We start from the raw sequence: 63,094 nt of genomic DNA, 5'->3' as shown, positions 1-63,094 counted from the left end.
ACAAGGTCACATCAGAATCAAGTACCAGGCATCCATAACCTCTCTGGGCAACATGTTCCAGCACCTCACCACTCTCACAGTGTGAGAATTTCTCCTCAATCTCTAATCTTGGCCTACTCTCTTTTTTAAAACTCTTCCCCCTTACAACTCCATGCCCTTGTAGAAAGTCCTTTTCCCTATTCCCAGTAAATCCCCTTTAGGTACTGGAAGGTAACCCCAGAGCCTTCTCCTCTCCAGATGAACAGCCTCAATTCTTCCAGCCTGTCTTCAAAGGAGAGGAGGTCCAACCCTCTGATCATCTTTGTGTCCCTCCTCTGGACTCACTTCAGCAGGTCCATGTCCTCCTCTTCAGAGGTTATTTCAGGTACTAATTCATCTTCTTAAAGGGTAGGTACACATGGCTGACACAAACCCTGTCAAGCATCAGTTTTTCCTGGATCAGAAAACAGCAGGGCCACCACCTCTCCACATGACCAGGGGCAGTTCCAGTCAAGTACCTTTTGTGCTCTCAGCAGGAACAACACAGCACCTATGTTCAACACTGAACTATGGAACGGAAACAAATAACTGGAATAAGCAAATACTGTCTCCTTAGAAGACTAATATCATTAAAACAGAAAAGGGCTATACAATGTTTTACTTGCAGTGCTTACTGAAGCATTCTGTCCAGAAATTCATCCATCTGGAACTTAAATAATCAGTAGCAGACACTGGATGTTACTCAACAAGCCTGCGAAGAGGCTAAAGCCAGCTTTCAGCCTAGTCTGATGTCATTTGCTTAAAATCCTTGTGACTTCTAACTAATAAATCAAGCTAGACAATAGCCTTAGCCTGTTAAATCATGATACAGCTCTTTCCTGATAGATAGAGATGTGAGCCAATTCTTACAGAACTACATCCTGCCTTTCCAGATCCTCATTTCCACACCATTGGCAAGAAATTCCCAAATAACAAGGGATTAAGAAGGTAAAAAATCACTGAAAATGAAACTATCAAGGCCCTCTGCCCTGTTCTTTGTTAAACTAGAGGAGTCATGCCTGTTTTAAAAGTTACAGCCACAAACATGTCCAATTAAGACAAGAGGGGGAAAAAGTACCTGTGTATACTATTTCTTAACTAAGCTACTATAGTAGAACAACTACTGTGAAATTTATTTATCAGGTCTGTAACATGACAAATTTTTTGTCCTCTCTGCCTGTCTTGATCTGCAGTGATAGGACAAAGAGTAATGGCCATTAGCTGAAAGAGGGCAGGTTGAGATTGAATATTAGGAAGAAATTCTTCACTGTGAGAGTGCTGAGGCACTGGCACAGGTTCCCCAGAGAAGCTGTGGGTGCCCCACCTCTGGGAGTGTCCAAGGCCAGGCTGGACAGGGGTCTGAACATCCTGGTCTAGAGAAAAGTGGCCCTGACCGTGACAGGGGCTGTTGGAATTAATTGATCTTTAAAGTTCCTTCCAACCCAATCTAGAATTCTATGATAAAGCTTTTTATATGGTTCAGGTAAAAGGGTAGGACATTCAAGGGATGAAAACCTGTCCATTGCAGGTGAAGCACTGGCAGCATACTGGGAAAAAGATACAAAATGTAAATGTTGACCTTGAAAAGAAAAGAGGTGTTTGTTCTTTGAAATTAAATATGTTTATTATTATGCTGGAAAACAAGTATTGACAGTTTCATGTTAGCTGCTGTTAGCCCAAATTTTAATCCGTGGATAAAAGAAGAGTGCCATACAGCATTAGATTAGCAGAATGTGCAGTTAAACCCCTCTTCTGCCAGAAAAACAGGCAGAGAAAAGAGAAGCTTACCCAAGCCAACATGCCCTATCAAACACCACAGCCATGGAGACAGATGAAGCATCTGAAGGACTCTGTGACTCTGGGAGGCAGAGAAGAGATCAGTGAAGCAGAGGATTTGCTGGGCCAAACCTAAGGGAGACAGCCTTTGATATGAAGAGGAAGCAAACTGTTGCTTTCCGTGTTCAGGAATTTATGCGTGTCCATGGGCAGTAGAGGAGACAAGCAGAGGAAAATAAGCAATTTCCATCTACCCAGTGCAACTGTTTTGCAATTTTTGTATTAGTGTTGTCCTCACTAATTGCAAAAGTCATTATCACCAACAAAGTGACATAATATGCACAATAATACTTAAGATATACAGTAAAAGCTTTTCTACTTATAGTTTATTGTTATTTTTAACTGAGTTGACCTAGAAAGTGACTTTGAGCTATACAGGTTCATCAATAAATAAACTGAAATCAAGGCAAGGTCTGCAGTGAACACTAATGCTCTATAGATTGATATAAATGGAAGAATGTTAAGTTCTCATGTTCACAAAATATTCTTAGGGTCTCTAAAATGTAACAACACAGTCAAATTGCTTAGCTATCTTTCACTATTATAATTTATTATTACTTATTCTTACTGAAAGAAGTACACTGCATTTTTTATTGACAGTAAAATAGACCTGTACCATTTTAGCTACATTCATGTGTCAATCAATAAAATACAAAAATTATACTGAAGCCCAACCTCAATGGTCTGCACTGTTTCCTGTATAAATCAGAGGAGAAAGAAGTGTTGCTTAAGTCATTTGATTTGGCCAGATTAAAGTTGGTATGAAGTAAAATGAATATTCTTTTTCTAGCATCTGATCTATTCTCTTAAGCAGAGATTTATTGTAGATCAGAAATACTTCAGGAATGCAATCAACCAGGCCATACACCTTCTTCCTTGTGCACTGAGGTGTTTTCACTTAGGAAGAATCTGTAATAAAGTTCAAACTTTTTAACTGCAGTTAAAGGAGGTAAATGTAAAAATTACTTCTACCCTTAAATTAATCCCGGCAGTTACCTGCTTCCCTGCCAGTTCATAACTGAGAAACCGGAGACATTTTCATTTCACACTCTGGAAAAATTTGAGGTGAAATCCCCTGTCCCTAACCTGTGCAGGAGATAAAAATAAAAACAAGCAAACCAACCAACCATACAAGAGGAAAACCTAAAGACCTCCCATAAATATTATTCTTTACAATTCATTTTCAAAGCATAAACATTTTATGCCCCTTTGAAGCTATGGAAGTCACTGGATTCATATAAATCCATTGGACGGTTCAGTCAAAGCATCAGTTATGACTGAAAAGTGCAGGGTTCTATATCAAATTTTCTGTTTTGCTGAGAAAAAATGTGCTGAAAATTAAGTCAAAGCATAAGCTGCACGATGCCCCATGTGTGAGGCAGTCAAAAACCTTTGTAAGCCAAAACTGGCGCTGACAAGGTCAGTGAGGTCCTTGGCAGGCCCACTTTGGAGCTCTGAAGGACACCTGACTTTGTGAGCCCTTAAATCAAAACACTAATCAACAAGGCCGTTTTCTGCAGATTTGTCTTGCAACCAGTTCCTGAGATGAACTTTAGGACATTAGGACCTAAGATCACCAAGATCTTTTGTGTATGGATTTTCCACTATTTAACAAGCAGTACATATTATGCCACAGTCTTCACAGGCTCTATCATTTATCTCAATCCTTCTGAAATACACCTTTTCTGTGGCCCTGCTCCAGGGAGGAAATCAGGTTGTTTGAGATCTCTGATCCTCTAAAGAGCAGCAATGCAGGATTCCAATGCAACATTGGTTCTGTTCTGCAGGATCTGCAACAGCCTTGCACACATTATGAGCAGCAACAGACTGAAGCAAAGACCCTAATTTTCTCAGAAGAGCTTGGACTTCCTAGGACATCACTGCTGGAGAGAAGCAGTGGTGTTTTACAGGTCCAGCAGTTAACCAAAACAGCCACTCACCGCTGAAATCACATCCATTAACACCACTGATCACTGGATTTCCTTATTACACTCTATTTAAAATTAGTATTTGATGGCTGTATGTATATATGACCCATGTCACACTCAACAGTTTTTATTAACATTCTTTTATTTTCATTGCCTGGCTGGTGCTTTTAGTGAACACACAGGTACATGCAGGACTCTCAGAAATCAGCACACAATTGTACTTCTGATTCTTCTGAGCGGTGTGTGGGCAATTTGCTCTTTGACACTGGCACACTCCAAGTCTGTCAAGGTCCACTGAATGCCACAGGACACCCTGCAGACACTTGACCTTGCAGGGCACCCTGACACTGCCATTCTGTCTGCTGGCCACGCTGTGCAAACAGGTCATTCACTGCCATCTCCTGGCAAACTGCGAGCCGGGAGTTTCTGACTGACTGAAACAAAGCACTGACGTAGATGCCACCTGATACCAGACCGTCCAGAGAGGAATCACACTTAACCTACAGCATCACTTAAAATGTAGTGGCAAAAGGAGCACCTCTAAGTCCTGCAAGGATGCCACGGACTCTCCATGCCTTTCCCCTCCTCCCAAAATTCACCAACATTTGGACAGAACTTCAGGCTTGCTCCTGAGTAGAGCTCCCAGCAGGCACGGGAACTTGGTGAGAACAGCAGCTCACAAGAGAGTATCATGTCCACACCACAAAACACAAGAGAAGCTGTGGTATCCAACCAGCACCCAGGCTTAGAGCTTTTCTCTTAGAAAAAGTAACAGAAGACCTGGAAAACCCTAAAATGGGAGTTGTCTGAAACCCAGTTGCCATAAGGAATCTTATTCATTTACCTACAGCAAAACAGTGTTTCCCTACTACTTTCGGGAATTTTCTGAAAAAATCACATTAATTCTTCTAAAAAATTTGATGTTCTTTCCCCAAAGGAAATTCAATACCTTCCAATTTCCAGAGAAAAGGACTCAAAGTTAAGTTAAACTGCCTTAATAATATCATTGAGAGTACACATAAAAGCTGGTTTGCTTTAGGCAAAAAGAATGAAGTCGAGAAAATGACCACTGATTCAATTACGTTACAAAATTACACTGGTAGCCAGCCATTCAGGTGGCATTTAAGCATTGCTGTAAAACCATCATCACACTCTTGCAACTTGACACTAGACCAACTCATATTATCAAATTGAATATTGTAATACAAGCACATACAGTGCTGCTCTGGTTCACGCCTACCTTTACAGATCACTGGTGCAGATGTTTCTGCTCCTTGTGTTCAGCAGCAGGGCTGCACTCCCTCTGCTCTACTTCACTCTCCCATTCTTCTGCCCTGGGACGCTTCCCAAGGAAAGTGCTACTTTTTAAAGTATTCCATTTAAACAGCCAGGAACAAAACCACTGAAGTCCAGTTCTTATTTGTATTCCTGCCTTCAAAATTCACACCAAATATTCAGTTTTGAAATCCACCCCAGGTTCCCCTCAGTAGCTTTAAGTGGAACATTGGTGCAGTAAAGCTCAATGCTGACACAAACACGCTTTACTCCTCTCCTCACGGCACCATTACACAGCAGATTTTAGAAGGTGCTGTACAGATGAAAGACTTCTTAAACTTATTCTGAAGTGCCATCATTATAGATATACATTATAGACTAATCAATGCCAGTAGCAGCTGCCACTTGATTGATTAAGACTTCCCAGACAGATTTGTCTGTCAGCCCTGACAAAAATTCCAGATTTTCTCGATTTCTTCAAGGCATTAAGGCAACACTTGGAAGAATGATATTCAGCACATATTGTCCTGGAGTTTATGCATCTTAATTGAACAGAAAAACCAACCAGGCCGTTTTTCCAAGGCATACTTACAAAATATCCTGTGAGCTACGGGATAAGCACGTGGAAGCAATTGTTATTACCACTGCCATGCCTCTTTATCTAGCACTTTGAAAGGATCCACTTTCTTAAAACATTTTAAAGCCTCAATACTTTTGCCATTTCAGGTAACTATTGCATTTTTTGCTTTTTACCTACTGTGGAATTAGCAGAGAGAAAGAATCTCCACCTGCCCTACTACAATTACACTACAATAACTACATTATTGTTGACAAGCTGTTAGGATGTGTTTAGTATTTGGCTTTGTTGATTGACAACTTGCAGCCATTACAGGGAAAAGTCAAAATGCACTGCCTCAGTTCCACAGTGAGCCTCTTCAAGGAGAAGATAACTAAAATTCAGTGCAGGTTCACCTGAGGCCCTGGCATTCTGTTTCACTAAGGACTTATTCTCTTAGCATTTCAAATCTCAACCTGCAATCCTCCTACAACCTTTTCAAGAAACACTCTCCACAAGTAATTAGTAGTTTAGTTTGTTATGCATTTACTGACAGACCATAAATAGAAACAGAGAAGTGTAGTCAGTTCTACCCTTAAAGTTGGTCTGAGTTTGCCTTTCATTTTGAAATGAAAGCAGACTTTCAGCAGAACCAAACAAGGTATATGTATGATCAAATGAGCAGCAGAACATGTGTAATGAGCAAGCATGGAAATTTTTTGCCAATTTTAACCCCACATTTCTACCACCCCTCAGATTCTCCTCCCCTTACCTGAATTTGCTCACAGATTGGTGGTGTAATGCAGGAACTCGACAGCACGCTAGGAATGGTGGTTTCAAAGTCAACTCTGTTGCTATTCTCAAATCCTGTAACTTCTTCACTGAAAAACCTTGAGGAAAACTCTGGAATCAATTAAGCAGGATGTTTTAAGAGCAAGGTGTGCCAATTATACTTTAAAAGCTTAAACAAGCTACAGCAGCTGCTCAATGCTAGTATTTATTCATACCAAATATGAAATTAAGTACTTACAAAGCAAGACCTTTCAAGCTACTGAGTGTTGCTACTTACACTCAGGAGTATATTGAGTGCTACTGATTTGAGGCCTAGATGGAAATGTCTGTAATCAGATGCAAAACAACCAGAGGCAATAACAGTTACAGTTCCCAGTTGGTCCTCAAATCAATATTTAACATAGCTTAATCTCAAATGTATGTTCAAGGTAACATAGTTTAGTCCCTAATGTATATTCAAGGATGAAATACTGACACCTTGCAATTCAATAAATGACTTGATGACACAGGAAAGCAAACTTCTGGGTAATCCTAACAACATCACAGATACTGCTTAAGAAAAAATTAAGGTCAATTAGAACTAGACTGAATTAATTTTATTTCCTTCCAAAAAGAATAGACACTAATTTAACTGTATACAGAATTTAATTTAACTATAACTATACAAGTTTCAGTATATTGTCCTGTTCAAAAACTGCTTATATATAAAAGAAAAAATACTGCCAAAATTCTAACGCATACTTTACAATTAAATGTCCCAACTTTCTTTCTACGCCTAATAACCTCAGACTAGAGTTGCAGTGTTCAGATTAACTTATGTATGGATGAAAATTCCCTTGGTCTTAAGTGCAGTTTCTTTATTACCCATGTTTTTGTCACTACCATCAACACTGGACTCAAAATTAAGTTTTACAGTATTAGCAATGAAAACTTGGATGAACCTTTTAAGAACAGAATTCAGAAAAAGATTAACAACACTTTTTACTGCATTAAAATATGTTACATGCCTCTAAAAAATAACTTATGCATTTCTCTGCATTTTCTTCTGTTTATTAATCTGTCACATTTTACTATAGCATCTGCTAAGTTTTCTTTGAACACTTTAACAAATAAGAAGTAACCACTCTTAGTTAGACCATAAAAACTCAACTCCATCTAGTTCCCTCAGAACTTCAAGTTCTTGTTTTGAAACATAAGGTGTCCAATAAGGTTCCAAGAATTTTTATCATTACACTCAAACAAGTTAGCCAAAAGAAGAAACAGTTTCTTTTTTTTTTTTTCCTGGTATGATCACCCAAACCCTACACCATTCCTCCACTTTCTATTGTTACTGCATTTAAACCACCAACATTCCTTACCTTGACTAAACAAAGGTTTCCATTTAGTTATTTCCTGTACTGTTTTACCTAGTTGCTGTCCAGGCACACAGAACACTCCCCACTACACTGCCAAGTCTCCAAATCCAGCGTTCCAGTTAATGGAATTCTAGGTCACTCAAAACCAGAATTACAGTCAGCAATTCTGTTAGATATACCACCTGATGTGGCATTAATTTAACTGCATCGCAAATCACTGTAATTGAATGCAAAGTAAAGGAAACTTGAGTTTATTTAGCTTCCAATTTCTGGGAGGTCAAGAGGAACTAGAACTGCTCTGGACAACAAAAGAAAATTGACTGCGCTTACAGATCATTTTCTGCCAGATTCTTTCTTTAGGACCACTGTTTTATTGTTGTCCTTTCTATTACATGGGGGATGTACATATTATCAGGTGTTAATAAACGGTCAGTGCCTGTACAATACATTCTACAACTGAGCACCACTTTCCGTAACTGAACAGGCCAAGAAATTACACTGAACATCAGCATCTGGCAGTATTTCTCCAAAAAAAGTGACTAAAATGGGTTTAAATTGATTAACACTATTAAATCACATCTAATATTTGATACTACATGATTTCATTACAGCTATACGATACAATTATACAAAATGTGTTAACATCAAAGAATACAACCAAAATTAAGATAGCAAACAAAACCTATATAACTTTTTTTTTCTTTACAGGAAAATACTTTTGAAGTATGCATGTAACTGCCCATTCTTTTAAAGAAAATCTACCGCAAGCAAGTTATCAACCTCCAGAAAATCACACATAGCATTACTACGCATATCCCCGAAAAGTGTACAATATGCACACTTGGAAAATACAAAATTAAAAAAAATCGTAAGCAACAGGTGAGCTTCATATTTTTAAGAATGTGAAAAGAAGTCCAATTTTAGCACTGTTGTATAAAGAATTGTCTTTTCTGCTGCAAGTTCATGAGCTGACCCGTCTGCTTGGGGCCACACTTTACAAAACACCGTGTTCTTGAAACGGGGTTACAGACCAAGGTGGAGCATCTCAGCAATGTCACCTTAAAGTTTTCTGTGTGGTTGGTTTTTTTTTGCTTTTTATTCACTACTTATCAAAACACGTCCTTTAGGTTTGTAGGGTTCTTTTTTTAAAATTCTTTCCTAGAAACAATATACAAAGGGGAGGCGTATTTCTTTCCAATTGATTTTCCTGTAAGATGCTTTTGAGTCCAAGAACGTTCTCCTCAACCTTCACTGGTTGTTTTTGGCCTTAGCGTGTGTTAAGATGTGAGATTTCAGGTTGGTTGATTGCGCAAACTTCTTATTGCAGCCGTCAAACGGGCAAACGTAGGGCCTGTCGCCAGTGTGAATTCGCACGTGTGTGCGTAAATTGAAGTCCAGTGAAAAACGCTTTCCACATCCTTCAAACGTACACTGTGGGAAGGAAAAGAAACACTCTGTTACCTAGTGGAACTCATCTCCTTTACTGGTCTAAAAATAAGTCTTTTTTAAGTCACTAGGCTGCACAAACATGAAGCCAGAGGCTGAAGGTTGTTATGGGTGAAGGTGTAGGGATCCCCTGTAAACCGCACTAAAAACTGCAGTACTTCACTATATAATATATATACAATAGTGTATCTATTTTCAAAGAGGGAAATAAATTACCTCCAGCTTGCAAGCAAGCACTTCCACTAAAAAAAGATTCTCTGCATGTGAAACAGTACCTACACTGTATGATAAAAGAGAAACAGGATTTCATATCAGAACTTCCCCTTTGACTGATGATTTGGGGAAGATTTTCTCACTTTACCTGCTTTATTTTTAAAATGGGCTTGATAAGAAAAGGACAGCACATTTAGTGTTAAATACTTATATTTACTACATGGAATGTTTAGTGTATGCATCCAAGAGAATGCCTGAGGACTGCAAATCAAATTTCTGAAATAATTTATTTTAGAAAATAATCAACAATAAAAAAAACCCACATATCTTATGTTGTGTTCTGGGCAACACATATATGATCAAGACTAAGAATAACTTTCAAGATTTATAGGGAGTATCATATGAAGAGGGCAGGGGACCTCTGCTGGCAGAAACCCACGTGACTCCATATAAATGGAAAGAGATCCAGGGACACCATCATTTTATTGAAAACTGATTAATAACCCCTACTGAAAATTAGTACCCTGAGGTATCTGAGCAAAGAGCCCCAAGTCTCATTTGTCCACAAACACTAAGCTGAAAAGATGCTGAGGAGAAAGAGACATTTTCTAACTCCTTTAGTAACTGCAGGCTTCATTTTTAAAGAGGGCAACTTTACATCATATTTTGATATCTCCCACATACAATTTCTAAGAGAAGTCCGTGTAAGTAGTTAAATGATAGCTTAGTTAACTTTAGGGAGCTCTCGGGTTTTCAGGGGCCTTGTCTGATTTTAGAAAAGCCCCAGTATGCTCAAGTCCTGTGGAAGGCAGGTTACAGCTCCGGTGTCCAGTGTTCCCAGGTGAAGTGTGGCACTCGTGCCTGCAGGTTACCAGTACCTGAAAGGGTTTCTCTCCGGTGTGAACCAGCTGATGCCGCTTTAGTTTCGAGCTCTCCACAAAGGCCTTGCCACACTCTGCACACACGTGTACTCGAGGGCCGTGAGTGTGCAGATGCTTCCTCATGGCAGAGTTGTCCCTGAACATCTTTGTGCAGCCCTTAAAAAGAACAGTGAAACTCAATTAGTAGATAAGCTAGTTCTCATAAAGGTTTTATCTGCTAGAGTACAAGCATTTAAAATGTTTTTATATGCTGAATACTTTCCTAAAGTATTCTTAAAAGAACATCCTTACATTTATTTTTAAAAAAGCAATACAAGGAAACTAATAATTTGAAAAGCTGACCAAAAAAACCCAAACCTAACTCTTTTCTCACTCAGTATTATGAGCCATGTGCAGTCAAATGAATAATAGGACAGTCTCGGGGAGAAGATGCTGCTCTGACAAAAGCAAAGGAATAAACCAAACAAAAGCACTTAACAAGTTTCAGAGGAAAAAAACCAAACCAAACAAAAATACAACAACAACAAAAAACCAAACAAAAAAACAAACAACAACAAAAAAAACCCCATGAAACCAAAACAGAAGACAGAAGGAGAGTTCATGGATACCTATGGTATACTCTTCAAGGTGCTGTATTCTGAGAACTATAGTAATACAATGTACTATATTAGTCTCTAATATTCAGATTATTGCCTAGCATGCAAAACTGGTATGTGCACCATCTCCCAACATTCTGTCCTCTTCCTTCTCTGTCCTCCTCATTTCTGACAAAAATGGAGCAAGAGGATTTTCAGCACATAACAACTTACAGCAACTACCTTGTCCCATCTGGCAGCAGCAGACTGATCACTACCACCTTGAGACAGAGAGTGCCACTGCTGCTGCAGTTTAAACCTACAAAGTGATACTGGGACATGGAGTAAGATGGGACTACAGCCTGAGATAGTCTCAACTCAGTCCAAAACGAGAAGATAAATTAACTCAAGTACAGCATCAAAAGTCTTAACCGGGGGGCCAACCCTGCATTGACAGAACACCACTACTGATTCCAAAGTATGTTTAAGCCAGCAGTGACCTGGGGCTCTATTTACCTATCTTTCTACATTTTTTTCACTTCTTAGTGACAACGGGTGGATATCTACCATACGTTTTATAAATGTTTTCCTTAAGGTTCAAAACCCCTCATAAAATCCTATTAATAATCATAAATCCTATTTGTACTACCAATGATGCTGTTTAAACTTATATATAACTAGTCTGCCAACATCACTGTGTTATGAGGTATGAAATTTAACAACAGCACCTAAAGGACCATTAAATTGCTAATCTTAAATTCTGCAGGCTTCCTAATTTTCTTTTTCCCCCTAGAGAAATACATTTTAAAAAGCTTTGTTTCTTACAAAAGGGGTGAAATGTCACTTTCAGGAGTTCTCTCTTCAGGAACTAGAACCTCTTTGGCAACTTTTGAAGTATTGTGCCACCATTCGTGGCACAAAGCAGAACTGGGTGGGGCAAAGCAGCACCAAAGTAAACAGATCATTGACTTTTTTTTTGCATTTATTTCAAAGTCCCTTCTTGCCTCTGAAAGCAGCAGGTACAGCTAAAATATTTCTTTTTTTAAACTGAATTCATAAATGCATAAAGCCTACAAACACTACAAGATAGGAAATGGAAGGATAGAACATCCTTCCCCCCCTCCAATTTAGATGAAGTTGAGGCTGTGAAAAAATAAATCAAAGAAATGGAGGTAACATTCCTTGGTACAGTAAAAAGTAACTGTTCCTGTATCACAAAAAAACATGACACTTTTAGAATGTGGAGAACTGGAAATCAATATAAGCACAAAGAGGAATTCAAAAAATTCCTTATACCATGGCTGTCAGAAAGTAGCCTTCTATTCATGCTCTCTAATAGGTAACTCTAATCTGTCCTGATTATTTCCTTAGGCTCACACTTATCTAGACCAGAAGTCAGCAAGATTGTTTTTGTCTTTTTTTGTTACAGACTAAGTCAGCTAAAAGAAGCACTACAAAAGCTGGATAATGCTGTAAACCCACAGGCTACCAATCTAGGTGACTGGCAACATTTATTCAAGACAGAAGCTTCCTTGCTACCAGTGGATCAGAATCGTATCTCCAAGATGCCTGCCTCTCTCTTTCATGACGATGCACTTTCCAGCTCTGTGGAATGTAATTCAGAGTCTTCCAAATAAAGGCTGACTTTGGCATCTGCACTGTAAATTGCTGATTCCTGATCTAGACTCCAAATCTGTCATAGTTTCCAAGCAGAGGATATATAGATCTTAGGAACGTACTTTGAACAGCTTTCAGAACATTCTTTCAAGTATGTATTCTTGGGTGTCGGGAAATCACAACAGTAAAACCAGCATGTTAGGGACTGTGCATCATGGTTACCAGAAGATTAGGGATGCACTAACCTTAAGACAAGGAATGGGAATAATATATTATTCAGTGAAAGGTTTTAAAGGAAGCCTCTAGAGAATGACAACATTTAACTGAGTGTATTTTATTAGCAGTAAGATATTTTAGTTATTCATTCTCAAGAGAAAACATCAGTACAAAATTCTGATCTACAAATTACTATCTACTTAGATGCTGAGCACTTTACTTACTTTGTGAGGACAAGCTATCGTTCGTGGAGCATCATCTTCTTTAATTTTTCTTGGTTTCATTCTTAAAGATAAAAAAAACCACAACAAAATATTAGTAGAAACACATTAGTAGACAGCTCTTCTCCCCTAAGTGCCTACATAATGAACACATTTTATCCCTCAGTATTACATGTGTCAGTGGTACTCACTTTAACATTTTCAAAACCTTCATAAAAATATTAACAGCATAATTTAGCATTTAGAATGCTCTGCTTTTCCAGAAGGACCTCTCAAATACAGAACAAAACATTCAATACTATCTTCTTAATCCTCTGAATATGTGGAAATTGAGATTTTTCTTTTTTCCTGACATATGCTAATTGTAATTAGGAGGTTTTGTTTAAGAACTCCATTTTTGTTGTGCCAGTACCCATGTGGCCTATTTAGCTTCACTTCCTCTCCATCCGTGCAGCAGGACATGAAAGAATATAGGTTCAACCCTTCTGCAGTATTTTCATCACGCAAGAGTTATAAAGAAAACTCTACAGAAGCAGGGAAAGCAGAATCAGACAAGTTGTGGAATCTACACAAACAACACAGACGTCCATTTCACCCAGAAATTGCTACTTTAAGCTATTGTGCACACAGATTTAACTCTTGGAAACGGATAAGCAATCACCAATTTACTCCTAGTCACTGACAGGGATCTTCACCCTTATTTTATGGGTGCCACTGATCTCCACTGCTACACAAGGAGCCCAGAAAACTACCGCTTGTATGTGTTAGATCTATTTTACATACAGTAAGACTCTCTGTACAAAACAATCTTAGAACAGTATTGTAAGAACCATCTGTCAGAAAAGCCAGATGTGATTCTGGGGAAGTGCACTGCACTTTCAGCTGTCATTATTTCTCAAACTGTGGTGCTGTTTTCAAAAAATTAAAAGGAAAAAGTTTATCTCCATTTAACTACAGAGGTAGGGGGGTGTAAATAAATGGACCAGCATACAGCTGAGATTCCTTTGGTTAAACAATGAGACCTTGCACATTCCCAAACCTTGCTGTGGAAGCAGAGCTAGTCTGGGTTACTGAACTGTTTTTTCCTGGCAGTACAGCACAGAACAGTTCTGTGTGACAAGGTTAGGAATGATATGCCTAAATTATTCAACACGTTTGGTGTGTACCCTAGTCTCAAAGAGAACAAGTAGCTTGAAATTAACAAAATAATTGGAATTATCAGAATCACTCTTCTTAATGTTAAGAAGGAAATATGTCTGTTGCTATCCATGACAGTTTTAATCTGCACGAGTTCTGTTTCTGGAAACTGATATAAAAGAACAAGGTTAGGGGAAGAGACTTCCAAGCAGTGCATATATGTACTTTTTTACATCCCTTTTTATCAATTTACATGAGAATGGCTAAACAGCAACTCTTAAAACACTCAAAAACTTCCCAAGAGCTGTAGGGAAAATAAACTAAAATGCCTCCATTCTGACCACAAAAGCATTTGGTTTTTGCAAACAGTCCAGACAGACTTCTTTGGTACTGTCACACTGCTATAGCTGAAATCTGCTTTCACCCGTTTCCTTCACATGGACTGCTGAGACAGGATGGTGAATTAAGCCAAGAGCAGTGAAAAAACTCCCTCTAAAGCCCTGAAGACCCAGGAAAATCATCTTACAACTGCCAGTGGAGTGATATGTGATGGACAAGTCTCCTATGGCTGTCAGCTATCACTGGTCCCTCACTCTGAGTCCTTTCAGTAGCGCAGATGTAGCACAGTTCAAGTGATCATCTACAGACTAAACCACTTGACAGCCAATTCACAGACAACACTAAATCCCAAGGATTTAGAGGTTGCGTTTCTTCTTTTCTCTGAGTGGGCATTTGGGAAACTCTTGCTTGCCTCAGCATCCCCAGACTACACTTAGTAGGTACAGAGCTAACCTGAACACTACAGTCTATTGTGGGTTACAAATACATTTACAGATATTAACAGCGACTTGGGAATGGGTGTAAGGTACTTGAGCAGTCAAGTAAGCTCCTCTTGCGCACCACAAAACCAGCAGCACAACTAACATTTCATCAACTTAAGGGCATAAACATTCTCAACACAGCAAACGACATCTTTTCCTGTACAGTAGTGTTCTCACTATCTTAATTTTCACTGTAGCTGTTTTTTTAAAGACTACAGACCAACTCAGTTGACCTTATTGATTAGACTTAATTTATATAATCCAACTGGATACATGGTTGTGCTGTTTTTAGTTTACACAGCCTCTTTAAGTATTAAAATACCTGACTCCAAACGAGTGATTTGGATTAACTGACTGCACTCTCCAGTGAGGTTCCAGACTCATTAGTGCTACAGGTACTGAGGCTGTAGAAAAACACAAAAGTTGTCTTCACTGTACCCCCACAGAAGGCTTTCAATTACCTTTAGCATAGGATTCTGTTATAGCTCTGTGATTTTAAAAAACAGGAAAAAGGACAGAAATGAGCATATATAATTGTTAAAATGGTCACAGAAGAATTATTTGACAAGATGGGACATGAGAGAACAGTGTCATGATTAATTCCATTGGAGAACAACCATCTTTAGGAAACAAATCTGGTGCCAAAACCATCTCCTACCAATTCAATCAACCTGTTAAATGTTGGCTGAGTCATCCCCCCAGCCCTAAAAAAAAAATGAAGCAAAAAAAATTTCCTAGGTCTGAGATCATGTCTCTGACATGATGAGAATGAGTAAAACAAATAAAAAACCAATAAAACCAATATAAAAATATTGGTCACCAGTAAAGGGAGTGACTAGACCAAGAGAATTGCTAACAAGAGATATGACAAATAGTTTTAGTGGTCAGTTGCCTGCATTTTCAGCTTTGTGTTAAATCCTCTTCCTGACTCCTGTATCTTACCTCTGGTATTAAGTCACTCTTTGAGGAAGAAATGCTGCAACAGTGTCATCTCTAACAGGCTGTTGAGGTAGAGGAGGAAAATGCCCTGGGCCAGTGCAGTAAGGGACCTTGAGGAACCAATTGCAGGTGAACTGGATGGTCAGACATGGGACAGGCTGCAGCATCAACATACACCTTACATCTTCCAGCTCAGTGTTTGATCAGGCATAGAATATCAATGTCCATCCAGGACTTTTTACCATTCAGGCTTTGTTCCTAAATTAAGCAGTATCAGCCCAGTAGGATACTTGAACACTTGGACACAAATCACAAAAAAACGAGCAATTCAATCTTCTCATTTTTCATGGAACCACAAGTTAAGCCTAAAATGTGGAACAAGACTGTGCTTATGCACAGGGTTCCACAGATAACCAGGCCTATCAACAAAACAGCAGCAGACAATGCAAAAGAAGAGATGGCAAATGGTGTCTAGCTTGTATCTCAGTGTCACAGGCAGGAGGAGGCTGCTGGGCCCTTTGTACACCTGGATTAAAGTCATGAGGGCATGAACACCACAGGCATAGCTACAGGATCAATGTGTCAAAAAAATGTCATCTTCCTCACAAAGCTTCAGAAGCCATATGGACAATCCCTCAAAGAAGAATTTAAAGACTTACATATTCAATGCAATAGAAAAAAAGATTTTGGTCTTACTTTAAAATTAACTTTCTGCAAAAGGAGACCAGACTAGAATCTGTGCTGTTGATCTTAATTACACACGTGCAGGTAGCTCTTGCTGGTGGTGGTTAGACTTTTGGCTCCCACCCAGTAGAGCATCTCTACCAGCTCCATCCAAGTTTTCTTAGCCTGAAACATTAATCAAAAACAGAACTCTAACAAACATCACTATTTAACACAACTACAGACACATACATTAATACTGGGATGGAACTTCAGAAACAGTTGCCTTTGCAGAAAGTGAATTTACATGGCAAGACCAAAATTTTCATTTCTGCAGTGAGTTTACATGCAGTTGCACCTAGTAGAGGCAACTGCAAATTAATTAACTGTGAAAAATCAGGAAGGGTACCTTTTGAATCAAGTCACTGGGACACTGCAATTAAAGGCCACGTCTTAACTTGCACTGGGGGAGTGGTGGGAGGGAATGGGTGACAGCAGAGGAAGCAGGAATGTGTGCAACCCAACAGCTTTATGGAGTGAGCTGCATGTAAGCACACTCCCTTATCCATGCATAAGGAAGACTGAGGGAAGTCACAGCTATTACACCACTCCATTTCTCAAAATAAAGAAAGCGATATTGTCACTGTATGGCATCTGAAAGTGAAATCTAACTACCTCCTTTCATCTACACAGCAGAGCTTCACCCTAAGAGAACCTTAATCCCCACCCCAAATCCCTGTCCAACTCCATAATCTATAGACTTGTCAATCGATGCAGTTTTAAAAGTCAGCTATAGAAACAATGTTAAAGCTGGGAAGAGAGGAAATATAATTCAAATAACTGTACAGAATTTCCCCCTTGCTCCATAGTCTCCCTTTTTTTGCTACTGCTGAAGAGTTCTGTGTTCTCAGCTCCTTTCTGCTCCCTCTATACAAAAGTTAACCTTAACAGCTTTACTCTCTCTCAGGCAGCTCCTTTAACACATCCTAGAGGTCTCTGGTGACCAGCAATGACATTCACCTGTGCTGATGGCCATCCCCTCTCCGCCTCCCCAGGAACACTCAGAGGTGGAAGAAATGATTCTCTCTGTTCAGCAGTGTTATTGGCACTGTGATGTGTTCCCCTCATTCTGCCATTCTCCTTGCACTGCCCTGCTGAGCAGAACCAACTCGAGCATCACAGCCCTGTGCTACTGCAAGAGGTTATTCACACTGAACAACTCCTGGAACTGGCTAGACTGGCTTTTGGATAAACAAGATAAAAGAGGAGTGGCACAAGGTGTCCTAGGAATCTACCTACACGCAACCCAAAAACAGCCAGTGTCTTACCTGCTTCAGTCACAGTTGGGAATAAAACTCCCGTAAGAAGTTCTTTCACTCCACGATTCTGGCAAAAATTATGACTATATTTGTTCCTGTTATGAGGAATATGATATGTGTAAACAGGGACAGTGACCTGTGCAGTGTGGCACAGAGCAGATCTCCCCTCCCCTAGAAGAATACTGGGTAAAGCAATTGTCATTTTACTGCCCCTTAAACTTCTCTATAACAAGAACAAAACCCATACAAAAGCATACACCTTATAAAGGGGCCTAAGTCATAAATCTGGATGACCAGAAGCCTTTGTCACTTCTAAGAAGGGTGTCCAATTTCAAACTCTAATGCAGTTTCCTCTCCTTTGTTTTCTATATGTTTGGAAAGTAGATAGAAAGGAAGGCCAGTCCTCACAATGGCTTTCCTTCAGAAAAGATACCAAGATCAGCAGAAAATAAAACCACAAAGAATAAAAAGTTTTTACCACCAGAACCCATTACTGTGCCAATTTCCCAGCTACAGGATATTCCTTATTCCTTTGTTTCATTCATGTCTGTGTTCTGCTGTCTTCAGCCAGTTCTGTCATGTATTCGAAGGACAAGAGGGAGGGAGGGAGCAACCAGGGATATCCTTTTCAGTGGCTTGCTTTGAGGGAATTTGCCACATACATGATCTAGAAATAACCCTGCTACCTTCCTAAGTTTTCACTACCAAGCAGCTATGATTTCTTCACAGCTAACTACTGAGCTGTCATCAATTTAGATTTGGATGAAGCATTTTACTCCACTTCAAGGGATTTCCAGTTTCCTAGTCAAATGTATCAAATGAAAATATGGTAATTTATTATGTACTTCTGAGCAATTAACATTTCACATTCTGATACTATTGCCCAAGAGAATTCCACGTTTTCTTTTTTACTGCATTTTTAAGGCATGCTAGAAAAAATTCAAGACTCCTGAAACAGAATAAAGTAATCTGTAAAAAGTGATAAATTGCCAGCCAGGTGTAACTTATGGTCATTTGTCTATGCATTACTGAAAAATGTCAATGTTCTGACACAGCCTATTTATTCACAATGTTTTCAATGGAAACACAGAATGCATAAAAGCTTTTCCAGGAAAAACTGTCAGAGTTCCAGTTAAAGGATTCAGATTCCTGCTACATGACTCAATGACATATGCTCCAAACCAGGCAGTGAAAGACAACTGTATCACAAGACACCACAACCACTCACTCTGCAAGAGCCACTGAGCTCTGGGCACTGCTGGTCCCTTCAGATGCTCAATTACTACAGTTCTGAATTATTTTTTGAAGGGCTGCAGAGCTACCAACAACTTCAAACATCAGATTTGTCCCTGCATTACTTTTCACTAACTAGATCATGATCAGAATACCAGAACTCTGCTCAAAATCTACTACCACTAGAATTCAAGCTTTGTCTGTTAAGCTTAACCTCAGAACTTTGTTCCAAATAATCAAGCCAAGTGTTTCAAATCAATTTATCTTTTAATCAAAATAAGCTCTATTTGTTATAAATAGTGGATCTAGCCTGGTTCAGAGGAGGTAACTTCTACAAATGTATGGTGAGATTTCTTCCTACTTTAAATGAGAATCAAAAAGCAACCTCACCTAACTTTCTTTCAACTACACACAATACACTTAGCATACAATTTTACTAACAGTTCACACTTCCTTATATGTGGACTGTCACAATTCTTTATTCAAGTATCCTAAATACAAATTTGCAATTCAAAACCTTACAGCACCTGAAGCCGCTTAAGTTTAGAAGCAATTTTCAACTTCATGTGCTGCGAGCAGTTTTCAAAATACAGCTACTGAGAATTTTGAACTTCTGAACTGTAAAGCCATGAGCAATGCTTGACAATTTCTGAGAACTTTTATACTAAACAAACACATTCTTTTAGCATGAAAAACTACTCCTTGAACCTCCAAAGCCAATTCCAGCCATGTAAACCCAACTTTTTCTTCCAGCTTGCCACATAAAGTTCCTAGGGATACTGCACACAGGAAGGTCAACAAGACAATTGAACAGCAGCCTGCAGGTATCAGTACTTGAATCCACCTTATTAGCTAAGGAGTCCCTTCAACACACTTCATTGCAAGAGGACAAGACCTTAACAAGAAGTGTTAAAATTCTAACCCACCCATACTCTTCAATCTCAGAATAATAATCAAACACAATAATTTAAGACATAACATACAACTGTAAGGCAAGAGTAAGTTTGACAGTCACCAATCCTAACCAAGAAATCAAATAATGTTTCTTAGAAAAGCATTAAATTCTCATGTATCTACAATTAAACTATAATAGTTTTTCCCAGGTATTGAGCAACTTTGAGGTAAAACTAAAGGTGATATCCACACAAGGTGCTTCCTCTATCATCATGCATTCATCTTCTGACTGAAACAGATTACATTTTATATGCTGTAAAAAAAGGAAAGAGAAAAGAGGTTGTACACATAAAACTGAATCTTTCCACTACCTGCTACAAATTCCAGCTGTGGAACTTCCTAGAACATTCTACCATAAATATAGAAAAGTAATAATTTCAAAATACTGCCAGCAGCCACTATTTTCTCAATAGAAGCCTAACTAAAACATTTAACAATATTTAGAAATATGCAGACACATCTAATAGAAGCAGCCTGGTCATTCAAGAAGCCCAAATCCTGACAACCATTTCAAGTATTCAACTCAATCTGAAGAAAAAAAAAATTCAGTATTTGCATGGAGAATATCGTAACTATGTCTGCTTCCTAACAAAAGACAGCTATTCAGTACTTCAGTGTCTAACAGAATCAGAGGTTTTAGCATGTTTTAAAGAAATGGAGAACACCATTCTAAACACACAATGAGTAGAAATATGTAAGTAACAGTTTAGAATTGGAACACTATGTATACTCAAGAGTATCACTTAAACATTTGCTTTCACAAAAAACTGTATGAACTCCTCAGCAGATCCCAGAGAAAACTGCAATAACTTTGATAGCAAAACACAAAAGAAGAGTATCGATAGCCAGAACCACCCATCACTTCACACAGAACCCTGTTTTCAGCTGTTTGTGATGTGCTTTTAGATGTTTCCAGATCAGACAGCCTGAAGCAGGAAGCAAGACCTGCAGAACTATTTTACTAGGAGCCTTCAAAATCCACAGTTCAATGGCTTTAGTAAAAATAATTGTGGGAAGAGGCTATGCTGTTATTCCTCCAGCACAAACACTACAGAGTAACAGGACAAAACTTGCAAAAAGCAACAAGATCAGAAAGGTGAAACAGGAGTACGTGCACAAACTTCACACCAAGACACCGCTAACCAAAAAGCCAGACTAGAACTTGTATCAACAGTCCCTGACACCTAGTAACAACCTGGAAAAAGTACTCTCTCTCTACTAGCTAGTAAGGATAACATCTGATTGTCCCCCTGCCCTGAGTGTCAGACTTGCGCACCTGAGCCCTGAAGAACAGCCAGCGGATAAAATACTGAAAATGAACGTGGCTTGCCCCACGTTTTGCTGTGAGCCTGGGAAAACGTGGCAGCAGCAGGCAGAGAGCCCATGGAGCTCGGAGCCCCGCCGCCCCGGAGCGGAGCGCGGCCCCTCCGCTGCCCCCTGGTGGCCACGGGCGGCCCCAGGCCAGCGGACACACCGCCCCCGCCCGCCGCTCTCCTGAAAGCAAAAGTCACCTTGTCACTCGGGTCAGCCTATTGACATGTAAACGAGCGACAAGTCTGACTCACCAGAGAAAATCTAAGCAGCAGAGTTACCAACTGTGAAACTGCAATTATCAGCGGCACATGAAAGTGCAGGACACATGATTTAAGATCTTGAGCTTAAGGAGCAGGTGAAAAAGAACAGGAAGTGGTGTTGCCAAATAAATCCTGCAGCCTTGCTATTTTGTACTGAAAAACCTGAACGCAGCATTTCACTTACTGGATCCTTTGGTTCCGAGGAATTTAAGGCTGCTCACATCACATTAATGAAATATTCTGTCATGTAAAATCAAAGTTGTTGGTCTTGGAAGGGACCTCTAGAGACCATCTAGTCCACTCCCAAGGCAGGGTTAGCTAGAGTGAGGCAGTCTATCGATGTATTTATGTGTCATCTTACCTAAAGAATTCACTGCTGAATATAAAATCCTGTTATTTTAGTTCAGAACAGAGTAGCTGATGCTGTTTTAAGTCCCTTGTTTTAGAAGGTAATTACATGGAATGATAAGCCATACTTCAGATACCATTTCACCTTACAGTTTCAAAATTAAACCAGTGAAAATAACATAATTTTGAAGTTCCATTCTTCCTACTTACCTAGCAAATTCAGCCAGTTGCTTGGGGTCTGAGAGGTCAATGCCAGGTATTCCACCAGGAGGAAGTTTCTTCCCTGTCATGTACTCTGAGTAATCTGGAGGAGAATTCTCTCCAATGATCTGCTCTTCCACCACTGTTTCATGGTCAATATCTTTTTTATCATCTGAAATACAGAAAATACCGAATTCAATACATATGAAAGATCAAAACAACGTACAACTTATTAGGCTACATCTCAGTACAAATTCACTATTGCTGCACATTTAAAAGAATACACTGCACTTCCAGATTTCCACACTAATTGTGAAGAGCAGAAAGATACTCGTATAGTTACAGCCTGAAGAACACAGAAAGAATACAGTGAGTGAGGGGAAAAAAGCAGAAATTGCATATCTACTTTACACTCAAATACAGAAATTAGTAGAGCAATTCTACGAGTGTTGGCTGCACTTGAAAGATAATGTACTTTTCCTGAAACAATCCCTAAATATTTAATTCCCTTAACCTCTTCAGGACTAATCTTCACTACACCCATGTGGATACTCAGCAGCAGTCCCTAACTTTGCAAGCCTATCAGAAGAGCAGCAGACACTTATCCTATGACGTCAGGACTACTGATCTATACTTCAGAGTCTTCAGACTTCCCTGACCTCCAACAGAAGTGTCATAGAGACAAGAAATTTAAAAATAACTGCTGATGGGCTTCAGCACCTGCCTGTAAAATTGACTTTTTCTAACACTTGCAGAACGATCTCAAAGAAAGCAAGTAACTCAATCATGTCTCTCTCCCAAGGGGGCTTCTTCCTTCCGTGGCAAAGGCCAGCCTAAGCTATTCCCCACTCCACTATGTAAACAGCAGACTGGGATTATTCAAAGCTTTGATCTGCAAGCCAGTTAGGATACTGTTTTCTCTGCTCTAGAGCTCCTCCTATGAATTTGTGCTCAAGGACTGCAGTGAAATCAGGTGGAAGACCTGCTGTTGCTGTCTACTCACATTCATACCTCAGAAAACATTGTACCGTGCATTCTATCTCCTCTTGCTATTTTATAACTGAAACTGAGAGACACAAAAATGAGAGAGAAGCAAAACATCCATCCATGTTCCTCACTGCGGTGCTCACAGCAGCAAAAAGGAAGACACAGCAGCTACCCTGTTTTCCACCCCCAAATACACCTGGGACAACAGATGTATATATGGCGGTAACTACTCAGCTCAATGTAATAGAACTTGACAGTACTTCTCCCACTATGTGTATGGGGAGCAGATTCTGGAAATTGTTTTATACACAAGAGGCTATACAAAAATAACAGGAAGTTTTATTTTACAGATATTGTTTAAACAGTGGAAACACAAGGTGACAGGACAGAAATAGTCTTTCACCAATTAAAAAAAGATAGGAAAATATAAGGCAGAAAACAACGCTTTGGGATTTTTCCCCTAAACAGAAACATGGCAAATAACATTAGTCATTACTTAAGCTAGGAAAGAGAGAACAAGACAAGCAAATAAAAGAAATATATCACACACAAACTTCTATTCAATTTGTAATGCCTGCTTTTAATGTTTGCCACCGAGCTATTTCTAGAAATGTTACTGCTAGTTTGAGGTTTAATCCGATCTACCAGATCAGATAGCAGTTCATGTATATTCCATGGTGAAAGAGGAAAACAGACTCCAGCGCTGCAAAGACAGAAGTGTAAATAAGAAAATACTATCTGCAGCATAAAACTCAAATGACAAAACTGACTACTGACCTTTTGCTATGTCCACTCACCACCACACTACCCTTTCAGTCCCTACTAGTGCTTTCAAAAAGCAACTGAATTTACCTTAAGTGAGGATTACACCTTAAGTTTTACAGCAGCTAAAGGAGTTACAAATTCAAGTCAATAAGCCTCTAGTTTGGCAACAACTTGTTCTAACAGAAGCTTGAAAAAAGATTATGTTGGGGAGAAAAGACTCAGAGCTCAGAATGGCACTGAATTTCTGCAAAGCTAAGAGTGACACCTTCTCTGTGCTGTACAGTAGAATAAGATCAGCTGCCCTCCATGTGGCCATTTCAACAGCCACCCAGAAGGTGCAGTTTGACTGTTTGATGACATTCATAACACAGACAAGTTTTCATTTCCTGCCTCACATCAGATGCATGAGTCAACTGGGAAGTTCTGTACACGTTCTTAAAGATCTTCTTTCCTTCCCTCATGTAAAGGTTTGCCATTCTACAGTGATTTTTTTTATCTGTGGCCCAAACTGAAAGCCAGCTTTACTTCCCAAAAGCCTGCCAACAGAAGTCAATTGCACAGGTATTTAATTCCACAGACTACTGGAGAAACATACAGAAAAGTATAAACATATTGCTTGGGTAGAGTAAAAACATAAGAGAAATGTTTGTTTAGTACATTAACAGTTATATGAAAATAAAAAACCACCACATTTTCCTCTAACAAAAAACTGCATCTCTACAATTCCTCCACTTCTAAAAACAAATTTAAGGCAAAATAATAAAATACATTGCAACAAAAAATAAACCACAAAACTTCTAAAAACAAATTTAAAGTAAATCAGTAAAATACAAAACAGTTACCTTGAAGTGTTAGGTTAGGCTAATATTTCTGAAAAAGTAGCAGCAGACTTCAGTAGCTCTTTAGTATTGTGAACCATCCTGTGTCATTATCAGGTCATTGGGAAAACAGAACACAAAATAAATCCCCCCACTTCTTTGGAGGAAGTTTGGAAATGGAAAAACTTTACCAATGTCCTCTATGCACAAATTTAGTTTATTTGTGATGGCCGACCAACCTGGACTAGGCAGCTCAAAGTCTGGAGGGCAAAGTGCAAGCAAACTTTCACTCATGCTGAAATGACCATTCTCACTGCAAACTGGGCAAGTTAACTGTTTGTTGTTTTTTCACCTTCAAGCAAGTCCTGATGCCCACTACAGGCAAATTACTTCCCCCTTTTCTTCTCACGAAGCATCAGAGAGTCAAACATACTGCATCCAAAGCAAAACACAGACACAACCCTGAAATTACCGTGACACCTCTGGATGCCACCCATGCAAGTTAAATACAGACAACAGAACCATAGAGTCAGTCAAGAAAAGGAAATTAACTACTATATATACTACTTGATCTACTTTGTTTTGTCCCTTAAAACCACCTGAGAGTATAGCAGACTCAAATATAAGGCATTCAGCTGAAGCACTATTCTTATAGATGCAGTGCAGCTTTCTGTAATGAACTTGGAACACAATTTTAATGGCCTCCCCCTACATCCTTCTATGCCAGCTTACATTAAGGTAGATACTTAGTCTAAACTAGGGTGTTCTATGCACGTTTCTAGGATGTACCCTAACACATCCTCATGTTCAGTATCCTTCCAGCTGCATGTCTCTCACTGCCCCCTAAATAGGGGCAATACACATATTGAACTGGATCTACTTAGGCCCTTCAAAACAGTATGTCAAACGTTCTTCTACTAAGATCAGTGAAAGCTCAGTGTTTAGCCAGTTGTGTCTTTTGACTACTAGTGAAACAACCTGAAGTTTTAAGATAGCCAAGCCCAAGTACTGAACTAAATAGGAAGAAGCAAGATAACTGGGATAAAACTAGTAACTCCATGCAACAAATCAATAACAAAACATGGTAGAATCTGCTTCTCAAGACTTTATTAATCACATTTTGCTCCTATTACCACACTTTTTCCATCTCTTACAGCCCCCTCTTCTACACTGAAAAATCCATCCCTCGCCCCAGAATCCCATTTTTTTGGTGCATTTCTTGAGTAGCAGTTGACAACTCTGGAACTCTCCAGCTTACTAAGACGACCCTCTTAACTCTCAACCCTAGAAGCTCTATCATTATTTTTTCCTCACTTATTCTTGATTTTATTATATTCCACTTCTAAATCACCAAGTCTCTGAGCCATCCTCCTCCTCTATTACTGAGCAGGGAGAACACATTATTGTTCACTCAGTTTTCACCTGAGCAAAACAGTGCAAAAGGGAACTCAGGAGATACACCTGGTAGCAAAGCAATGACACCTGATCCTACAGCTTCCTCCTCAAGGCACCAAATTAAAAGACATTCTACTTAGCCACTAAAAGGATGAACAACATTTAAGCTTAAAATATGATCACACACTTAAACACATTTGCTTTTAGGAACAGCTGAAAAGCAATTACAGGATAAAGGATGTATTCGGCAGCTGTGCACTACCAAGGCACTGTGGTAACAGCTTGGTTATTGCTACCACATTGCAATCTCCTCAGGCAAATTAGTTCATTGGTCATGTTTGGAAGCAAAGAACTGTAATTAGCTCGTTAAATAATACAGTTATTTAGCAGACACTTCTGAATGTTAAAATTCCATTTTGCACAGTATGTCATTTTTTAACCTAAACGGCTGCTAGGTTCCTTTCCCTCTGACGTGCCTTGCACACAGATGGAGAAGAGGTTCTTCTTTCCCTGTGTCACCCATCTCTTATTTCACACCACTGAGACATGAACTGACAAAACCAGTGCATATATCAGTAGTCATCATCTGACTTCAGCATTTATGAGACTGTGCTGAAGCCCTGTGACCTTCTGAATGGTCAGCACAGGAGTGACTTGAGTGCCACAGGGAAGGATCCAACAGCAAGTCAGAGGACTGTAGTCTGAAGGTGGGCTAAAAAGCAAATTAAGTGAGTTATTTTGGATGGTAAACCACATTCATGTATTTCACTTTCCAAACTGAAAATACATTTAAAATAAATGCAGAGAAGTCTACCTTAACACTGGAAAAAGTGTCAGGGCAGATTCAATACTTAGAGCAGAAGCCTGTATCATTGTCTTAACTGGAGTCAGAAATAGATTGTCACCTTAGTATTTCAAACCAGAGAATCACTTTCTGCTTCCATTATAACAAACTTTATAAGAAGCTCATTATCCATCTGTCATTACAAAGCATTTTAGCCATCCTTGATACAGGCCCACAAGTGAACTAAGTGACTCATCTATCATTTATACTACAGAAGACAACTGGTCAGACAGCAGATGGTTATTTTCCTCACCCCTGCAATCTGATGAAGTAAAATGAAAAACCTTTCTATTTTTTGAGACATTGAAAGTTTAAGAAATTTTGTAGAACCTTCTAGAAACCAAACATGAATTCCCCAAGCTTCCAAATAAGGGTCCACAGCACAGGCTTCCTGTATTATCAAAAATAATTCCCAAACCATACATGTAACTTCTGTATCTTTGTCGTTCCCATCTAGGGATGGGACACTTGAGCAGTTGAACATCTGTGGGCAATGTTTGGTTGTGCTCCTTCAGCCCTCAGCTTGCAGACTATGCTAACAATAATAGTTTGAGCCAACATCTATTTCAGGTTTGAAAGCCTGACAGTCATTACCTAAAAGGAGATGTAGTTACATTAATCCATTTTTTCACCTTCGAACTTAAGCCTGAATTGCTTGGAATTTCCAGCATTTGGTGCAACCAGCATTTATCTAAGCACCACCTTCCCAAATGTTCCTGCATGCAAGAATCAGTTTTGCAAGCACCATCTGACAAAAGTGATTTCTCACGATCTTTCCCCTCCCCCTTCACTACTGTGCGCCCAACCTGGAAAAATTCCCTAAAGACAATGATTCAAGCCGAATGCAGTAAAGATACAAATAAATTCCACTTGATAAGAACAATTTCTCTAGTACAAACTGGAGTATCTCACTTGGAGAGCCCCAGTTAACTACATGCAATTTTCTAATATAAGTATTTGATATAAAGTAAACTCACTACAGGAATATGATTGAACTATTCACCATATACCCTCTTCAACCCTTTCAAAATACACCTTCATTCACTTCTTACTTTCATGAATACATGAAAGAAGACAAATAATTGTATTCTGAAGAACTGAAAAGCTGATCTGAACTAGAACAAGGCACTCCTGCTTCAAACTAAACACTTTAAATCATGGGTCACAAGTTTGATATCACCATAGATACCAAGGTGATAAGAGAAGTTATGTTAGGTCTAAATTGTTGCCAACAACAGTACTGCAATTTCTAAGTAACCACCTAACAAGACAAGGATTAAGCACCTAACAAGACAAGGATTAAGTAGTCCCCTTTAGTTACATTGCTACACATTTCACAGATTATTTCTACACATTTCAAGAGATGCTACAAGACATGTTATACTCATTTATGGAAAAAGATTTACGATTGGTTAAATTTGGTACCACCCCTGTACAAGCCAATATAGTAGCACCAGTAAAACAGTAACAAAGAATTAATTCATGTCTTCTTCCCACACTGTGGTGAGCAAAGTGTCCTTTTTCCCAATTCAAAATTTCATGCACAGCAATATAGGGCTCATTGTTTTATCTTGATGCATGGCCATATTTGTCACTTGTCTTTTGATTAACTTTTCATTTAGCTTTTAAAACAGTCAATTGAATCTGCGTGCAAGCAAATCTTTAATTATATCAAAATACAGATTCAAACCTTCTACATTTCTTCAAAATAAAGTAGTTTGATTCTCTATGGAAACCTCACAACCACCCTTTTGCAAGCCAGTGATTCTGGGTTTTCTTGGCATTGATTTAGTTTGAGGTTTTTCGGGGGGTACTCAGATTGGGGGGTTTTGGACTTTGGGTGTATATCCCTCTGCCTCAAGTTTTGTTTCTTTTTCAATTTCTCTGGCAACAATTCAGCCCCTGAAGTTTCAGGGGAAAAAAAGGAAAAAAAAATAAATCCCCAGCGTTTGACCACATCAGAACCCTTCGGTAACATTAAATAAGGTGCATATGAGGTGTAAGAGCCTGTCCAATATTCTCAGTAAAACTTCACAACACTCTCAACTGAGCAGGTTATTATTAAGGCTCCTTGAAGCTGCGGGGTGGTGTCTGCATGTGCAAAGGGAGGGGAGGTCAAACTTTTTCCCTATGTATTTGATTTTGGTTTTGGAAGTGCATTTTTTGGCAAGTCATGTCAGACTAGGTATTCTTTATTCTTCTGCATCATGGGTATAATTGAGTTAAATGTAGCAATGCAATTCAATATTTAGTAAATTATAAGTGGGTATCATCCTACTGAGCTTGCATGGTCATGCTCCTAAACAAGAAAACCACCAAAATAAATAAGGCTACCCCTGATATAAAAGCTGTGTATGTGGGAAGAGAAGCAAATTTATTGATTATACACATGCTTCACTTGGGCCAAGTAATAATCAGCATGCAGTCCTAAGGCAGCATCCTATCAGGCACTCAGAATTTCCAAGTGCAAATGCATGCTAGAAATTGTCAATTGATCTCAGCGAGGTCCTGTATCCTGCCAGCTCATGACTCATACAGCCACTTGCATTCAGCTACCTCCAGCAGCTTCCACAAGCCAACAGACTATATTAGTTTCTATTATCTTTTATCCTTCTTGGATGGTCAGGTCTAAGAAAACTACCAGCAAGGGATTTTATTCAGTTTCATACAGCGATACAGAAGCACAGAGAACACCATACTACCAAATAGTATTTGGAAAGCTCTTCATCAAGAACAACTTTGATCAAATTCACAGGGCTGTCAACTCCCATGCCAATAGCGTCGGATACTCTGTGAAACTTACTAAAATAGTCACCTGTATTTTAAAACAGAGTTAAAATCCATACCACTGTGTTTCCCATCTTTTCAGGCAGGAGAGCTCAGTCTTCCTTCTATACTGCCCTTTCTAACAACTTCTGGTCATTTGCAAACATCACGGAGTGCAAACATTTTCGACTACTTCAAAAGCTTCAAGAATCTCTGCCTTAGACTCTTTCTAAAAAATTAGAAAGAGCACAAAAATTATGATATGCAAGACAGATTACCAACTTAGGATTCAAAAAGCACGCACTAATTTAAATGTTACATGAACTATATTATTTGACCTCTTTTTTTCACATTTACGTAACTTATGGACAGAACTCTGATTACAGAGCATACTCGCCGGTAAGATATTTTCGAAAAAAAATTTAAAAAATGAAGTGGCAGGTGTATATCAGCTTTACTCCAAGTCCCAGATACTAAACACCTTCACAAGATTTTATTGCCTTTAAAAGACACTCCCACACACACCAAAAAAAAAAAAAAATTTAAAAAAATCCTCAAGAAACAGAATCTCCCACGACAAGGTCCCCCTGTGCCTACTTAAAAAGCTTATTTAAAGCCTTAGACGCAGTCGAGGAAAAGCCCGACGGTTTCCGAGCGCCAGGCAGGAATCGCCCCTCTCCTCGGCGCGGCTCGCAGGGACGGAGGTCAGCGCGGAGCCGCCCCTCCCGGCTGCCAGCCCCGGCGCCCCTCGGGCTCTGAAGGGCCGGTAGTTTGCGGCCGCCCCCTCCGAGCCGGCGGGAGGCGCGGGCAGCCCCGCGGGGGCGAGGAGCTGCTTCCCCTCGCCGGCACCGCGGGCTCCGGGCGGGGAGGCCCCACCCACCGCAGCGGGCCGGGGCCGGGCGGCCCCCGGGCGAGCTGTGCACGGTATTTCGGGGTTCGCCGCCCCCGGGCCGGGGAGCCGCGGGGTCGGGGCGGGCGGGTCTCCGCCAGCACACCGCGGTCACGGCCCGGCGCACACGCCTCGCCCGCGGCCGCGAGGGAAAGGAGCGGAACGGCAAGGCAGGGAGCCGGGGAGGGGCGGCGGGACGGGACACGGGGGAGAAGGAGGACAGAGGGCGGCGGCGGCGGCGGCCGGGGGAGGGGAGGGCGGGCGAGGGGCAGGCGCGGAGCGGGCCCCGCGGGGAGCGGCGGCGGGGCGGGGACGGGGGGAGCGCGGGGAGGTTCGCCCCGCACCCCGCCTCCCCCTGCTGCAGAAACTACGCCATTGCGGCCTGGCCCGGGAGCCGGCGGCGCTGCCGCCCGCCCGCCCGCGCACCCCCCGCCGCCGCCATCTTGGCGCCGCCGCCATGTTTGCCTCCTTCCCCCCGCCGCGGCCGGGCAGGAGCGGCGGCGGCAGCGCAGACCCCGCCATCTTTTCGGGGAGCCGCCATACTTGCCCTGGCGATGAACATGGCGGCGCCCATCGCACACATCAAAACATGGCCTCCCTTCAAAACAAAACTGTCCCGGCCGCACCGCGCGGCCGCCGGCGGGGCCCGCGGCCCAGGGAGGGAGGGGTCCGGCGTGCACTTACCCGAGGCCCACATGGTGACCGAGAACTCCCCCTCCAGGGTCTTGATCTGCACCTGCTTCTGCTCCCATTTCCTGCCGCCGCCGCCCTCGGCCCCGCCGCCGCCTCCCCCGCTCAGGTAACTCTTCTTGCTGCTCTTCTTGCCGCTGCCGCCCTTCTTAACGCGGCCTCCTCCACCGGCCGAGGAGGAGCCGCCGCCTCCGCTCTTGCTGCCAGCGGCGGCCACAGTGACCAGGGTCTGCTCGATGTACTCGTCCTCCCCGGCGGGGGCCGGCACCGGGATGAGGATCTGGTCCTCGAACCCGTCGTCGGCCCGCAGTCCGTCCGAGTCGTCTCCCCCCACCACCTCCTCGCGGGTCTGCACCAGGATCACCTCCTGGTGGTGGTGGTGCAGGTGGAGCTGCCCCCCGCCGCCGCCGGCCGCGCCGCCGCCCGCCCCGCTGGGGTCCCCGTCCGACACCAGCGGCTGCAGCGCGATCATGGGCTGGTGGTGGTGGTAGTGATGGGGAGGGTGGTGCGGGCCGCACTCCTCGCAGCACTCGTCCTCCTCCTCCTCTTCCTCGTCCTCCTCGCCGCCCACCACGGTGGTCTCGATGGTCTCCACCGGGATGGTCTCCACCTCGATCTCGTGCAGCTCCACGATCTCGGCCGGCATCTCCGAGCCGTCCGTGGCGATGTACAGGGTGTCTCCCGAGGCCATGGCGGGGCGAGGGGGGGGACAGAGAGCTCCGCGGGCGGCGAGGGGGCTCCGGTCCGCTCCCCTCGGCGGATGGTGGGGCTCGGACTCCTTTCGCCTGCCCTCCTTATCCTCCTCCTCCCCCTTCCACACAAACACCAGCGCCTCGCAGCCAGCGACAGGCAGGGAGGGAGGAGGGAGGGAGGGAGGGAGGCAGCGCCGCCAAATCCCGGCCGCGCTCCCTCGCGAGACTTCCGCCGCTGCCGCCGAGACGGACCCCAGCCCCGGAGGCCGCTGCCGCCGGACTCGCCCCCCCGCCGCCAGGCGGCCAATGGCAGCTCCCGCCGCGCCCAGGCGAGAGAAGCAGCCAACGGGGCCGCGCCGTGCCGCAGCGCCCCGCCCCCTCTGGGCCTCGTCGTCCTATCACGGAGCGCTGCGAGCGCGGGGCGCGCCTCCGGGCGGGGAGCAGCCAATTGGCTGGCGGCGCCGTCTCCGCCCCGCCCCTCCCGCACGGAAGCGCCGCGCGGGCCCCGCCGCTCCGTGCGCGCTCGGCGGGGGTGGCCGGGTGCGCGCCGCCAGGGGGCGCAGTGGCCGCGCGGCCGTTAACGGGCGGGGCGCGGCTCCGTGTCCCGGGCCGTGTCCCCGGGAGGGCCCCGCGGGCAGCGCGGGCCGGCGGCGGCGGCGTTTCCCGGCCGGCCCCGCGGCAGACGGCTGAGCTGCCGGCCCGGGGTCCTGCGCTGCGGGAAGGACAGACGGGCGAGCGCCCAGCTTGCGGCCGAGCCTTGGGACGTGGGCAAGGTCGGCGCGTTTGAATTTTACAGCTGAGCTGTTATTGGCGCGTGGGAATTCTTCTCTCTCCTCCCTTTCTTCCTTTTCTTTCCCTTTGGAGGGCGATGTGTTCCCCGGGGCGCGTGGCGCGGCGCTTTCCGCAGCCCTGCGCTGGAGATGCGCCCGGACACGCCGGGGGCTTGCGGGGCGCCGGCTCTTGGTGCCGCCGGCAGCCCGGGGGCCAGCAGCGGCCGAGCGCATGGACTAGCTTACCGAGAAACAGCCTCTAAAATAAGCGAACCATTGCAGTTCAATCACCACCAAATTCCAGTACGTGAAATGATCCCCTCGTTTAAACTATCAAGTGTAGGTATTTGCCTTAATTATTAACACACCTCTCCGTCCCTGAACTCCGTTGCTCCCCAGAACCCTTCCAACAGCAACACAACAGTTGGTGCCTTGCAAATGCAGCCGCTCAGCTCTCCAGTCTCACTCCACTTCCTTCCCCTTCTGCCAAGTGCTGTAGGACATCCCTTCCTCACCCAACACGGAACTGCCGTGAGCAGAGGTGCCAAGGGAAAAGCTTTCCTGAGCGTATTGCACTTGGTTATTACCTGTGGAATGGGTCTGGCCTGTAGGCCTATAAATCAGAAGCAGAATTGGCAAAGAAGCAGCTGCTTGTCTTGGTATGAACAAGCAGATGTGAAAGAGTTAGGAGTGGGAGATGCAGAGCCTTGGACTGAGTAATTGTAAAATGCTCTCTACGGGTAGACAGAAGTCCTTCAGAAGGACTGTATGTTACCTTCAGTCAGATGTTAACGTGCTGGTGGCTCTACAAGTATGGACATCTTAAAAAAACCCGAAATTATACAAAGTAAATTAGTACCACCAAAGGTGAGGGTTTAAAAAGTCTCACAGGCCTTCTGTACTCAGGGCAAGATCATCTTCTCTTCCTCACTCCTTTTTTCCAGTTGTTACATCACCTTTCCTTCCCCTTTTATGTTAACTACAAGTGCAGATTTTCTTCATAAGTATTTCCAAGGCTGCTACAAGAATACATTCCATTTTAACCTTCACTTCTTAGTACACCATTGCTTTGTTTGCTCGTATCCAAAATTGCCACAATATAAAAACTGATAAAAGGTTCCTGCTAATAAATACTTCTACCTCATCATCAAGTGTTCTCCAAGTTAGTCTGGTCCAAGTCTCAAGACACCAGTACTGAGCTTTGCCCTAATGATGAGATTAGGAAATACTTTCCTATTAGCTATTAGAAATAGCAACAAATTTACTTTTGGAGATCTGGAATTTCCTTCTCTTCAGTCATACTCAGCGCTCCCATTTTAACAAACTACAAGATGTAGTTTATCATGGCAAAATTCTCACAAACTGAAAGGCTGTTTTTAGATCCTGTAAAGAGATTTCCGGAACTCTACAAATAAATCCTGCCCCTCTGTTTATAGCTGGAAGGACAAGTGTACCAGCGTGGGAAAAATGGTTCTGTAGTTTCTAAGAACAAGATTTCAAAATTAGAATGAAGTCTCCCCAGTCCCTCTGTAAAAGTTACATGTAATAAAAAAAAATGGTGAGTCATTATGGTGTATTTCACTTCTTTTTTTTTTTTTTAAAGAGAAATACACCACTCGGTTATACTTTATATTCTAAGCTTGCATAGAGAAAATATTAATGTCACCTACATGTTAGACATGCACTCAGTCCTGCTCTTGAATTCCCATCAGAGCTGACATTGCCATCAGAGCAAGTGGCACTGTGCCTGAGTGGATTATTTTGAGTGAAGGGGTTTTTTTTAGTGTTAGTGTTAGTTTGTCAAATACAAGAACAAAGTCACAAGTCTCTCTTGTTTATCGAGATAAAATTTTTGGTTCAGGTCAGTGATAATAGTTAAATAATCTTACACAACCTTCTTTCATTTTTGTGGGTGTTTGTTTTTGTTGGTTTTTTTTTTTTTTTTTTTTTTTTTTTTTTTTTTTTTTTTTTTACTGCAAGCAATTATATAATTACAGACAGAAAGGCACTTTTAAGTTTGTAAGTATCACAACCACCTCATTTTCAATTGTGTTCTCTTTATCCTGAATGAGATGATCTGCTTAACTTACATTATTTTCCATTAACAGCTTGACAAAAAATAAATAATAAAGATGTGAAAGCTGCCCAGTAAAAAGGTATTTAAAAGAAAACTTTGTCCCCTATCCAAATAGTAGCAGAATTGATCCTCTTAATTCTTATCTTCTTGCCCTATGCACCCATTTTGCTCCCCATGCACAGAACTCCAGTTTGTTTCCTGGACACATTTAAAAAGCAAGGGGTAAAAAGGTTTAATTTTAAGAATAGAAACTATCCATTGGAAATAAAAGTTATTTTTAAGTATCTTTTACAAGTGTTTAGGAATATTTAGTCTCTATAAACTCTAGATGCCTCAGATTTAGCTGTTTTATTGGGAGAGGGTAGAGGATGGGGATGTTCTTCCCTATCTTCTTCCTTAAAATGTGCTGCAGGAAATCGTAGTCCACCATCACTCTGCAGAAACCAGATTTCTACTTTTCACATGCACACACCCACCAGCATTGTTTTATCTCCACTCTCTGTTCTTGCCACTGCAAAATTCCTGGTAGTAGTTTCAGCTGCCAAGCACACCTGACTGAAAGAACAAAATGTCATGGGTTTTCTCCTGACAAAACCAGCTTCTGCTGTCCTCAAAGCCTTCCTTGCTTTTGGATTGAACTGACTCACACATCTGCTTTTCTTAGCACTGGAATGTGCAGGGAAAACCTCAGGATTCAAAGAGATGGCAGCTTCAAAGCCAGCACAAAGTGTAGTAGTTCTGTACAGAAATCATTTGGACAAGTTAGAAAGCTACAGTTACTGAGAACTCACCTCTTTTTATTTTTGGTGTAGTGTTGTAAAAAACCTGGTGCTATCCGCATTTACCTGAGCCCCCAGTACCACTCACAGGAAAGGAAAGCAGGAGAAGAAAGGAGAGGAAGGAAAAAGAAGACAAGATGCTCTCAAAGACATTTCTTATGCCTCTGAATTTCCCTCAGCTTTTAGCTTTTACATATACTTGGCATGAAGTACTACAGAGGGTGGTATGTGCTGGATTCTTGTTTTAGGGTGAAGAGGTACATTGGTGTAAGTAGCAGAAGGTTCTACAGGCAGGTTACTGCCACCATGTGCATTGATGGCATACAAAGATAATTTGAAAAATCATGTTTTGTTTCAATTAATCCCAAAGAATACCAAGCTGAATGGGAGACACTGAACTTCTCAGTTTCACAGGATCACAGAAGAACAGAACTGAGATTGCAAGGGATCTCTAGATAAATTCTAGTCCATGCCCCAGCTCAAAAGTGGGACCAAACAAAGCAAATTGTTTCAGGTTATGTTCAGCCAAGCTTTGAATATCTTCAGTAATGGTGACTCCACAGGCTCTCTGGGCAACTTGTTCCCATGAAAGAAGCTCTTCCCTTAAGTTGAATAAAAATTTTGTGTATTGCAATTTGCGCCTGTAGCCTTGTGTCCTTTCACTGGCACCATTAGAAGAACATGGTTATTTTTGAAAAAAATATATTTAAATCTTACTTGTGATTTTATTTTGCAGTTCCTGGGATGGCTAAAGCATTTATTAAATGTGGAGTACCTACAAAGAAATCAGCAGTGCTACTCATAGCACAAGAAGATATAGGGTCCTTGAGGCACTGGACTACCCTGGTTTGGGAAAACTCTTACAACCTGTAACTCAGATATGCTCAATATAAGATATCGCCAAACTTATATTTATATATGTACACGTACACGTGTGTGTATGTATTATACAGTGTATATGTGATGACCAGATAATGGTCAGTACTCAACATCATTAGCCACTCAATCAGTATTATGTTTTTATTCTTGTGCACTTTTTTTCTAGTGGTGAACTAGTAGTTTGCAGCTTCCAGAGCCACAGTTGTCACTGTTGTACTAGTCCCACTTCGTATAAAGTATCTGACTGTGGGATATTTATATGAAGAGCTGTTTCTTGTTTCATACTACAGAACTAATTGTCTGACCCTTGTCTCAGCTGGGCCTAGCCCATACTAGGTAGCTGTTATTTTGAAAAGAATTACTTTGCAAATACAGAAGTCTGATGTATTTTAAGAAAAGAGAAGCCACACAAAACAGGTTAATCTTTCACAAAGTACCAGTGAGTTAACAAAATAATCAATTTTGAGGTGATTTTTTTTAAGTCTTATTCCTGCCCTCTTCATTTTACACCAAAACAAAGGGAAGACATTTGAAGTGTGAAACTTGTGAGATAAGTGAGATTTTCACAGCCAGCATCTACAGCCTTCTCTCTTGCCTCTAGCAGGGTTAACACACCCTTTTCCTGATTTGTCTCACCCCGCCTTTCAAATTCAGTTTTGGAAAATCCTGATATCCTATTTTTTCTTCTCTTTCTCACACAAACTATTCGTCTAATGTTTAAGAAAGAAAGATTAACCCTCCCATTGTAAACCAATACCGACCACTAAACTGATAATACTTACATAGCTAGTTAAATATGTGACATGGGTAGCTGTTAAGATATTTTTTGCTCTTGTATAAAAAAGACCAGATAGAAAGTCCCTTACTGGAGGAAACAAAAGTCAGTACTTGATAATAAAGGGTACTCTTGTTAACACAAGTTAAGGACTTATCTAGGACTAATGAATAATTCTGCCACTTCAAGATAGCAGGTTTTCTTTGTTAGCTCCATCTAGACTGGCCTATTAATCAATTAAAACAGGAAAAGTCTTGAAGAGAAAAAAAATACCAACCAAAACCTAACTCAGGAAGAAATTTAGACTGGGATTTACAATGCCATTAAAGTAATTCACTAAGTAAAATGTTAATTAGCTATGCCATCTTTCCAGAGTCCTTGTCCTAGCTCTTTGCAGCTCTGCAGGAAATGCGATTTTTAACTTTACCTTTGTAGTCCTTCATAATTTAGCCTCCTTCATAATTTAGCTTCCTCATCACCAGCTGATCTAATATAACTGCCACCATGCCTGGCTTTATGGCCCACTAGATTCTGCTACAAATGTCGCTGTCCTCTCTCCTCAGATTGCTAATTAAACATGAGGGAAATCCCTGATCCCAATTTGTATATGGACTCCTACAAAACACATTTAAAGCTTCATTATGAGCATAAGGTTCTGCTTGCTGACCGTGACTTGAAACAAGCAGTGAACTCTGTGCACACCTCTTTTCTCTGTTACACTTTTTGGTACTTTTAATAATTATTGTTTTCTTTGCTGTATCACATCCTAGTAGAGATTCTGCTCTTAGTAGCAAGCCAAGCAGCTAACAAAGCTACACCAATTAGTTTACTGAGATTTATAGTGCTCTCCTACATTTGTCATCTGCTTGTGGTTTTGAGGCTGAGCACAGTGAGGAAGGATTTTCTCTTGTCAGTCATCTTGCAAAGTGATTGAGAGAGGGTTTGCAATGCCACCTTTCTGAACCAATTTCTAAGTTATGGTCATTAATAACCCCAGTTTCATTAAACAGGTTTTTGTTGTACAGACAAGATAATATAATTAGTTTTTCTTACCATTTGAAAGGATACATGAATCAGTGGGACTAATACTCACTCCAGAAACGTTTAGCCCTTTAATTATGAATGGAAAATGCAAATAATTATTTGTATTTATATATTAGTATATATTATTATAATAATTACGGAGTTTTAAACCTGATGATTATAAATTACGTCTTTGTTCTCCATTTCATGGCTGATTTCATGGCTGAGGGTATGAAACTACCCTCCAAAAATCCTCAGTCTCCACGAAGGAGTCATATTACACCAATGTAGGACGTGTGTGAACATATGAATAGTCCGTATCTTGCAAATTGTATACAACACAAAAAGCAGAAATTTCTGGGCAAATAATACCTATTAGTTGAGCCAGCATGGTACGATTTCACACCTGCCAGCACAGGCAATGTATGTGAATGCGTGTCCTAACTGCCTCCCACTGCTCCCTGGGGCCAGGGAGCAAATCTGCAGCTCCTATTCATGCTGATTGTCCTGCAAATAGCTGGGCTTCCTTATCTCTTCTCCTGCATATGCATTCCCTTGGGTTACAGACCTGATGCTGCAGTGCTCAGCTCTAGGGTTCTATTGAAGTCATCAGATAGATCCCAGTAGCATTAAGGAAGATGTAGCCCTAGAGTTAATAATCCATTTTAAACGAAAAATAGATTGAAATGAACAAGGCTAAATAAAAATGAATAAATAAGGTATAAAATGCTGCAGTCTCAAGGAAAGCCCAAGAGCAGCAGCTTTTTTTTTTTTTTTTTTTTTTTTTTTTTTTTTTTTTTTTTTTTTTTTTAGACCAACTTAGCTAGCTTTCCATGGGGAAATAGATACTGTGACTCGACCGACAGTTTGCTGAACTGTGAGCAAAACCTTATTATACTCTTTAGACATGGGCAAAGCTGATCAATGGGTTTTCTACTGTGCTTACATTAGAGGGATTTGTAACTCATCAGGAGAAAGACTGTAATTTTACTTCGTGAATTTATAGGCAAGCCCTAGTCCAACTTGGAGAGTCTATATATGTTGCCACAATATAAATACTAACTGAAAGTATTTCTTAAAAAATAAAAATAGACTGTATGACACAATCTTTGGAATTCAGTACAGTTTGTTATCAAAGTTGTTCTCCAACTGTTCCCTGCAGAGGCAATTCTTCCTACACATCCACACTACATACACACACAGCGAGACATTTTCAAGTGGCTTTTTTCTTCTTCTACTCAAAGTTTAGTCTCTGACTTCAAGAGGCTGAACAAGTACCCCTCTTAACCCCGTGTCACTCCCATTGTCAGAAGTGAGCTCAGCAGCGCTCAAATGAAAGTTTTTAAGTGCATCAGGTTGAAACCTGAGTATCGGGAAATACGTTTGGGAAAGCCGATCTGCGAGGGTGAGCTGCAGTCCGGAGAGCACTGCCAGACACACCAGCGATGTGCAGTAGGGTGAGCTCTCAGAGAAGAGTGGCATCGATGGTTAGAGGGGAAGAATAGAAGTTTTCTTCAGAGGACCTACGTTCTCTCATAATTCTGACAACTTGTCCACAATGAACCTCTTAGGTTCTCGTATTTGGGTAGGAGATTACAAACGTTGTTGCTATTTTTTGTGTTTTAAATTTTCGCTGTAGAATAGAAGTCTAGTTCCCACACTCCACTCAGGAGTTTGTGGCAGGATGCTAGTAAAGCTTCCTGAAATGCCCAAGATTGCAGGGATAGTAGCATAAGCTATCCATGGGGGAAGTACTTACGGTAACAGCAGATAAGGCTTGTGAGAGAAAGCAATTGCAATCCTCTGGACAACATAAACCACTCCGTGGAATAAATTACTTTGTAGAAAGATTGTGATTCTTTAGAAAAGCAAAGAAATGTATCACGAGGAAACAAAAATATTTATCTAGAAGACGAAATTGTTTCCATGTGAATTCTGCAGAAGCGATCTGTCTAAATACATTATGTACTGGATCACAGTGGTATCGCTAGTTACTGGAGCCCCGCATTTGCTAACCTCCAGACAAAACATTTTTAAATTCCTTAAGGACGTGTTTGTGTAGGAAACGAGAACACTTGAACGCTACCAAACCAATTCTGTCATTCTTGCGAAGAGAGCCCTTCCTCAGCCAGCCTTCCGGTGATCGCCGTCACCTGTGAGGGGCGGTGGGCGTTTTGGGCTGACAGCAAGCGTGTGTCGGGGAGGCACAGCGAGGACGGAGCGGGGCGGGCGCTCCCTGCCCGAGGGGCCCGGGCGGGGCGCGGCGGCGGCGGCAGGGGGCGCGCTGCGCTTGCGGCGGGGCGGCCGAGCACCGGGCACCGGGGCCGTCCCGGCTCCGCTCCCCGCCCCGAACGGGCTGGTGTGCCGCGGGACGGGGCGAGCCGAGCCCTGCCTGCCGCGGAGCTGTTCTTGGCCCCAGCGCCCGCGGCGTCTGCGCCCCTCGCCGTGCGGTGCGGCCCGTGCTGCCTCTCCCGGCCTGCGAAAGGAGGTTCCCGCGGCTGCAGCTCTCCGCGGGGCCCGCTGCGGAAGGCGGGGAGCGATGCGGGGCCGGTGCTGGGAGGCTGTGGGCGGCAGCGCCGAGCCCGTCCCCTGGGGAGCTGTTTGCTTCCCGGAGCCTCGCTCCTCATTCGGGCAGCCCTCAGGCACGGACGCCGTGAGCCGGCCAGCATCCATCAGGGCTTGCCGAGCGCTGAGCGCTGTGTGAGGGTGGCTCACGCCTAACACAGCCGAGTGTATCCAACAGCCTAACGCTGCCAAAAGGAAGGCACCTTTCGGGCTCCTGCGCCAGCTCCTCAGCACCTCTGTTTGATCAGTTCGACTGACAACTCTAGCACAGAACTGACCCAGAGGAAAGAGAAATCCAGGGTGACCCCGGGAAGGGTCAGCACAGGTGAGAGGAGAAAACAAACGAGGTCTTATTGGCAAATTGTTTCTCCTGAGCTTACTGCGGTGTGCGTGTGTGTTGACATGGCTCATCTACAAACTATGCTGCCTATGAAAATTTGACTCTGTTCACTAAAGTATGTCACGTGGTAAATGTTGGCAGTAGTTGCATCAAGTCAGAGTGTGATACCCAATTCAAAATGACAGCAAAATCTTCAATAAAAAAGCAAATATTACAGCTATGTTTACTTCCGGTAATGAAAGAAGGTCCAATTTATACAGACAGAGAAGAAAGTAGGTAATGCAGTAACTGAAAATACAAGTGTGTCATGGGAAGTGGAGCTCTCACTTCAGAGGAGAAAACATTTTATTTAGAGAGAAAGTTCCAGACAACTTTATTTTAGTTCCAGAACAACAACTTTAACAAAAATTAGTTGTTGGGAACCACAAGAAGAGGAATTAAGAACTGCACACCAAGACAAAATTAATACACCTCAAACTCCCAAGGCTGGCAGTAGGCACTAGGAGACATGTGCAGGTGTTCCTGCTGTATTTACTCTGTCACCTGTCCTTTGCATGAGCAGAAGGAAGAAGTAACTGGGTTGTGTGGCAGAAATGTATTTGTGCTGGGAAGCCAGCTGATGGATAAACACCTTTGGGTGAGGAAGGGTGAGTTTGCCTGGACGTGTGAGTGTGGACCAGTCTTGCTTCAGAGCTGTATATCGTAGGCCATGTCCTCCGCAAAGGATTTTTGTCTTTTTTCCCCTGGGATGCTGGAGATTAGTGTGATGCATACTTAAAACTACATAAATGAGATTTTGCACAGAGCCAGCAGTTGTGCTCTTCCTCCTGAGTGTGTTAGGAATTTCCCTCAGCTAGGCTTTTCCAATAGTTCCCAGAAATCCCGAACAACTATGGGAAATTAAGTAAGAAAGGGACACTACAGTTGAGAGAACCCCACCATTTGAAGCACATTTGAACTGTGTAAAGTGAAGTGACTTTGTGAATCTGTAGAGTTCACAGTCATTACAGTATTCATTAAAAAGGCTATTATTGCTAGGTGCCATTAACACCCCTCCCTCCCTTTTCCATTGTGAATGATTTTACTAGGACACTGTAAAACTAAGGATGCCATATGGTCAGAACTGGGTAATACTTTTGCCAGTTCTAGAAGACGATCTAAAGCTGGTGTTTCTTGTTTGTCTGGCGTCCACAATTACTCTTGAATTAGTGTTATTTGTTTGGCTTATAATAGAAATATAAAGGATGAAATTCTGTTCTCAAAACCAGATGCCAACTCACTGGAGACAGAAAAGTTGTCTGTTCTTCTTATGTGGTCAGGTTGAGTCTCTAGTAATGAGCTACATGAAGGAGATGCTGTTTGCCTACAAAGGAGATACTTAAGTTTCCATGTGCAACTTACCATATGTAATAGCACTATCCTATTGGACGAGCTTTGGGGCGAAGTCATATTTGTTTTCTTTGTAATTGCACGGACTGCCCACTAATTTCTTCCTTAGTCACCTTCAGCACACCTGAGCAGGAAGTGACAGAAGGGTGTCATCGCATTTAGTGTCCTTGTCTTCTCCACCAATACTGTCAACACACCAAAACGTTTGAGCCAATTAAAGGTTTAGGCTCAGATACTGATGGTTCTGCTCTCTGAACAATCAATTTCTTCTAGAAATAACACAATAACCTTAACTTGGAATAACAGTCCCTTATCTGGATTGGACCCTGCAACTTCATGGGCAAGCACCAACCTTGTGCTGGAGCAATGGTGAAGAAACCATAGTACTTACAAAGAGCTGAACTGTAACAGCAAAGTGGTAAAACTGATCCTGCCATGGGAAAACTGTGTCCCTTTACGCCATGTTCCTTCCACTCAACCTGCTTTGCACCGTTTATCATTCAAGGGTTTGCATTTTAAGACAGAAGAGAGCATCCAAAGAAAGCAACAAAAATGGTGAAGGGCCCTGAGGGGAAGCTGTACGAGGAGCAGCTGAGGTCACTTGATCAGTTCAGACTGGAGGAGAGTGAGGGGAAACCTCATTGCAGTTACAACTTCCTCATAAGGGGAAGAAGAGGAGCAGGCACTGGTCTCTTCTCTGTAGTGACCAGTGACAGGACCCAAGAGAATGACCTGAAGTTGTGTCAGGGGAGATTTAGGTTGGATTTTAGAAAAAAGATCTTCACCCAGAGTGTGCTTGGGCTGGAACAGGCTCCCCAGGGTAGTGGTCAAAGCATCAGTCTGACAGACTTCAAGAAGTGTTTGGACAATACTCTTAAAGTGCATCGTGTGACTTTTGTGGATGGTCCTGTGCAGGGCCAGGAGTTCAACTTAATGATCCTTGTGCATCCCTTCCAACTCAGCTGATTCTGTGATTCTGTGATTTAGACAGGGAAAAATCCCCAACTCTCAAAAAAGCCTCCTAAATCTTTCTAGCAGTCAAGCATCGGGGGAATTGGGTGTGTGGGTTGTTTCATTGTTCATTGTAGGTGTTTTTTAGCCCTTAGTGTAACTATTCCACCAAGAGATCTTAAATAGTTCCACTAGGCTAATGTAAGAGGTGATAGTGTAGTCAGTGTTTGTAGGCAAAAGTTTTTGCTGAAAAATATTTACATCTTATACATCTTATATTTGAAAAATATTTACATCTTATTTTTTCAAGGCTGCTTTTTTAACTTCCATCTCTAATAGGCACTTTTAAGGGTAGGATGGAAGGAAAGGTGCTTGAGACTTTCATATTGAAACAGAATGAAATAAAGTTGAAGCTGATCCACATGTGATGTTGTTGTTGGAAGGACTAATGATAGGGATAGGGATAATGAGTGAAGATGGATAGGAGGTCAGGTATGGACTTGCAAAAGAATATAGTGGGAACAAGGACAGCATTTTAATTTTGGGTAGTGTGTAGAAACATCACTGTGTAACTCTGTGAATCAGAGAGGTTAGAGAGGTACATAAGGTTACCTTCGTTTTAAGGTTAGCAAATCCTTTGCCTGGTTTTGTTGCCAAGGTAGCAGTGTCATTTCCTGCTGCTCCAGCGGGGACAGTACCTGGGAAATGGGCCGCAGACTACCACGAGTGAAGTGTTATGAAGCCGAGGGCAGCTCACGAAGGTTGTCAGAACGCCAAGGAAATGTATGTCAGCTGTTGGTTGCCTTTGTACTGTTCTAGATCTTCCACCCCTGGGAGGAGCTCACACAATTGGGCTTTGCCCTAATCCACGGGTCTGCTTGGGGCTTTGTCTCTGGATTTATGGCGTTTGGATTACTGGGTCTGGAAGTGCCCAGGGACCTGCAGCACTGGAGTTCCCCTTGTGCTCTGGAGCCGCCCCAGGCAGCGATGGATGTAGTGGCGGTGCCGAGCCTTGGTGCTCTTACTGCCCTGCAAACACACCCACCCCGCACACCTCTCCCGGCCGTCTTCGAGGTCCCTACAGCACGGCGAGCCTCGGCCGCCCGTCCCCTGTCCCCCGAGTCTTCCCCGAGGCACCCTCTTCCCGCCGGACTGGCCCTGCCATCCCGGAGGGGCTCTGCCGGCTCCCGCCGCCCGAGCGAAGGCGCGGAGCTGTCCCGGTGCCCGCCCGCGGCGCTCGGGGCGGGGGCGGCCGGAGGAGCCGCCCCTCCGCGGGTGCGGAGCTATAAGGGTGGCGCGGCGCGGCGCGGGGCGCAGTAGGAGCCATGGGGAATCGGGTCACCCGCGATGACTTCGAGTGGGTCTACACGGAGCAGCCCCACACGCAGCGCAGGAAGGAGATCCTGGGTAGGACGGGGAGCTCGGGAGCGGCCGCGGCGGCTCGGGCGGCCGGGCTGGGCTGCGCTCCGGGACGGGAAGGGACGGGCGGGGGGTCCGCGCCGGGACCGCCGGTGTCGGTGCGGCTCGGGCCGGTGACCAGGCTGCGGACAGGAGTGCCGCAGCCCGGTGGGCTGTTGGGTGTTTCCCCGAGGAATGTAGCGCTGCCAGCTCTCTGCCTTCTGGAGGCAGCGGCGGGGATGCCGTAGGCGAATCGCGCCCGGTAGCGCCGAGCCCGGGTCACCGGGTGGCAGCGGGCAGGGGCGGCACGGGCCGTGCACCGCGCCCCGGGAGCGGCCGCTGCCGTCGGGGGTCCGGGCGGGGAGCCCTCCTGCGGGCACGTGTTCCCGGTGCCTTGGTACTGCGTGAAAGAGAACGGGCGGGCGGCTCAGGTCTGCTGGGGAACAATAGCGAGTCCCCGCTGCTTGTCGGGGACAAGGTACGCTCCTGTGTTTTCGTGTTGTACACGCAGCGCTTAACTGCGCACGGGGGTGTGGTGGGTCGGGAGGTTTATTTTTGTAGGGGGGTTTGGGCTGTTCTGAAAATAACTGATAATTCAGAATTCTCGCAGAATATTGTTGCCTATCTCCTGAAAATACATTTTCAACTTTTTATGAATAAAAAAGATTTTTATTTTTCCCCCTCTTTTTATTTCGGTGGGTTGGTCGTTTTGTTTTTTTCTCTCTAAAGATTTGGATGAAGTTTCTAAAGAACTTTTGTAAAAAGGCAGTGGAGCTTCTGAATGAGTCCCTGCACAAGGTATATGCTAATTAGGTGCAGTTTTTTAACTCCCCCACAATCTTACAGATTATTCCAGGATTAATCTAAATTACAAAAACATTTCTGGTATAGTTGCAGTGGTGGAATATCCACGTCCAGGTTTGAATTACATCCAGGAAAAAAAGAATTATTTTACTATGTAATCGTGATAGTCAAATTACATCAGTATAGGAAATGATGCATCTTGGCATTGTGTTCCTCATCCCTTCAGTCAAGGGGACTGCATTTTGGTGAGCTAAGGATAGGGGAGTGTATGGTGGTGGGTCTCTGCCCTTGCTGCTCTTGCGTTTTGGGTTATGCTGCAGAATGGGGTGTGCAGACCATGATGAAGCTGTCAGGAGGTATTTGGACTCCCTTGTTGCAGCAAACTCTTTTTAGGTCTTTTCAGAGGCACACTTGCAGAGGTTTTGCCCAGCACCTCGCTAAGAACATGCAATTGGAATCAAGGTCCGTCTCCTTTACAGCTTCCCCTGCCCCAGGTGTGGGAGTAGAAGGAAGGGCATGGAGAAATACAACATGGAAAGAGAGACATGGATGATCTGTGTCTGATGAGGCAGAATGGATTATAAAACTACTGTCACAAATACCAAAATGTTACCTAAAGTTACTGAAACTATGATAATATTCCACACAATGTTTGTATAATGATCCTCACTGCATTATTCAAAGCCTAAGATCACCTAATATTCAGAGTATATAGGTATCAAAGTGTTTAGTGTCTGCTAAGCTGGAGTACGCAGTAAGAATCTTAAATACATATGAACAAATATCTATAAAAATCCATGTATTTTGCATTTTTGTGTACAGCAATGCCTTGGGGACAGCATTCCATGCTGGTAAAGGAAGTATTTCCTTCCCAATAGGTTAATGATTTAGTTGCTAAGCACTGAAACTTGATTGTTTTCTGGGCTGCAGCTTTTTAAAATGTTGGTCTCTCTAAGGCATGGCTGCTTGGATTTAAAAACAAATGAAAATTACCTGTTTAGAAAAAAAAAATCGGCAAACTGACAACCACATAAGGCTGTTTCTTTCTACTATATAAGTGGTGTTTCCTGGGCTGTTGCCCCAGTCTGTTCCTGTAGAGCATCTGACGGGTAAAAAAAGTTCATCACCAAGTTGTTTGTCCTTGCTTAAGCATTATTAGCCCAGGTGTCTGTAAGACTTTTGTAGTCGGTGACTGTGTCTGCATGAGAAGTCCCCGAGTCCAGTCTCCCTAGCATGGATAGGGATGGTCCCTACATCCTTTGCAAGCTCAGGTTGCTCAGAGCCCCACCCAACCTGTCCTTGAACACTTCCAGGGATGGGCCATCCACAGTTTCTCTGGGCAACCGGTTCCAGTTGAGCTGCAGAGCTATGAGCAGTGTTTATCTACTGGGCTGGCTGGAGATTGGCTTTGTGGCAGGACAGTGTTTCACTGGATGAGAGTAGTGATTTCTAAAGGCTATAATTATACCAGCAAATAGATCGACGTTTTGCACAAGGGAGAGGAGATACTTCCTCTCTTATCTCTTTGTAGTATCTAGGTATTAAAATGTAGCTTTGTGCTACTGTCTGGGTGCAGCTGCTTCTGTCTTAGAGTGGAGATCTCTTGCCAAGCTGGCACTTCGACCCTGATCACGTTATACATGTTCCTGAACACGTTATTCATGCTTTTCAGTTTATGGAATGGAATTGTTTCATTGCTATTCTCTCCCTGTCTTGTTTATGAAAAGCCTGTTACTGCCTTGTGTCAGGACTGGGATTTGTGTAATGCTGCAGTAAGCTCTGTTAGGGAAAGATCTGGTTAAAACCTTCCTGATGGAAAAGTTTTTTGTCTAGATCTGCTTAGCCTTTCTGTATAGTTACAAAAATGCTATTAGGGGGAGATGTAACAGAGGGGAGATATAACATAGAGAGGGCATATAGTAGAAGTAGGATTTCTGCTTTTTGTCAGTAAGGATTTCTTGGACTGAAAGATTTGGAGAAACTGTGCTCTTGCTCAGTGGGAAGTGTTGATGGCATTCACTCTTGAGAGATGAAAAAATAATTGCTTAAATGCAGGTAACGCCAGGATCATACAATGTATGGTCATTTCACCTGCAAACAATTTCCCAAATACAAGCAGTGAGGAATATGTTGTGACATGGAAAGAGTGAGATCATATTTGTGCCATGGGCTGAATCTAGCTTTATAAAATTACTGTAAGTTGGTCAGAAAATGTCTTGCTTCACAGGATCCTTAGGCAAGCACTTGTTTGCTGCTGAGGATGAAAGCGGAATCAGTGTTGCTCAGGATAGACCAGGAACATCTGAATATGATCTAACATCCAAGAATGCTTAATAGTTATGTAATTAGTTCTTTGGCAAGTTATTTTGGAGTGGAGATGGTGCATGTGTTTTATATGTACTTTATCCTGTAGGAAGTCTGAGATGTTAGCCCATGGGGAGGGATGGAACCAAAAAAACCCAAAAAAAGCCAAAATCCATTTTATTTTAGCATTTAGCTAATCCAAGTATAGCTTCCAGCTCTGCTCTCTTATTTAAAGATTAGTCTGCTATTTCTTCTGGCTGTCTCTTCTGTTGCCTTTTTAAATCTCACATTTATGAAAATTCTGATAAGTTGTACCTACTGAAATATGCAATATATTATGTCCATAGCTTAAATCAAAGCTCTGAACTACATGTGCATCTGGTGAAGAAACTGTGTTTGCCCTTTATGCTGCAGTGTGTGGGCACAGTGCTGCCCCTGGTTGTGCACGTCCTGTGATGAGTGTACCCAGAAGAGCTGCTGTCCCAGTGCTCATGCCAGCTCCCTGTGGGCATCATCTGTGAAATGAATCACATGGGCAGAAAGTGACTGATTTAGGCATTTATAGTCATCTGGGGGAAATGTATTAAGTGCAACCAAAGGCTTCAGCCTAGTCCATATTGCAGATTTTTGTTTCAGAAGGAGCTGGAAGGCTTCTTTCTAGCATTGCTGCATCCCTTTACTCTGGACTAGCTAATAAACAAATGTAAGCAAACAGGTGCTGACATAGTGATGTGCTGACATCATCCATCTCGGTTGACACCGGTAGAGTGGCACCACTGCGGTACTTTCCCTCTGGTGGCCACTTCTGGGTGACCCACTGCTCTTGGATCAGTGAGCATTAAGCTGAAGCTTGTGGGTGACAAGTACAAGATTAAGACACTTGTCCTTGCATGGTGGGCATATGAAACTTCAGTGTAATTAGCTGGGCCAAAAATGTTTCTTCTTATTTTGTGTACTTTTCCCGGGGGAAAGGGGCTTTTTCCCAGGAGGCTGTGAAAAACCAGAAGGTGTTGTCATGCATATTGTGTTCTGTGTATCCTACCTGTATCTTGACTCATTGTTTGAATTAATCATAGAACAGTTTGAGTACCAGGTACATCATCAGTTAGATCAGGTTGTTCAGAGCCCCAACCAACCTGGCCTTGAACTAGGGATAGGGCATCTACAGCCTCTCTGGGTGACCTGTGACAGTGCTTCACCAGCCTCATTGTAAAAAAAGATCTTCCTTATGTCTAAATTAAATGTCTCCTCTTTTAGCTTGGAACCGTTCCCCCTTGACCTATCACAACAAGCCCTACTAAACAGTCAGTCCCCATCAGTCCTATAAACCTAGATGTTTATAGATTGATGTTGAAATTAGATGTTGAAAGGCAATAAGGTCTTCCTAAAGCCTTTTCCTCTCCAGACTGAACAGCCTCCATTCTCAACACTCTCAGCCTTTCCTTATAGGAGAGGTGCTTGAACCCTCTGACTATTTTCATAGCCCTCCGCTGGACTTGCTCCAGCTCATTCATGTTGTTCACTGAGGACTTGGGTATGCTGTGCTTTTATAAGCATCTTTTTGAGCTGAGCTGCTAGGAGGCAAAACACTGTAATGTTAGTAAACGGTTTTCTTTTTTTTTTGCTTGTTTATTTGGTGCAAATACCAGCTCCAGCATAGGACATGGAGTAGTAAAACTTACATCCTGTGCCTGGTGTCTCTTTTATCTCTTTTGGCAGGGACTCATAATCAATGGAATGTAGTCCAGGATAGCAGTATCACAGATTTTTTTTCTTCTTCCCTTTAACAAACCTTCAGAGAACGACTTATGCTGAGGAGTGTGTTCACTTTGACTGTATCAGTATGCTGCACTTGGGGTGAAAATAAACAAAAATTAAGAAATTAAATTTCTTCTCTTTTTAGTACTAGTTTTTCATGGATGTGGACAAGGCTGCTGCTCCTTTAAATCTCCATCACCACCGTCTCTGTGGACAGCTCCTGCTCTTGTTCACTTTCCAATCCCATGTGTACCAGGATGTGCAAGCGTGAAGTATATGTGGTGTCACATCAATGAGAAATTGTCTGGTGCTATCATTGGGACTTGCCTGAGTTATCTCAGGGACAGGGTCGGTAGGACAGAGGATGGGTGAGCTCAGAAGAAGATATTTGCTGTCTACTGCAGAGGAACAGCAGGACCTGGCAACCAATGGCCTGTCCAGGAGCAATTGCTCCTGCCCTAACTGAGGTTAACTGTAGGGCTATTGTGAGTGCTCTTGGATCTCCAGAGTGACACATCAACAGAGCAAAATACAGAGTTGGACTGATTGGTTAGTTTAGGCACTTGATGAGTGGTACCTGCCTCTCAAAAGATGCACAGAACCATGGAGTGAAAAAGTAATTCCGTAAATGGGTTGTTTCTGAATTGTGAACCCTTCTGAAAATACACTTGCATTTGTTCTCTCTTGACTTGTAAGAGTGGGGAATGCTGTCTTTCATCATCGTGGAGCTGTCTCTGGGCAGAGTTAGTGACTACATTTACCTACTGTACGAAAGTGCCTGTGCTGCTTTGGCAGTGTGCTGATCTTGGAGACAGACAAGTCATCTTTGTCCCCTGCTGTATGTCTACACCAGTGTCCCCAGCCTCTCACAGCAGTGCCTCGGTGTGGACAGCTAGAAGCACATGTAGATAACCTGAGCTAACAGACTTCCTCAATGAACTGGAGGCTGGAATATGTGCTGTGTAGACCCCAGAGTAGTCAGGTCTCTCCTGTTCTCATTAGACTAAAAAGGGCAAAACTTGGTCCCATGCAGTCACGTAACTGTATGTGTTGTGTCCTGTCCTGTGTTGTGTATCCATGCTTTCATCCACCCTCCCTTTCCTTCCCCCTGCCATATAGAAGGGGTGAATGATGGGGTTCGGTTTTTCTCCTCTTTCTATGCCCTCTGATTCTCTGTGACCTTTTTTTCATGCAGGTGGGTGATGCCTGGTTTGTGTAGCACCTACAGATGCGTGCACAGCAGCCTTACAGGGATGTCTAGGGTTTTCAGCAGCGAGTGAGGCTCCTGCCTCTACTAGCATTCTTTCAGCTACCTACAGGGCATGAACAGGGGGGAAAAATGAGATAAAAATTTGTGTTATCACAACTTTGTGTCAGCACATTATACATAAATTGCAAAATCAGGATCACTTAATCTGGTGTTCAATGTGTCTCACTGAAGAGTGGTTGGCTTTTCACATTTGAAAAGGGCCAGCATTCAACATTCTGCATTTTAAGTGCTCCTTAACCAACAGGTCTCTGGCAGGCTACTCCACTTTTAGCCTCCAGTGAGCTTACCAGCATCACCCCCTGCCCAAGCTATAGTTTCTCCTTGAGAAGAAACCTGAAATTTTTCCATGCCATGGAAACAGGACTGCTTTATCAGTATTAATGATAAACAGCCACAGTATTGTGGTTTGACTAGTATGCAAAAATTTACTGTTGGAGTTAATCATGTGTTGAATTTAATATTAAACCCTGGCAAGTTACTTAATAGCTGTCTGTCACCTGTGATAAGTGCAACCTGCCTGCATTGCTGCATGCATACACTGTTGCTGCCATTTGGAACTGCTCTGGAACCTTTTAAATGGAATCTGCAGTCCTTGTTGGCTGCCACAGAAAGAAATAGGTCAAAAAGTTCCATTATTGTCAAATGACAGTATGAAGCATCTCTAAGAAATTTTCCCATCCCACTAATTTTTTTTTTTTGGGGGGGGGGTGTGTGGGGGGAGGGGGTCAATGTGGCCTCAATTTGACCAGACTGAGGAACAAATTTGGTTGTTTTACATTTCATCTCTTCTGGTAACTGCAGTAGCTTATCTCTACCAGCTGCATGGTGTGTCAACATTTGAGGTGGCTTGACTTATTAAAGCATTTCCCGGCTTTTGGACAGATGTCCCTAAGGAAGAGCTTAAGCTACATAAAACTGCATGTCTGTAAGTCTGACCAGGTCATTATATTGTTATACTTTAGAGTGAACTTTGCATAAGCAGCACTTTGTGTAAAACTTTAGTACCTATTCAGGTACTAGAGAACAACTTTTGGCATGTTAACTTTATTGGCTTGAAAAATATTCCAAGAATGGTGAAAACAGCAACAAAAAACAAAACAGCAAAACACCAAAAAAAAAAAAAAAAAAAAAGTACCCTGGACTTTCTGCAGATTTTTGCCAAAAAATTTGCCTGACTTTAGAAAGATAGGAACTTTCACTTCAGCTTTCCCAGCACTTAGAAAATCTCACTCTTGCCTGAATACTCCACATGGTGATCTTAGCCTCCTCCTCCTCACACGATTTGAGTATATTTCCTTTGTCTTCATCTTCCACAGCACTTTTCTAATCTTTGTAATCTTTAATTTCTGTCAAGATGGACTGAAGTTGGCCAAGAGGCTCAAGGGTTGTTGGAATGGTTGCAGAGCATGACCACATTCACCTGCTTCTTTAAGTAGCACTGCATCTCTTTGAATTTCTGTAAACTTCTCAGGGTTCACTTCTGCAAAAACCTTCTCTGCATCCAGTACCCAGTATCTGCCACTGCTTTCAAGGTCACATAAAGTACATGTATGATCTCCAGCCTTTGTTTATAGTAGACACAGCTGCATAGATGCAGATCGTTGTAATCTGATTTTACTGTATTAGTATTATACTGTGACAGTCAGATGATATTTACTTTTCTATTCATAAAATGGGCCAGTGAAACTCACAAGAACACTGTGTAACCTCAGGGTTCAGAATGAGTGACTTCTTTATGCAGTTATCTGTGTAAGCTGCAGTTACTAAGAAATGCAAAGTATTAGTTAAAGGAGAGAGGTCAGTTTGTGGCTAAAAGCTGTAAGGCAGCAAAAGGAATCATGTGCAAGTTAATACTGGAAGTGAGAAGTGTGGATTTGCACAGAGGAGATGTAAATCAGTGAACAGCACCTAGAGGATGGGCTGTACTCTGCATTTTACTTTCTTTTTAAAGGCGAGATGAATGTCTGGTGGGACTGAAGATCAGTAAGCTGGTCCTGGCCTGACATGAGTCAGATTTGCAAGCCTAGCCCATGTCTCTCTGACACTGTACTGCAGTATTTGTGAGGCCTCATGGAACTGTTGTGTGATAATCTATGTGGCTTTTATGCCTGCTTTTGGTATGTGACATGGGAACAGAGATTTTCCATGCTTTACAAAATCCTAATAATATTACTGACTTTACTGTGTTGTTGCCATGTATGAAGAGTTGTACCTGTTGTGAGCACTGGTAAACACTCAAATAACTAGGAAATTTTTTTTTAAATGATGTGTTTGTCATCTAACCACAGAGAAAAACCTGGTGAGCCTGTTATTCAGCTCTCTACTCTGCTTGTGTGTTTGAAACAACAGTGGAAAGGGCTACAGAGAAGGCAGTTGTATCCCTTTAGTGGAAAATAGCATCTGAGCAAAATGCAAAAGGACATTAAAAACTTAAAAACATGACAGAAGATGTTTCCTAGAGCTTAAGTCCTGTGGGATTTGGCATATTACTACTCATCACTGTGAAGCAATATGTGGGGAAGCCACATGATACCAGAGAGACCATCAGGTATTTTTTTTATGTTTCTATATATGACAATACCAATCACAATTAGACATGATGCTGGAACTAATAAAACTTTCACCACAGTGGCAATGCTAATCCCTACTTTGGAATTAGCATTGTATAAAACCAGGCCCTCAAACGTAGTGCGATAAAAACGGAGAGTCACAGTGGTGATTGTGTTTACCTAATTATGATCTAACCAAGTTTTTCTCTGCATTTTTCCCTTTAGCAAAGTATCCAGAGATCAAGACTCTGATGGGACCAGATCCACATTTAAAGTGGATTGTATCTGGAATGGTTTTCACGCAGCTGCTGGCATGCTACCTGGTGAAAGACTTATCTTGGAAATGGATTTTCTTCTGGGCTTATGCATTTGGGGGTTGCATCAACCATTCCCTGACCCTCGCCATCCATGATATTTCACACAACGTGGCCTTTGGGAACAAGCAGGCCAAGTGGAACCGATGGTTTGCAGTCTTTGCCAACTTGCCCATTGGCATCCCCTATTCTGCCTCCTTCAAGAAGTACCACATCGACCATCACCGGTATCTGGGAGGGGACAGCTTGGATGTGGACATTCCCACAGACTTTGAGGGCTGGTTTTTCTGCACACCGCTTCGGAAACTGCTTTGGCTGATCCTCCAACCTCTGTTCTACAGTCTGAGGCCGCTTTATGTGAACCCCAAAGCAGTCACACGGATGGAAATCCTTAATGCTCTTGTCCAGTTTTCTATAGACCTCATCATCTACTACCTGTGGGGGCTCAAACCTGTTATTTACTTAATAGCAGGTACAATTCTTTGCTTGGGTTTTCATCCCATTTCTGGGCACTTCATAGCAGAACACTACATGTTCCTAAAAGGGTATGAGACATACTCTTATTACGGACCTCTGAACTGGCTTACCTTCAATGTAGGCTACCACATGGAGCATCATGACTTCCCCAGCATTCCTGGGTGCAGATTGCCCATGGTAAGTATAGCATGAGCATGAGTGTGTTGGATTTTTATGAAACTGCTAAGCTGTCTCAAAGAAAACACTCCAAATCATAGCAATTGATGAATTTAGGGGAAAAAAGATAACAGCTTTTTGGATTTGTTTCAAATTAATTTTAAGCCAGAGATTGAGAGAAATGGCTGTAATAATGTTTGATGCAAGCTAGGATATCTGATCCTTGAGAGGCTTGAGGAATACTTTTTCCATTTTAAAATCCTCCAACAAGGCTGTGAATGTCTCAATTTACATCCCTCAGCCACTAAGTTTCAACTCTAAAAGTTTAAGGACCCGTCTAAAGGGAGGCAGGTGGCAATTGCTACTTGAAATTTGTCTAATGATCAATCTGCTAACTATATTGCTTGATTAACATCAAAGAAAAGTTTTTTCTGTTTTTGAGGTGACATAATTTTTTGGGGCATGTTCCAGCGTGACACAGATAATACTGGAAAGTAAAGCTGCACTCTCTGTGGCTCCTTCTAGCTCTCCTCTCCCACCCACAGAAACTGAGGAGGCCTGGTCTGTCATTGGGAAAGCGGTGTGGCTTTCCTCATTTGAAAGGCAAACCCCTTTTTGTTTATGTTTTATCAGTTGTGGGAATCAAATTTGCAAAGCCCAGGTGTCTAGGAATGGTTTTTAATCTCCCTCCAGGTGTGTAGCTGCTCTTGTGTGTTTTAATGCAAGGGTTCCCCAGCAGGTGCTCCCAGTGTCAGAGGTACGTGACTTCGAAGGATTGCTCCTACATACAAGTCCTCTGACGTAATAGGAAGGAAACACCTTTCTGTGGGCTGATGCAAAATTGGGAACTGCTACTGCAATATCCATATGAGATGGAGGCCTGGCTGAGGAGCCTGAGGTTCAGGAGCGGTGACCTCCTCACTACTGATACCATGTGCAACTCCTGTGATGGCATACCTGGGCAAACCCTGCTATATGGGCTTGTGTTCTCCATCACAGAAACACTCCCTGAGAGGAGTGAAAATCAAGGGGAGATTTTCTTGTGTAGAAGAATGTGGGAAGCCTCTATACAGCCTGCAATTGTGTTTCATTCAATCCTTTGCTGCTGGAGGTTTGCCCTGGAGACCCTGCATGTTGCTGGTGAGGCACCCATGAGGTGGTACAGCAGCCCACACTCAGATGTGAAGTTGTCCTGTGAAGCACTCCCATCACTGATACACCTGATAGCTCAGCAGGGAAGTACATGTGCTTAGCTTTAGTTTCAAATGTTCAAACTTGTCAGATGGGCTTAGATACTTAGATTACCCAAATAAAAATAGAAGAGAAGGAGGTTAGCTCAGTATCCTGCACGAGGGAGGTGAGTGAGTAATTGAACTTGCTGGGACTGTTGCTCCAGCCCTGATTGAGACCTGAAAAGCTCTTCTCCACCCACACCACAAATAGTTCAGCCTAATTCCTTGAGGCAGCGCAGCAGCTGGAAGTTTCTGCCCTCCTGTGTAAAGAGGATGGAGTTATTAGCTGAATTTCTTAGGCTTCATGTGTGTTTTGCTCTTTGGCAACTGAGACTTGCCCTGCTGGTGGAGGAGAGAGAAGGCTTGCCCATCACTGTTGCCTGATAGAACTATATGGAAGACTTGGAGTCTGATGAGTGATCAATTACGAGTAAATTCTATTGAAAAGGATTCTATTTACTTATTTTTTATTTTCTTTGGAAAAACAGTTCCTGTAGAAAATCCTTTGACCATTAAAACAAATTGGTTACTCTTTTCTGCAAAATGAGAAAAAAAATCTCTGCCCCTCTGATGGAAAGAGATAAGAAGACAGAGCCTCTCTAATTGACTTTAAATCTTGAACTTCACAGCAGCTAAGAAACCTCACTTGCTCTACTTAGCTTAACCTCCTAGCAAATTCTTCACTCAGCAAAGATCTGTTCTTTTCAGATTTAGTCTCTTAGACACTTGAACTTCTAACAGTTGCATTGTGTAATATAGATGACTTCTCAGTGAGACTGTTTTTATTTTTAATTATTGGCAAGTTGAAAGTAGAGTAAAGATCTCTATTTTTAAAGATCTATCCTACATTATTGAAATCGGGAGAAATAGGATTGAAAAAACTGGATCTTAATCTTAGAAAGTAACTGGCTTTTCAGCTTGCTTATCAGGAAAGTAAATTCAGCTTTTTCCTTTGTTACAGGTGTGTCATTCAGAATATTCTGAGTAATGTGTTTGCTACTGGAAAGACCTTTACCCTAGGACTGTGACAGATTTGAAAGAGAAAGAATTAGACTGTGCTCATAAGCTTATGGATATTAAAGATGAGTGACATGGGTGTGCAGTAAGAACTTGCCCCACTAGTATAATGAGAGATTACACAAGAGACCATGAAATTTAACATTGCAATGAAGGACCTGCTCTAAGAAAAACCCCTGTAGATTTACAACTAGATTCGTCTTTGAATGTAGTCGTATAACTATAAAATATTGCACTGTTTATCAAATGAGTAAAGAGATCCATTCTTCATTGTCTGAAGGACTGAGTATACTTATGGGAAGAGGAGATTGGAGAAGGAGGAACTCTACTCCTAGAAGCTGCAATAAAAGCAGTGGTGTTACCAGAGGCAAACTAGTTACTCATTAAGCTTGTGGGAAAAGGAAAAGACATGGTATGAAACCAGATTTATTAGACAGACAACACTGGAAAACATGGTAGATGTGCTGGTTTTGAATTGCAGATTTCATTAACCCTAAGATGGCCAGGAGGGTTAGCTTGAGTGCTCAGCATCCTGCCTGTGGTGGGGATGTAGGACTATAGAGGGAAATTCTTCTAATAAGTCTTTGAGCATTCTAAATGTAATTTTGCAGCTTCCTGTTTCTGTGTAGCCCCGGGATAAAGAGTGTGTGTAACAGCCATGCTGAAATACTAGGCTGCATTTAACTTTTGTGCCTATCAGATACGAAGAGTAGGAGTATGGTCCTGTCACTGTGCTCTACAAGCACAGAACCAGAACAAAAGTTTCAGTCCAAAAGATGGGATTTCCTGCCCTGCCACCTTGACCTACTTGAGGAAAAGCCTCAATATACCAGGTGCCAAGTGCCTAGTAATTGTCCTGCAGACTTTGCAATCTCTTGTTATCCTTCCATGATAACAGATCACAGAATGGGTGAGGTTCAGCCTCCCTGCTCAAACAGAGCCATCCTAGAGCACATGGCACAGGTTTGTGTCCAGATGGTTCTTGAATATCCCCACTGAGGGAGACTCTGCACCCTCTCTAGGCAACCTGTTTGTGTGCTCGGTGACTGCACAGTAAAGAAGAGTTCTTCCTCATGTTTGGGTGGAACTTCCTGTGCCCGTTGTACCTTGTCCTATTGCTTGGCACCACTGAGAAGAGCCTGGATCCATTCTCTTGACAGCCATCCTCCAGATACTTATAGATATTGATGAGGTTCCCTCTCAGTTGTCTTTTCTTGAGGCTGAACAGGCCCAGCTCTGTCAGCTTTTTCTCTTAAGAGAGATGCTCCAGTCCCTCCATCAACTTTGTCACCCTTCACTGGACTTGCTCCAGGAGCTCCATGTGCCTCTTGTACTGAGGAGCCCAGAACTGGACACAGCACTCCAGGTGTCCCTCACCAGGGCTGAGTAGAGGGGCAAGATCATCTCCCTCGGCCTGCTTGCAATGCTCTAGTGTACCAAATTATTCCATTGTCCTTCTTGGCCCCCAGGGCACACTGCTGGCTCATGGCACATGGACAACAGCTCGTTGTCCACCAGGACCCCCAGGTCCTTCTTCTCAGAGCAGCAGGTTGCCCCCAGCCTGTGCTGGTGCGTGGGGTTATTCCTCCCTGGGTGCAGGAGGTAGGAAGGAAGGTCTAAGCAACTGTGTGCTAGGTAATGACCATGTCAGAGCTAGGGTGAAGCTTTTGAAGCTGAGTATCTTAGCTCCCCCTTTGTGTTTGCATCAGACCTCACGAATAGCCTTCATTTAAGGGAGCATACTGTTGAAATAGTTCTCCTTCTCATCCTCTGGCTATTTCAATTACCCAGCTGGGAAAAGGGAGGATACAATACCCAGATTAAATTATTTCTGACCAGGGTTACAGAAGGAGCATGGAGATCTAAATCTGCACCTCCAGAGATCTTGGAAATCTGGAAATCACCTCTCTTCCAGTCATTAACAAATTTCTGTTAGGAGAAATTCTGATATTGTCTGAATCCCATTGAAAATTAGCTAATTTGAAGTACAGACCAGTGCTTTAAAGCAGGATAGAGAAAAATATTATGAAGTTGGAGGTATTAATTAAAAGCCATAATACAGTCAGATCTGAACTGAATCTTCCATGTCCAGCACACCACGACCATGCCAGGAGCACAAGGAGTGTGTAAGGGACAGAGGTAAAAGATCTTAATGACTCTTGTACATTATCCAAACTTACTTCCCAGAGAAGTGTCTGCTAGGAAGCTGAATTAATGAGGTAATTAGCAGGGAGACATACTAGCTTATAATTTAACTTTCACTGGAATTCTTACCTTTTCACAAACAGTCAAATGCTGTGTTAAGGTTCCACCATTATACCTTGGGTGGTGATGAGACCCTCTTCTTGCATGACGGTTCTCTCTTCACTGCATTGTGCTCAGTGTAGTTTGCTTTAAAATTTTGCAGGGTTTTTAAAGAGAGAAGTCATGCTGTCCAGCAAGACAAACTACTCTATTCTAGAGCTTTGTTTGTCTAGGAGGTGGAGCTGCAATAAAACCATGCCCAAGCAGTTATGTGGAAGTGTACTATAGTTAACAGAATCTGCTGCGTTATAAATGTGTTCAAAAAGCAATGCATCTAGTTGGAGCAGGAGTAATAACTGATAACTTGGGAGTCCTCACAGTCCCCTGAACCGGCCAGCTTTGAAATCTTTGTCCTCTGGTTCTGGCCTAACTTCCACTACAAGCAGCACCCCAGTGATGCACAGTGCTTCTCTGATGGCAGCACTGAAGATATGGGGAATTAGAGCAAGGATAAAATTTTATTAGACCTGTGACCTAATAATGAATCTTACAGTATTTTTAATACCAGACTGGGGAGAACAGATCACCCCTGCAATTTTCTTTGCCTGCTGGGGGAACCCATCTCTTGGATTTGCATCATGGTAGTAGAATGCAGGGTAAAAAACAAAGTGTAGTCAAGGCTGTCATTTTCTCAGTTGTTAATTCTCTCTTACCCAAAACCCTCAACAGAAGAATATTATGAGGGGCAAACTGGGCTTTAAATATAGGGTGCTGGAGTCTTGGCAATTGATAAAGTGGATAATGTACCTCATTGTGGAGATCCCACCACCTCTGAAATGAGACAAAATAGTTCTGACTGAAGGCAGCAATCCATTGTCTGTCAAATTATGTCACTGTGAGACAAAACTTACATCAGAAATCTGCTAAGAAGTATCTAAATACTTTTAAGTACATCTCATTTGGCTGAGCTTCAGAAGCTCACAAGCAATAACAAGTAATTTCAGGTAATGGCTGTGCTATCAGATCTGCATGTGAAGGTTGAAACACAGCTGACTCTGTGCAGCCAAACAGCTCATTCTCTCTCTTCTTCTTCCAGGTGAAGAAGATTGCAGCAGAATACTATGATAACCTCCCACATCACCAGTCCTGGATTCGAGTTCTGTGGGACTTTGTTTTTGATGACACTCTTGGTCCTTATTCAAGAGTTAAGAGACTCTGCAAGCTGGCAAAGGAAAGCTAATGGGGTTAGCTCCTCCTGCTGCAGTGGTGTGTTTGTTCATTCTCATGACTTCAGTTTTCTGCAGAAATAGAAGGATCTTTGTGTGTGTTGAATTAAAGTTGGTGCATGCTGCTTATGCCAAGAGGATGGGTGTGAAAATGAAGCAATTTTAGACAACTGATACCTTTTATCAAAGGATATTTGTATATGTAATTCTCAGAACCTAGATTAGAATGAAATATGAGGTGAATATTTGGTCCAGGCTTAGAATTAACTTCCTGGAACACAGATGCCTAAGTTTTAGCTTTGTCTGTGGGGGAGAATGTTTGCTGTGTGTTATGTGTGAGTGTGAGTGTGTGTGTAGTTCAGGGCTCATTTCTCTTGATTCCAGATTGGAAGTAGATGCTCTGTGTGCACAGGACAGTGGAAGCAGGGAAGACTGGCATGCAGAAGTAAATGATACTCTCTGGAGAACACAAGGGTGCTTTCAGCTCAATGTCTTGTCTAATCTAATACCTTCTGATAATTGCTAATAGAAGAAATTTTATATATGCAATGGAATATGTTTATATTTTTGTATGCCTGTAACATTATTTTAGTAGCTGCTCTTTGATCTTTATTCCAGGGCTTCGTCTAAATCTTTTCTGAATGAATTTCTATTCTTAGGATCTAATACTATTGCTAACTGACAGATCTGAACTGTGGCAAGGAAAAATCCTTTCTTTAGTTTTCCATCTACTTCCTGATCAGCAGCATGGATCTACCTCTGGAGGAACTGGGTGGTCCTTTTTCACTCATCTTTTCAACACTATTCATAGCTTCATGTATCTCACCCTTTTCCCTACTGTAAGTCCTCTGGGGGAAGAAGAGGTTCTAATTTAAATTTTTCCTTGCCAAGACTATTAACATTCCTGGTCACCTTTTTTTGTCTCCCCTATATTATACCCTTTCTGCACATGGGAGTTAGGAGTATGTGTCAGTAAAGACATGGAGATGTCTTCATCTTCATGGTGGTATTTGTTCCCAATTGCTTTCAGAATAATGGCAGTTTTTTCCTCCATCATTCAAGGGACATAACTTGACATTTGGGAAGTACATGATACTCCAGCTATATAAAATTGCCAGTGGTGGTGTTAAGGGGATGTACCTGGAACATGGAGATGGTATTGTTTCTCTGTCTCTCTCTATCTCTTACTTGGTGCTATTGACATTAACCTTCATCTCTCATTTCTACCCACTGGCATACTAAAATCTTCCTGCCTGTCCTCTCCAATTATAAACTTCTGGCTATCCTCAATAATTCTGTATCATCAAAAACCTTAATCAACATAACCTTTCTCCAAGGAGAACAATATCTTAGGAGTCAGGAATTCAGATGCCATCTAGTAATTTCTGTCTACCATGGAAAGCTGGCAAAATATTTCTGTCCTTACAAAGTGGTTAAAAGCGAGAAATTTTTATATATATATATATATATATTTGCCCTGTAACCCTCTAACAGTTTGGGTTTTTTCTTCTGGAAATACATGGCTGTAACAAAGAAAAATATTATTTTGCAGCCTCACTGATGCCTTAGACCATTCCATTGGTCCCTGGGAAGCCTGATTTCCTCACAAAACACAGTTTTATTCCTTCCTTCAGCAGCACTGGATCCAGTGAGCCAGTCTGTCTGTTCACTAGGCAGCTAAGATAACCTGCAGCAATTTGGGTTCATCCCAAATTTCTCCATTCTCCATTTTTCTCACCCATGTGATTTTGGCAGTTGGGTAAATAAATACCCAGACTTGCTCAGTAGATCATTTGTAATACAGGGTCTGAACACCAGTTTATTCACCAAGACTGTTTTGTGCTTTTGCATAAGAAGAGCAAGAATGGGGCTTCCTCCAGCATTTCAGCCTTTACTGGTTCTTCAGTGATGAACATACTTAAGACATTATATTTTAATAATTAAGCTACTTTTCTCCCAAAGGAAGAGGTGCTGGTGTGGTAACTTCATTAGCTTTGTATCAATGCTCATGTCAGGGAATTTCAGTTTTTTATTAATTTACTTCAGATTTGCTGGCACTGATCATTTATTCAACTTCCCATGTCTTTAGCAGCTGTTACTCAACTCTTGTCTAACTTAATAAGTTAATATAAAAACCACAATAAAGATTATGCTATCTTCCTCAATTTGACTGTTGTCCTTATCCTCTTTGATGAGTACCTTTATGCTGTAGTTCCCTTACTCAGCTGTTTCATGATCCAGTCCCTCATCTGCTGTGGACTACTAACCTAGCCTGACACGGAGGCTGTGGTGTGAATGAGCCAATCAAAATTGTCAGCTGCTCCTTCACCTGCCTCCCATCAGTATTTCCATCATGGTCCCAACTTGCTTAGCCTGGGCAGCCCCACAGCGCTCCTGCTCAGCTCTGTCCATCTCAGCAGGAATTGGAAGTGGCTGGAAGCCTGCAGTGCCTGCAAATGGGCAATGTGAGCTAAAGTTCCAGCCAGTGGGGTGCTGCTGGGGAAGGCTGTGATCCTGTTCTCTCCATGGGCACTTGTCTTGCTGCTACCAGTGATGTTGGCAGGAGGGGTTTTTTTCATAACCACAGGGCACATGGGTCTGGGTTAAAAATGTGTTAGAGCTAAGTATAGTTTTATTCCCTTTGCTTAAAAATTGATGCAGACCACCTTCATTATTTGGGCACACTAAGGCTCTGGCAAATAGCTGTATGATAGGAAGGATTGGAGAGTGATGTCCCCTTAGATTTCTGCTATGTAGGATGCCTGTGGCCTGCCCTGTTGCAGTGGCTCAACAAGCCCAGTATAAAAGGACGCCTTTCTTTGCAGAGGTAGCT

At 42.5% G+C, this 63,094-nt stretch overlaps 2 protein-coding genes across 2 annotated transcripts; one reads left to right on the top strand and one right to left on the bottom strand.

Moving 5' to 3' along the window:
- Positions 1 to 7,995: 7,995 nt before the first annotated feature.
- On the bottom strand, positions 7,996 to 32,287 carry YY1 (YY1 transcription factor). Its single transcript, XM_066321885.1, has 5 exons — positions 31,267 to 32,287; positions 22,128 to 22,290; positions 12,933 to 12,993; positions 10,298 to 10,456; positions 7,996 to 9,191 (listed from the first exon to the last, which is right to left on the bottom strand). Exons 1-5 carry the CDS (start codon positions 31,961 to 31,963, stop codon positions 9,009 to 9,011), a joined length of 1,263 nt encoding a protein of 420 aa, XP_066177982.1. The 5' UTR covers positions 31,964 to 32,287; the 3' UTR covers positions 7,996 to 9,008.
- Positions 32,288 to 44,837: 12,550 nt separating this feature from the next.
- DEGS2 (delta 4-desaturase, sphingolipid 2) lies at positions 44,838 to 62,426 on the top strand. The gene is made up of 3 exons (XM_066321884.1): positions 44,838 to 44,919; positions 53,821 to 54,563; positions 60,132 to 62,426. Exons 1-3 carry the CDS (start codon positions 44,838 to 44,840, stop codon positions 60,273 to 60,275), a joined length of 969 nt encoding a protein of 322 aa, XP_066177981.1. The 3' UTR covers positions 60,276 to 62,426.
- Positions 62,427 to 63,094: the final 668 nt, after the last annotated feature.

The sequence above is a fragment of the Sylvia atricapilla genome, chromosome 6 (assembly GCF_009819655.1).
Source record: "Sylvia atricapilla isolate bSylAtr1 chromosome 6, bSylAtr1.pri, whole genome shotgun sequence".
Classification (NCBI taxonomy): domain Eukaryota; kingdom Metazoa; phylum Chordata; class Aves; order Passeriformes; family Sylviidae; genus Sylvia; species Sylvia atricapilla.
Note: the sequence above shows the minus strand (reverse complement) of the source record. Positions and strands in the feature narration are given on the sequence as shown.

Bases quoted from the DNA above. Each gene is read 5' to 3' on its own strand.
- YY1 (XM_066321885.1), bottom strand. From the start codon at position 31,963: ATGGCCTCGGGAGACACCCTGTACATCGCCACGGACGGCTCGGAGATG. The intron at 22,291-31,266 runs GTAAGTGCACGC...TCTGTATTTCAG, and splicing joins GGTCACCATGTGGGCCTCGG to ATGATAAAAAAGATATTGAC. The intron at 10,457-12,932 runs GTAAGTAAAGTG...GTTCTTTTTAAG, and splicing joins CGATAGCTTGTCCTCACAAA to GGCTGCACAAAGATGTTCAG.
- DEGS2 (XM_066321884.1), top strand. From the start codon at position 44,838: ATGGGGAATCGGGTCACCCGCGATGACTTCGAGTGGGTCTACACGGAG. The intron at 44,920-53,820 runs GTAGGACGGGGA...TTTTCCCTTTAG, and splicing joins GCGCAGGAAGGAGATCCTGG to CAAAGTATCCAGAGATCAAG. The intron at 54,564-60,131 runs GTAAGTATAGCA...TTCTTCTTCCAG, and splicing joins CTGGGTGCAGATTGCCCATG to GTGAAGAAGATTGCAGCAGA.